The sequence below is a fragment of the Molossus molossus genome, unplaced genomic scaffold, assembly GCF_014108415.1.
Source record: "Molossus molossus isolate mMolMol1 unplaced genomic scaffold, mMolMol1.p scaffold_m16_p_13, whole genome shotgun sequence".
NCBI lineage: Eukaryota > Metazoa > Chordata > Mammalia > Chiroptera > Molossidae > Molossus > Molossus molossus.
The window spans coordinates 93,778,999-93,848,311 of record NW_023425348.1 but is presented as its reverse complement, the minus strand read 5'-3'; the positions used below and the strand labels follow the sequence as shown (position 1 = coordinate 93,848,311).

The 69,313-nt window shown below is 62.8% G+C and overlaps 2 protein-coding genes across 4 annotated transcripts in view; one reads left to right on the top strand and one right to left on the bottom strand.

Moving 5' to 3' along the window:
* Positions 1–23,064: 23,064 nt before the first annotated feature.
* TPCN2 (two pore segment channel 2) lies at positions 23,065–52,332 on the bottom strand. 3 transcript variants are annotated; one of them, XM_036260107.1, is made up of 25 exons: positions 52,196–52,332; positions 49,143–49,204; positions 48,357–48,433; positions 47,794–47,971; positions 46,076–46,192; positions 42,145–42,251; positions 41,612–41,684; positions 37,915–38,017; positions 36,242–36,307; positions 35,816–35,880; positions 35,263–35,360; positions 34,827–34,908; positions 34,531–34,617; positions 31,779–31,898; positions 31,606–31,665; positions 30,693–30,821; positions 29,973–30,022; positions 27,882–27,981; positions 26,466–26,537; positions 25,433–25,506; positions 24,960–25,041; positions 24,797–24,879; positions 24,295–24,376; positions 23,830–23,927; positions 23,065–23,211 (listed from the first exon to the last, which is right to left on the bottom strand). In XM_036260107.1, exons 1-25 carry the CDS (start codon positions 52,293–52,295, stop codon positions 23,133–23,135), a joined length of 2,244 nt encoding a protein of 747 aa, XP_036116000.1. In that variant the 5' UTR covers positions 52,296–52,332; the 3' UTR covers positions 23,065–23,132. The 3 variants fall into 3 exon arrangements, with proteins under 3 accessions (XP_036116000.1, XP_036116001.1, XP_036116003.1); XM_036260108.1 differs by having other exon boundaries at positions 37,915–38,014; XM_036260110.1 differs by lacking the exons at positions 24,797–24,879; positions 24,960–25,041; positions 25,433–25,506 and having other exon boundaries at positions 23,123–23,211.
* Positions 52,333–64,566: 12,234 nt separating this feature from the next.
* The window catches only part of MRGPRF (MAS related GPR family member F), a 9,441-nt gene continuing 4,694 nt past the window's right edge, over positions 64,567–69,313 (top strand). Inside the window, exons 1-2 of the mRNA XM_036259119.1 lie at positions 64,567–64,654; positions 68,042–68,155. Of these exons, the coding sequence (XP_036115012.1) occupies positions 68,108–68,155 (48 nt within the window). The 5' untranslated portion in view covers positions 64,567–64,654; positions 68,042–68,107. The remainder of the gene's footprint in view (positions 64,655–68,041; positions 68,156–69,313) is intronic.

Sequence of the window (69,313 nt, the reverse complement as noted above, 5' to 3'; positions counted from 1 at the left end):
CTGGGAGTTCCCAGGTAGGGACATTGTTCAAGACGCCCCCTGCCGCCGCTCAGCCCCACAGGCTCGCAGAGCAGAGCCCAGGGCCACCGGCCTGCGGCAGGCACAGCGACCAGGCCCCCGCCGCCCTGGGCTCCGACACGCTCCGGGGTCGCGGTAACGACCTCCTCCCCGACTCCCAGCACACCCTCCGAAGCAGGTCGCTAACAGGGGAAACTGAGGCTGAGTGAAGTCACGCCCCTCTGGAGGTCATGCAGCCAGGAAATGCAGAGCCGGGCCCAGAACTTGAGTCTCACTCCAGGGCCCCATCTCTCCCCTCAACTGCTCCTGCACGGAGGCCGGTCCATTTGCTCGGGGAGCCCCCAGCGCTGCCCGGCGCAGCCCCCAGACCAGGGGTGCGTTCCTAAGAGGAAGGCGGGTCTTCGCACCTTGAACTAAGACTCTCACGAGCCTCGGGGTCTTTTGCTTTCCAGGTTCCTTTCTCAATAAATAATAACCGTTTCTAGTTACAGCTGCACTGGAACAAACGCAATCAATAGTATGTGTTATGTCCCTTTCCTGGGGCCGCCGTGATACGCTACCACAGCACCGAGGTGTGTTCTCGCAGCCCGACGGAAGTCCAAGCTGCAGGTGTCTCGGGCCGAGCTCTGGGGCGGCTCCTTCCTGCCTTGTCCAGATTCCAGGACCTGGGGGGGGGGGGGGGGGGACAGTGAAGCATCTACCTGCCCAGCACTGCGGGCGGAGGGAGAGGCAGGAGGCACCAGGACAGAGAGCATGGCCCAGCCTGCCACAGGTGTCCCAGGGCCGAGACTGGGGTGGCCGCATCCCTCCAGCCTCTGCCGGTCTTCACACGGACTCCTCGGAGGACCCGTCTGGAGGACCCGCCGTCCTCCCCTGGGACCCCATGGGAGCTAATTCCACCGGCAAAGATGCCGTTCCCCAACATGGTCACATCCTGAGACTCCAGGGCCACCCTTCAACCCAGTACATTCGTGAAAGCAGTTTCTCCAACGTACAAGTCTATGTTTTCATTCCGATTTTAGAACCTGTTTTGTAAGCCCAGGCGCTGAGCTGCCTGGAGACGGCACCCTAACATCTGCCCGCCCCCGGATGTGGCGCGGGCCCCAGGCACGGAGCAGGGGCTGGCCCAGCGCTGCGCCCCGGCAGCACGGCCTCCGCGGCCCTGAGGGGCGGCCGGCCGTGCCCTGTCCTGGTGCCCACTGCCCCTCCCTCCGCCAGCGCGGGCTGGGCCTGTGCCTCACTGCAATCTCTCCTGTCCCAGGTCCCCCGCCTCCCCGCCGGCCGTGCTGTCCTGGTGCCCACTGCCCCTCCCTCCGCCGGCGCGGGCTGGGCCTGTGCCTCACTGCAATCTCTCCTGTCCCAGGTCCCGCCGCCTCCCCGCCGGCCGCCCGCACACAGCCCGGCTCAGACCCCACCCGCCCGGCTCCAGGCTCCTGATATGAATGCCGGGGTTAGATTTTCTCGACAACACTTTAATCTTTCAAATAGCAATCGAGTTACCAAGCACATTGGCACCTGGGCCCGGTTCCACCACAACTTGGCAGGACCTGAGAGAGTGGCTGGCAGTGATGGATGCCCCTCGGCACACCCCACCCACCCGCCACCCGCCGCCCGGTGGCCGCACGAGGCCAGCCCCTGGCAGCTGCGAGGCCTGAGCGCCAAGGCGCGGCGAGGGCTCCTCCCGGGCCGGGACCTGGCCGGCAGCTTCCTGGCGCGACCTCTGCACCCCAGGGCCGGGCTGCGCGGCGTGACCTCCCGCCCACCGGCCTCGCCCTCGCTCAGCCCATCGCCAAAACAAATCACCGAGAGAAAGAAGGTGAGAGCTGAGGCAGAGACGCTGAGAGCGGAGGGAGTGTAGGCGCCGCAGGCTGCGCGGTTCGGAGGGGAAACCGAGGCCGGCACCGGGAGGCCGCGGGCCAGGAGGAAGCTGGGATTCCGCTGTCCGGGCTCCGCAGGAGGGTGGGAGCAGCCAGGCCGGGGTCAAGTCCCACCTCTCACACTTGCTCCTCTGCAGCTCGGGGCGAGGTGCCTGACCTCTCCGTGCCTTCTCTTCCCACCCACAAAGTGGGGGTAACGCGGCATCCGCGTCCAGGGTCGCCGTCAGGAGGACGGGGCCGATCTGGGTGTAGGGAGAGCCAAGCCCCTCGACTGCTCAGGGCCACATGTGGGGCGCGGGCCCTGGAATGGGAGGGGACCAGGGGGACCACTGGTAACTGCCGTCTGTATGCCCCTGTCCTGGCGCGGCCAAGCCTCCCAGGGAGGACCTCGGTTCCTCGTTTGCCGGCACTGTCACTGGTATAAGATGGAGAGACACCCAGGGAGCCTTCTGGACAGACCCAAAGAGGGAACAGGATCAGCTCAAAGACCCAACCCAGACCCAGGCGTGTGTCCTCAACACACCACAGGGCGTCAGCCCAGTTCCAAGGGGCCAAATTCCCTCCCCTGCCCGCCTCCCGTGAAGCCTGGTGACCCCGTCTTATCACTGCTCGAAAGTCCCCAAAACTCTGTCTTCCAACAGATGAGCGTCTCAGGTGAGCCAGGGCCACACGGCCGGAGGAAAGGGCACCTGGACAGGTCAGGGGAGGACAGAGACGCTGTCTGGCCCGTCGCAGCCCACGGGCACGGGAGGCTGCCGGACACTTGGCACGTGACTGACGAGACCGACACAACACGTTTTTAAAAATCGATGTGGCTCAGTGGTTGAGCATCGACCCTGCACCAAGAGGTCGCCAGTTTGATTCCCGGTCAGGGCACATGCCCAGGTTGTGGGCCAGATCCCCAGTGGGGGGCACGCAGGAGGCGGGCAATCTCTGTTCTCTCTCATCGATGTTTCCATCTCTCTCTCCCTCTCACTTCCTCTCTCTCTCAAATCAATAAAGGAAAAAAAATTTATTTTCAATCTATTGCCCTGGCCAGTTTGGTTCAGTGGTTAGAGCGTCGACCCATGGACAAGAGAGAGCCGGGTTTGGTTCCCATTAAGGGCGTGTACCTCGGTTGCAGTTTGGCCCCGGCCCTGGTTGTGGTCGTGTGGGTGGCAGCCACTCGATATGTCTCTCTCGCGTCGATGTTTCTCTCTCTCTCTCTCTTCCTCCCTCTCTCCCTCCTGCTCTATCTCAAGATAAATGCAAAAAATGTCCTCAGGTGAGGATTAAAAAAAAAAATCTATTTCACTCCGGTTGATCGCGTTTGAAAACCGAAGCCGTGTAGAATGCTTTTCTGTCCGCACACTGGACGGCTTGGGCAGGACGCTGGACATTTAGCGTCTGACGTGAGATGTGTTGCAAATGTAAAAAAAAACCACCAAATTCTGGAGGGTTAAGTACACACAAAAGAATATAAAATATCTTAACAGTGTTGACATTGATTACATGCAAGGAAAATATTTGGGGTAGATCGGGGTAGATAGCTCGTGATTAAAATGATTCCACCGGTTTCATCCTGCTGTTCCAACACAGCTGCCAAGACGAGAGGCTGCCTCCGCGGCTCGCGCTGCGTCTCGGTCGCGCAGGGCTGGCCTGCAGGGAGGAGAAGTCCCCCTGGACCTGGACGCGGCCGCGGGCAGCAGGCTCTCTCGGCTTCGCTGCTCTGTCCCTCCTGAGGACACCTGCCAGGCACTAACTTCGAACAACAGTGGGACCTGCACCCGCCACGGGGCTCCGTGCAAAGCCTGGGTGCCCAGCACCCCGGTACGCCCAGAGAGATAGGGAACTCGCCTGGGGTCACACAGCAAGCAGCCAGGCCCTCGCCCAGCCTCATGTTTCAGGTGAAATGCTTGCAGAATCTGGGATCGTAAAGCCAGAGTTCAAACCCTCACTGGGCCCAGCCTCGACCTTGGGCCAGGGTGAGGTGCCGAGGTCAGCATGGGAGCGTCCTTGAAGACTGTGGGGAACTTTGGGGGGGTTCAACTAGCAGTGATCCAGGGGCCCCAGCTCTGCTCTCCGCCTCTGCCCGTCTAGATGGGGCCGCACGGGAGTCCACAGGCAGGCTGGGCTCCACACCACCGCTCTGTAAGTCCTGGGGTCTCTCGCAGGGAGGGCTAGATGTGCCCCGCTCACCGAGTCAGCAGGAGCTGGGGCAGGAGCAGGTGTTTTGGTCCCTATGCTCGGCCCCCCACGGTGTGGACCAGACTCAAGGACATCTTCCTAGGCACACTCAGAGCCACACCAGCAGTGTCCCCGAGGTCACAGATGCAGGGACCTGCTTCTCGGAGAGGCAGAGGGAGAGTGATGGAGGCTTCTCGGGGACCCGACTGCCTCCTGCCGGATGCAGAGCGCCCCGTATCTGGGAGGGCCCCGCTGCAGGGTGCGGGTTCCGGAGCCTTCGCAGGACATAGCAGAGCGGTGAGTCAGCGGAGCCCAGGGCGGGCGGGTGCAGGTGGGGAGCGGGCGTGGGGCGAACTGTCCATGCGGAACAGGGAGTACAGCAGCCTGGAGCCAGCCCTCGGGCACCCACCACGAGCGGGGCACGGGGAGGCACACACCAGGAGGGGAAGGCACTTGTCCAAGGTCACTCTAGGACTCGAGGCCGGGACTCTGGGCTCCCCACACAGTGCTCTCTGTGGGCAGCCACCCCCCACCCCCGCACAGCCATCCTTGCACACAAACTGAACTTTGTACGTGAAGCAGCGTGTACCTGCCCGGGGGGGCGGCTGCTTGGAGACAGTGTCAGCCTGGATGACACCTGCCACACTGCGGTCAGAGAAACCTGCTCCGGACTGGCCTGGCTCCGCCCCCGCCGGCTGTGCGACCGGAGCCTCAGTTTCCCCATCTGGAAAATGGGACAATAATTCTACCTCCCCAACCGAGCACGTTCGGGTCAAAGGAGAGCAGAAGGAAGGCACCTGTTACGGGTCTGGCACCCCGTGGGGGCTACACGTGAAGTCTCTGATTTGAGATCTTATGGGTGTGGAAACGGGTGCAGAGACACCAGCTTGCCTGAGGTCACGTCCTGAGAAGTGACACAGCCCGAGCTGGCAGTCTGGACCCGGCTGGCACAGGGACCCACGTGACCACCCGCGAGGCCCTCAGGGACAGGGGGACAGGAGAGTGACTGTGCAGGGGCTGGGCCCCCCGGGCTCGTGGATCGGGGAGAGCAGCGGACCCAGGACTCACCTCCCGGATGGGAGGCAGGCACCCAGGTAAAGCGCCTGCAGACTCTGGAATCACAGAGACAGGGGTTCGAGCCCAGCTGGGGCCCTCACTGGGCAAGTCCCTTTGCTGCTCGGAACCTCAGTTGCCCCATCCGTGAAGTGGGAGACGGTGTCCATACCACAGGGTTGGGGCAAGGCCCCAGGGGAGCTGGCACACAGGGACCTGCCACTATTACCATGGCAACATAGCTGTGACCTACACCCACAGGGTCTGAATTAAAGAACCTCCTTATGGAACACCACACACACCTACACACATACACGAACTTGCACACATGCATGCACATGTGTGTCGTGTGCCTAGAACACACACACGCTCACCTTCCCACATACACACACACCCGTGTGGCAGGGACTCGGGGACCATCTGCCGAGTCACGGAGCAAAGGGAGAACCAAGGGCCGACAGGGGTTGAGAAATCTCTGTTGTTAGTTTTAGCGCAGCCCAGAGAGGGCTGGAGTCTGCCTGGCGAGCAGGGTTCTGGGCACGTGCCGGGGTGGGGGGGGTGGCAGTCTCCCTAAGTCCTGTCCTGGCGCTCCCCAGATTGGCTGCCCCCAAAAGCTCTTGGAAGACTGAGCTGCTCTCATTTTTGGCTTCAAGCTCATCCCCACACCACCCAGGGGTGCAGAGAGTCCCCGAAATCCTGTTTCCAGGAGACAGAAGCCTGTGCCACGTGGTTGTCAGGAGACTTCCACGTGTAACTCCGGGCCAGTGCACCGGGACACGGGCTCCTGCAGCAGAAGGGAGCAGGGACCCCAGACAAGCGTGGACAGCCACCTGTCCCAAAAGACACGGGCCCGTGTTTCATTGTCCTGGGTTGTGACCCAGCCGGACACCCACCAGCCTTGGGGACGAGGAGCAGAAATCACCCCGGTATGCGTGGTGGCTCCACGCAACGAGAAAGCTGCGCCCAGCCTCTCCCTCGGCTGGGGTGAGGCCCCGTGGGATCCGCGCTCGGGCCAGGTGCTGGCGTCCGGGGCCAGGCCCCGCGTGTCCCCTTCTCTACCGACTGTGACGGCGACTGGCCAGCCCAGCCCTCAGGTCCCAGGCAGGGTCGGGGGGACCCAGCAGCTGGGAGAGCCTGCCCAGGCACACGCTTCTGCGCCCCGCCCCCTCTCTGCCGGAGGGACCGGAGGGACGTCGCTGGACGGCCAGGTCCCCGCCTTCTCTCGAGAAATGGAAATCTAGGCTGATTTGCAAAATTTTCAGGAGCAGGTTGAATGGCGGCCCCCATATAGATATATCCCAGTCCTGACCCTCGAACCTGGGCATGTGACCTTCGCGGGAAAAAACTTTGTTTTTGTTAATCCTCACCCGAGGATATTTTTCCATTGATTTTCAGAGAGTGCCAGGAGGGAGGGAGGGAGAAGCATCGCACGCACCCAGACTAGGGCCAGGAATCAAACCCACGACCCAGGGACAGGCCTTGACTGGAATCGAACCCACGACCCTTCAGTCCCAGGACCGACACTAACCGCTGAGCCAAACCGGCCAGGGCTGGGAAAACCCTCAGCAGATGTAATTAAGAATCCTGAGCCGAGATGGGCAGCTAAGGGGCCACTAAACACGATCAGTTTCCTGGGGTTGTTATAAAGGCCTCTGGGTCCCTATCTCCTGAGCGTGATGACGCTTTCGTGGCCCCTGCTCATGCCACCCCCCTCGGCCAGACACGCCAAGTGTGCGGCAGAGGCCGGGCCAGGGGCTGGGCAGACCGGGCGCCCTCGGGCTGCACCTGCCCCGTGAGGAGAGGCTGTCACATGGCCGAGGTGCCAAGCTGGTGAGAGGCCACCCTCCCGCCCTGGCACCACTGCCCACTGCAAACGCCCGGCCTGAGTTGGTGCCAGCAGCTTTCGGGGCTGTCATGTGGCTGGGCCGCTGGCGGCCAGCCGGCCGGCGCCCTGCCCTCCGCTCCCCTTGGCGCACCTCCGCCCCGGAGGAATGTGCGTGTTTGTTATTCCTTCAAGGGGACAAAGCTCTCTCGGCAGACTTCTCCCCCAGACCCCGCGGCCGGCTGCCGGGTGGGATCCTGGGGCAGGGGTCCTCAGCGGGCATCCCCCGGCTCGGGGAGGATCCGAGGGCCCAGGTGCGGGCAGGCTGGGGACTCAGCCCACCAGCTCAGGTCCCACCTCTGAGAGTCCCAGACAGCAGCTCCTTACTCCGCCTGAGCCTCGGGCTGTGGGGGCCGCACACAGGGACCCAGTTCTGGATCATCTACGTGGGCAGGTCCGAGTTCTCACTGTCGGGGGGACTAGGGAGGGACCAGCGAGGCCCTCGGGGACGTTTGTCGGGCGCTAGTTAAATAAGATAATGTACACGAGTTAGATAACGTGCGTGGCCCGGCCCTTCCCACAGCGTTCCATGAACATAGGTCAGGGGCACCCCATTTCCTCTGAACCCCGGCCACAAGCCCAGCGCCACACGGTCCGGCCAGTCACAGGTCCCGCCAGGGTACTGTGGACGGGGCCTCCGTGTGCCCACGCTGCACAGCGTCCGGGTCCATGAAGGAGGGCCCTTCCCTCCTGCACCACGGAGAAATCCTGGTCAGGGCCCTGTGGTACCGCAAGTTCGGTGAGGATCAGGGGGTTCATCTCAGCACAAGGCTTCCTGAGGGGACCCCGCTTCCCAGTAGATAGGCTTGTGGGCGGGGCTGTCGGTTCCCAAGGAGCAGGAGGTCGTGAGGAAAATGCACAGGTTTTGCTGTGGGCGTGAACGAACCGGCCGAGGGGCAGCGGCCAAGGGGCAGTGCCCAGCCTGAGGCCAGGAGGCCCACCGCATCGCCAAGGCAGCTCCCAGGGACCCCAGGGACGGAGGCAGCCCCCACATGAAAGTGGAGCCAGAGAGCCCCTGGTCACCCAGCAGAGACAAAAGGGGAGCTGGCACCTGACGCAGGTCCTTGCCTGTCCTGTGTGAGGGCCGAGGAGGACCAGACAGCATCTCCCCATAAAGCCCCCTCCTGGATGCCAGGTTGGTCTTTTTACCCCCGATTACCACCCTCCACTCCCCACCCCGGGGCCCTGGCCACCCCTCGAACCCATGCACTGAGCAGGGGCCTCTGGACGTGCTCCTGCCTCTCCTGTCCGTAGTGATGAAACACCAGGCACAGAGAGGTTAGGAAACTTCCTCAAGGTCACACAGCTAGCTGGTGGCGCAGGCCTGAGCTGAGGTCTGGCTGCTCTCATGGTGCCCTTGCTTTCGGCCACCCCAGCCACACCTGTCTGTGCACCCCAACTCCCAGCCCCCGCACCGGAGCCGGAAGACGGGTCTCTGCACCCCCCCATCCATCTCACGCATGCGTCTGCCCGTCCATCCTCAAAAACAGGGCTGAGGCGACTCCGGCCCGAAATGCACAGAGGAAAAAGGACCCCCAGGGGCCCCCACTCTCGGGGAGGACAGAGCACAGTGACAGGTGCCACCGGGCGAGGGCCAGGCTGCGCAGAAGGGTCGAATGAGGGGTTGGGGCTTCTCTCTTCGACATTTATCCTGAGAAACCACAGCAAGTTCTAAGTTCAAGGTGAGTGATGAAATCTGTCACTTGGAAGTATCCCCTGGAAACCCTGGGGTCCAGAAGGAGAAGAGGTGGCAGGAGGGGCCAAGGCCACATGGGGGCGCCGCGCAGACGGGGACCAGGGGCACCCAGCACTCGTCCTGAGGAGGTAGGGCTGGCGGGACGCGCCAGCGGGTGGGGGCTGGCACACTGTAGGCACTTTGCTTAATGCTTTGCAGTTGCTTTGGATGCCACAAGAAGATGTTTCTGGAAGCTTCGTAAAAAAAAAAATACGGTAAATGCCAAAAAATGAGCATCTGATTAGGAGTGTGGCCCCCTAACTCCCACCCCCGCTGAGCCGGCTGCCTCTGGGCTTCCAACCCGACCGGAGGCTGCGCTGATCGGGCGCTTCGCAGACAGAGAACGTGGAAAACCCAGGGGGTGAGGAAGACAGAAGCCTGGGGGCTGAGCCGTCGAGAGGAGGTACCGGGCCTGCGGTCATCCAGGACACGTGTCCGAGTGGGGATGACCAGAATCCCACCGCGCGTGGCCGCTCGGGTGGTTCATGGGGCGGGGGACCCACAGGGAGATGACGGAGCGTCCATGCAGGCCCCCGGGCCGGCCACGGCGAGGGCCCGGGCCGCTGGCATCGGGGGATTCGCCACGCCCGCAGTAGGAAGGCCCCCGCCCGGCCACGGCCCGATGGGTAGGCGGAATCAGCACGCCGGACTGAGTTATTTGGGCCAGAATTTGGAATGCCACACGTAGCAAACAGTTAATGATCAACTGTTCGCCCCTATCCAACAACCCAGAGCTAATAGGGCTATAAAGTGTGTCAAATATCTGCCTAAACCAGACCAGACATGACAGCCAGGGAGTGGACGCTTCTTGGTTCCCCCTCTCGACAACCTTGTTCTAGAAGGGCAAGCCCGTGGGAAAATGTTCGCTCGGCAAGCCGTGTATCCGGAAAGGCTTCCCACGCACCGGCGCGCACTCCCCCGGGGGCCGAGACCCTCTCTGCTCGAGGCCACCGTGCCGGGACACGGACTCTTTCCCAGGTGGCATATTTGTGGAGAGCCTGGAGTTTTTTCAGCAGAGCGTGTCCTTCTGCCCCTTGAAGGAAAACGGAAGGGTCCTCTCGGCCCGCGGCCATCCGGCCCCGACCCCTGGGAAAGTGCTTTTCCACCAGAGCTGCTGACTTTGGCCAATTTATATGCTAATTCCAGAAATGATTCTTCCTACATGAAATAAAAGCTGAGGAATGTTCCAAAGGTCCGAACAGATTGTACCATTAACAGACAGGGGGCGCCGGGAGCGTGTGGAGTCATCTGCAGCGCACACTCCCCTCCGTGCGGGCCGCGTGCTCCTTCAGCTGACGGCCAAAGTAACACGGCTTCGGCGTCCAAAGCCTCCCGTGCCCACCTCGACCTTGAGGTCCCCTTTCAAGCAACCTTTTGAGAAAGCAAAGACTGCAAAACAAAACTGAGCCTGCACCCTGAGTAACCGACCGACTCCAGTATGTTAGCATCGTCCTGCACCCCTGCTGCTGAGCCTCCTCACAACCCCCACACGCACGCACACGCACACGCACACACACGCACGCACACGCACACACCACTGCTTTCTCCTCGCACCTCGCCAAGACCGGCTTCATAGGCTTTGCACATTCTGTTCCCCGTCAAGACCACTTCTCCAGTCTCTTGACCAGGTAACCCCAACTCATCTCAGCTTAGAGAAGCCCACCCTGACCGCCAGACGAGGCACGACCCCGGCTGTCCCAGTGGGCACTATACCTTCCTTCCTGGAGCTCCTCACACTTCTAGCGAGGTTATTATCTGCATAGTAATTTCTTCAATGTCTGTAGCCACCATTCGATGGTGGGAGCAGGGACCGTGTCTACCCTGTATCCCCAATGTCTGGAAGAACACTTGCTATAGAATGCAGTGAGGGAGGGAGGGAAGGAGGGACATTTGGGTGGATGGATGAATGGATGGACAGATGGGCATTTGGATGGATAAAGGGATGGATGGATTGATGGATGGATGGACATTTAGATGGATGGAGGGATGAATGGACATTTGGATGGATAAAGGGATGGATGGTTGGACGGATGGAAGGAAGGAAGGAAGGAAGGAAGGAAGGAAGGAAGGAAGGAAGGAAGGAAGGAAGGAAGGGTGGATGGACATTTGAATAGAGAGAGAGAAGAAGGAAGGGAGAGAGGGAAAATGGGAATCTGAATGGATAGATGGGTAGTACCGGTCATCCTCCAAAAACACAACTGTCTTGACAGAATAATGTACATTTCTTGCCTTTTTCTTCCTAGAGCTGAGCAAGGATCTCAGCTGAGTAGGCCCCCAAGAGGCAGTGTCTCCCACTCCTGGCCCTGGAGGCAGAGTCCTGCCAGGGACGCTCTTGTCCCTGTGCGTTTCATGGCCGGGTGCTACTCACTTGATCCCCCCTAGAATGCCTGCACCTCCATTTCCCACATCGGAGCCCCACTTGCAGCTCAACGCCCTCTTGCCTGGGAACCCTAACCTCTTTGCCCATCTAGGATGTTCACACCTTTCACTCCCTTAACTGAACGTCTGCGAAGACCTTTTTCTCCAAATAAGGTCACAGGCACAGGTAGTTGGGATGTGGACATGTGTTGGGGGCCACGACCAAAGTCCTGGGCAAAGCCCTGGTGGGGAAGTGACTGGTGTGACCTCCCACAGCGCTGGGGAGTGGGGGCCATGGTGCGAGCTGAGGGGGAGGACACGGAGTTGTACAAAGCAGCATTCAGGCAGGGTCTGCACCTGCCACCTCGCACAGACCCCTCGCCTAGCAGTGCCCAGCACACTGCCGGCACAGATGCCCGGACAGGGAAACCTGACCGTCCCAGCACGGCCCTCCCCCAGTGAGCTCGCGGAGTGGGAGCCGAGGGCCTCTCCCAGCCGGCGGCCTGGGCTGCTCCCAGCACGAGGGGTCCGGCACGTAGGTCTCGCCAGGCCTTTCTGCCGTCAAGTCCTCCAGCTCCAAGAACGTGCGCAACTCGCCCACCTGGAAATGGCTCGCTGGACGCCCTACCCACCTGCTCATCAGCTCAGAGGGGGCAGCACCTTCCCTGGGCAGCAGCCCCACCTCCACCTCCTGTACTTCCCACCCAGCCACACACACACTCACACCCACACACACACCCACACACACGCATCCACACACACCCCCATCCACACACATCCACACACACGCATACACACACACACACCCATCCACACATCCACACACACACACATCCACACACACACCCCCATACACACACACCCCCACACCACACATCCACACACATTCATACACACACACGCATACACACACACCCCCTCATACCACAACACATCCACACACACCCATACACACACACCCCCATCCACACACATCCACACACCCCCATCCACACGCATACACACACACACCCCCATCCACACACATCCACACACACGCATCCACACACACCCCCATCCACACACATCCACACACACGCATACACACACACACCCCCATCCACACACATCCACACACACACATCCACACACATGCATACACTCACACCCATACACACTCACACACACATCCACACACACGCATACACACACACGCATACACACACACCCCATCCACACACACGCATACACACACACACCCCCATCCACACACACGCATCCACACACACCCCACATCCACACACATCCACACACACACATACACACACACACCCATCCACACATCCACACACATCCACACACATCCACACACACACACGCATACACACACACCCCCATCCACACACATCCACACACACACGCATACACACACACACCCCCATCCACACACATCCACACACACACACACGCATACACACACACACACCCATCCACACACATCCACACACACACGCATACACACACACACACCCATCCACACACATCCACACACACACGCATCCACACACATCCACACACATTCATACACACACACACCCCCATCCACACACATCCACACACACACATCCACACACATGCATACACTCACACCCATACACACTCACACACACATCCACACACACGCATACACACACACCCCATCCACCCCCATCCACACACACACCCCCATCCACACACATCCACACACATCCACACACATGCATACACTCACACCCATACACTCACACACACATACACTCACACACATACACACGCATCCACACACACTCATACACACGCATACACTCACACCCATACACACTCACACACATACACTCACACCCATACACACACACACACTCATACACACGCATACACTCACACCCATACACACACTCATACATACACATCCACTCACACCCATACACACATTCATGCACACTCACACCCATACACACACATGCACACACACTCATACACACTCACACATCCACACACACTCATACACACACTCACACACATCCACGCACTCACACCCATTCACACACATTCATACTCACGCACTCACACCCATACACACTGGTACACACACTCATATACACATACACACACACACATTCATATACTCACATACTCACACCCATACACACACTCACATGCTTGCGTGCACACTCATACACACTCACACCCATACACACGTTCACACATTCATGCACACTCTCACACTCATACACACATGCACACACACGCTCATGCACAATCATACGCTCATGCACAATCATACACTCATACACACACACATACAGTCATACACTCATACACACACCCTTACACACTCATACACTCACATATTCATACACAGCCACATATACACACACACTCACACTTTCTCACACACCCAGACCCCCTTCTTCCTCTCCTTGGACACGCCCTTTGCAATCATCCATGCTCAAAATCCTTTCTCCCTCCCAGAGGCTGTGGTCCCCGAAAACCCCAGCACTGCTATTTGCTGTCCCTGCCTTTCTGTGGCTGGGCCCCCACGGAGCCAGAGCCGGGCCACCCTGCAGGCCAGGAGCTGTGGCCTCTGCATTGCCCGAGAGCTGGACACAGAGAGAGGGAGACGGCCCGGTGGGGCTGGGCAGCTCCATGGCGCAGAGAATCGCCCAGGGGCACCTTCCCACAGAGTCTCCCTGGGCAGCAGGCCTGGGAGGCAGAGCCCACGGCCTCGGGGGCCGGGCAGTGTGCTTCGCCTCTGGGATCCGGACGAACTGGAAATGCAGGAGTCCGCCCTGGGTGTGCGACAGCCGCTTCAAAGAGCTGGGAGCGGGCTGGGCGGCCAGTTCCCGTGGCCGCAGCCTAGCCCGGCACAGTCCCTCGTGCCCCCGACCCGCCAGGTCCCAGCCCAGACCCTCACGCAGACAGGGTCCGACCACCGGCCGGGGGGCGGGAGCTCCCGACAGCCAGGCCCGGCCTCTCCTGCGTCGGATATTCATCACGCGGATCCTGATAGTGATCGATGGCGGCGACTTGGCACGCGGCCTGGCGGGCCTCCAGGCCCACCTCCAGCCACAGGAAAGACGAGGATGGCAAAAGCAATCCTTGGCAGGAGACCGCACATTGTCCCTCGGCTGTGGGAAAGTGCTTGGTGTGCAAACATTTCCTTAAAATGAGCTTACAAGGAAACACGATGGCCTCATTAAAGAGCAGCAGCCCGGAGGAACGGGGCAAAAATAACTGGGCCCATCCGCTTCCCAGACTCCGAGGCCGGATAGTGGCCCAGCGAGCGCGCGGGTGGGGGCGGGGCACGGCGGTTGGTGTGGGCTCACCATTTGCACACGCTCGGGGTGGGTGAGGGTGGGAGCCCGAGCCCCTCCCTCCCCAAGTGCGCCGAAGCTCATGAGAGCCCGTTGGCAGAGCTGGGAGTGGGACTCGGGCAGGGGGCCTCCGGGGCCACCACGCAGGAATGCTGGGACCTGGCTCACTCTCCGAACCTGCCATATGGCCCTGCGTCCTGGGACCCAGGCTGGTAGCCAAGCCAAAGCCTGGGGCCGAGTCCTCAGCCCTCCAGGCCCTGCATAAAGCCATTTGTCAAAGGTGTTTCCCAAAGGCTCCCTCCAAGGGGCTGCCCTTGGAGAAGCTGGCTTGGGCTGCGGCCAGGCAGAGACATCTGGGGGCTGTTGGCAAAAGTGCCAACCATCCTGAGATCAAAAGTCCTCTCCTGGTTGTCTCTGCTCCTCTGTGCCAGGTGAGCCAGCCGAGGGGCAGCAGGGAGGGGGCGCGGGCAGGGCTGTCCCACCCCGACGACGGCATGGGGGTGGGGGCTGACCGCAGGCGTGCCGGCTGATTCATGAAACCCCGTCACCAGCGCCCCGCGGTGGGGCCTTCAGACAGGAGCTTCCCGGGACAGGGCGTGGGCCGGGATCATCCGCAGTTTGACAGAGAGGCCGAGCGGACCACCAGAGGGACGGGGCGGGCGCAGCTGACAGGGCATCGGCCTCTGGAAGGGAAGACAGCCAACGCGGGCACAAGGGAGTCCCATGAAGCTGACAAAAAGTCACTCCCCTCCACAGGCCCGGCTTCTGGAATGGGCAGAGCTGGGCGCACACACACACTCTCTTTGTGGGGACACGGGCCTTGGGGACCAGGCTGTCCCGCTGCCCAGGGTGTCTTCTCACTGCAGACACACCTGTGGGCGTGGGCGTGGGCGCTCCGTGGCCCAGGTCTGAGCAGCCAGCAGCCAAGAAGACTCTGGGAAGTCGCTCATTCCGGAGCCCTCCATCTTCCGGCTCCACCCTCGTCCGCTCCTGAGGATACTCCTGGTCTCACACTAACTGGCCTCTGTCCCCTCCATTTGCTCCAGAGACTCAGACCCCCTCACAGACGCACACACTGAAGCCCCAGTGCGCTAGACGACGCACCCACAGCCAAACAGCTCCCACGCGGCAAAGCGAGAAACGGACCCCAAGTGAGACGCCCAAGTCCATCCTGCCTGCTCGCCGGCTCCTGCCGCCTCTCCACGCGGCCCTTCCTCCCCCACGTCTAGCACGTGGCCCTGGAGGCCTGCTGCCCACTTACGGACACGCACAAGAACATCTCTTCCGGGGTGGATTCGGGTCCACCGAGAACCTCAGGGTGGGAGCTTCTTTGGATATAAGGGTCTTTTCGGATGTCACTGAGACTGGGTTCGGGTGGGCCCTCCTCCCGTGACAAGTGCCCTGATGAGATGCACACAGGAAAGGCGGCCACGTGACCATGGAGGCAGAGACTGCAGGGCTGGGGCCACAGCCCAGGATGTAGGGAGGCCCAGAGGCTGGAGGAGGCAGGCAGGACCCTCCCCCGGGGCTGTCGGAGGGAATGTGGCCCTGGGACACCGTCATCTCAGACTCTGGTTCCCACCTGGGAGGAAGAACCCCCGTTGTTCCGAGCCCCAGTCTGCGGTGCTGTCGCAGCAGCCCCAGGAAGCTAGCGTGACACCCCAGCCCGGTGCTTTGCAGGGAGGGGCCATGCTGGTCAGCTCCCACTACCACGGGCCCTTCCTGTTCCTGCCACGTTACTGGTCAATTGGGATGTGGATGAATTTTATTCGGGGGGGGGGTTCCAGAACTGTCCGCCCAGGAGCATAGGCCCCAGAGCCCAGGGGTGGCCACTCTGGGCACGCCCCCTGGTGGCATTCAGCTGTGCCCAGGCTTCCTGCCGGAGCCCTTCCCTCTCCCCCACTGTCCCCAGGCAGCCCCTCCCTTGGCCACTGTCCCCGCGGCCGGCCAGAGCAGAGATCCCAACCCGCATACCTCCGGACCCGAGGCCGTGTGGTCACTGCCTCCCAGCTGTGCACAAAGCTGTGCACCAATGGAAGGCAGAGCCCTCCGGCCCGAGTCCCCCAGACACATTCTTTGCGTCTCAGAAAACGCCGAAGACATCTGATCGGAGGGAGACTGTTCCCCAGGGAGGGGCTCTCTGCCCTGGCCTCCCTTCCACGAGCCCAACACCCAGGGATTTCTCCGTGGGACCCAGAATGCCAGGCCTGCCCCTGCCTGCTGACCACCACTCCCCCAGGCCAGCACACACGCCACCTCAGACCCCTCTGCCAGTCCCAAGGCCCCCTTGCTCTGAGCTGAGACACCGTCCCTGTCCTCACTGGGGTGACTCCTAGCCTGGACAGTCCCCCAGCGCGGTGCAGCTCCTCTGGTCCAGCAGAGGGTCCAACACTTTGGCTTCTGAAAGCAGCCAGCCCAGACCTGCACGGGGTGGGGGAGTCAGTGCTGCTGGGGAGGGGCTTCCAGAATGTTCCGAGCCTCAGCCCTCTCCTCTGAGAGACGGGATGAGAACGCATGGGGTGTGCAGGCACACACACACAGAGAGCTGAAGCCAGGGTCCCTCTGGTGCTGGCCCAGCACCCAGAGGTTTATTTGGCCATTTTTCCAACAATGTGGGTTTAGGGGTCCCCGGGTCAGAGAGGGCCGTCACCACCCCGCACACCAGGTGGCCCCGCTGCACACTGTCACACTGCCCCCCACCAACGGGCCAGCTGCCCTCCACCCCACAGCCTACAAGTCAGCCAATGTTTACTGTGGGCGCCGTACGGGTCCCTGCCCCACAGGTCCCCCGTGTCCTTCGGAGCGGGTGAAGCAGTGACGGGTGGGCACCAGTGGACATCGCAAAGGCTGCGTGGGCCAGAGGGTCCCCGGCGCCGGCCGTGGGTCCAGGAAGGTGCAGGAGGCAGGGGAGAAAGCCCAGGCTGGGAAACTGCCGCTGGGGCTCTGCTGCCCTCTGCTGGCCAGCCCAGGTACTGCGTGTGCGCCAGGCAGTGGCTCTGCAGGCGTGTCCTACGTGCCCTGTCTCTGGAGCCCAGGGCCTCTGTTGAAGGGCCCTCACCTGTATGCAAATCACCCCTGGGGCCCCCAGCCCACTGACAGCAGGAGCAGCAAGAACCTGCATTTCCTGCCACTGAAGCCAGCTGTGCGGGTGACCGGTGAAGGAACAAGGTGCCCGCCTCGGGCCCACAGGACCACCTCGCCAGTGGGGCCAGCGCAGGCCCCAAAGCCCACCCTCAGGCGCTGCGTCTGCGCAGTGCGGCTTCCTGGGGCACACCTCCTCTGGGTGGGGGCGAGGGGCCCAGAAGGTGCCACCCCACTCCGGAGAGGGCCAGCGTGGCAGGGAGAGAAGCTACCTGCGCCCCAGCAGTGCCCATCAGGTGCCAGGGCAGGACCGCGGCACACAGGGGCTTGTGGGGACACAGACTCCTCCCTGCCCCGTGTCCAGACTCGGGGACAGCAGCCCCGTTGGACGCCCGGCAATGCACGAGGTGCTCTAACTTGCCTCGACCCCGTGCGGCCCGAGACCCCATGAGGTCACTTCCATCCCTTCTATGCCCCAAGCTCAGGCCAGCGGAGAGAAGGGCCCAGTCACAGGGCCAATTCCCACGGAGCAGGACCCCTGCAGGGCGCTCCAGGACTGAACCCCGTGTCTGAAGCGGGAACACGGCACCGGGGCGGACATCAGCTTCCCGGCAACATCCTCCCAGACACCCACCCACCTCCTTTTCCAGACAAGGTCACGGCGGGGACTCGGGGTGCCCTGAGCCACCTTGGATAGTGGCTAAGGTGGGAGCCGGTCGCCAGGAGCCTGCCCGCGCCCTGAGGCGCACCTCTTCAGACCTGCCACCTGCCGTGGTGACAGAGGGGACTGTGATGGCCCCGCGTGCGGGGCAGGGCATCCGCAGGGTCCCGGTAACGCTGCAGCATTCCCTCCGCAACGCTCCTCTCGGGCCCACGGAACCCACGCTGACATGCAGTCGGATGGAACCGGACAGAAAGGCTGGGCCGGGAGGGGCCAGGCCATGACCAGCTGTGTGGCCTGGAGGAAGTTACCCAGCCTCTCTGGGCCTCAGTTTCTCCATCTGCTAGTGGCTTCTGTAGGACTAGACAAGTCAACATCCTACGGAGAGCAAGCATTCAAAACCGTGGCTTTTATTGTCAGTAATGATCACGGACACGGCATCTCCTGCACGGCCCTGAAGATGCTTTCACACCCTTCACCTCTGGAGCCCGACAATGAGCCTTCACGACAGGCAGACTGCAAAGTCGAGGCTGGGGAGCCGTGTCCCAGCCCCGCCTAGCAGGTCCCCACCAGGAAGTCCAGCAGCCTCGCCACTAAGCAGCCCCCTGCCTCCAGCAGAAACCTTTCCCCTTTTCCCACAGGCTGCCGGGAAGCTCCAGGCTTCCTTGGGGACCTAGGGCATCGGTGCGTCTCTTCCTCCCGTCCTGGCCCAGCCTCTCCCGGCCCAGCACTCTACCTGTGCCCGGCACAGCGGTCCCCACATCCTCGAGCGCCCGAGTCTGACGGAACACACCCTTCTAGACAACCAAGCCCCGCCAGGCTGGGGCAGAGGGAAGGGAAACCCCCACCACCGCACAGGCCGAGTCGAGGGGAGGAGCAGAGAGAACACGGGATTGCGGGGCTGGGGGAGGCGGCCGGACTCCCTTGTGCCCTGGTCGGTGCCTTCTCCGCCCACCCCCACAGACGCCGGCCACTGCATGCAGCAGAGAACGGCCCCTCACTACGGGTTCTGGTGGCTCCCGCCCGCCCCCCAAGTCTGTGAGAGGAGCCAAGGGCCAGGGAGGTGGGTGAGGCAGGCCTGGTTCACCTGCCGACAGGTGTTGCCAGGGCCCAGAAGTGGATTAGCCAACTGCTGTGGGTGGCAGGCGGCAGCGGGCACCCAGCCCCGCAGGTGTGGGCCCCCGCCCCGGTGTGGCTCCCATTGTTACCCTGAGAACGGCTCGGCCCGATGTGACCAGGGGGTGGGGCGCACTGGCCACTTTGATGTGCGGGGAGCCTGGACCCACGCCCCTTCTGTCGTTTCTAAGAGCGTCGGGGTGCCCGTCTCCACTCCCCTTTCTCAGGCAGAGCTGTTCCAACCTTCTCAGAGGAACCGACGATTATCTCCGGGGCAGGAAACCGAACCCTGGCCGTGCGGTGAAACACAAGCCCCTGGGCTGTGCGAGGGCCACATGAAACACCCACTGCTCGCCGGGGCTGCGCTGCGGCTCCCGACAGATTGGGCCCGGTCCTGGCCCCCATGTGGGAGGGAGCCCAGGAGCGGGCTCGGTGGCCCTGCCCCCCACGAGGACACGGGGCCTGCGGCCGGCAGAAACCCTCCTGCAGACATTCACAGTGGGGCCCTGGCCCGGGCCAGCCAGCCCCTCGCCTCTGTGCCTCTGCCAGTGCCCAGCCCTCGTCCACTCCACGCCCCCAGTGTGCCACTGCACCCGCCCCCAGCAGTGCACAGGATTCTCCACGTACATGCCTGACCCCACGCCCCTGCCGGCTGTCACCCCCTCACACCCCTTTGCAGGAATCCCTTGGGGGAGCTGCCAAACTCCTTGTCTTCAATTCCTCCCTCTTGTAGTTTAATATTTTTTAGTTTATAAATTCCTCTCCTTTTTAGTTTAATATTTGGCATTACAGAGGGATGTGCGGGACATACACCTGAATCGGAAGTTCTGAACACGGTGACCATGAGCCCCGCACAGCCAGGAGGGAGAAGGCTGCCCAGAGGTGGCACCGTGTCAACCATGGGCCCCTCTCACTGTCCGTCTCCCCAAGCGGGGGCCACTCTGCGGGATGGCAGGCCCACATGCCCTCGTGCTGTGAGCAGCCGCGCTGCCAATGTACACGCCTTACGGTGGGCTCTCTAACTTTGGTTTTGTTTTACGTGAATACTACTTTGCTGTAGGGAATCTCCTGGAACTTTCTCTGTTCACTCGACACTGTGTTTCTGAGATTCCTTCATGCAGCTCTTCGAGGCTGGAGTGCATCCATGTTCAGCGCTGTGTAATATTCCACTACACGAGTAAATCTCAACCGATGTGTGCACTCGGTTGGGGGCGTTAGGTTGCACCTGGCTCTCTGCCAGTGCTCGCACTGCCCTCTGAACCTCTACCGCCTGGCGCACGTGGGCAGGGCTGCCCCTCAGAGTGTGCCCACAGAGGAAGGTTGCCACGTCCAATCCCCATAAATACTGTCGGACTATTCCCCCAGAGCTGTGTCCATTTCATCACCCTCCGAGGACACGTAAAGGCTTCAGACTCCAGTGGGCAGACTGAACGAGTCAGAAACGTATTCACCTGGACCCGGGGAGACGCTGTCACATGGGCCTCGCTGCCTGTGGCCACTCACCAGTGACAGTGCTTGTGTCCCGTTACGACGGGACCTGCTGGCTTCTCAGAGAAAAGCCCGTTCAAGCCGACTTCTTTCGATTGGTTTGTCTTTTTCTGGCTGATTTGTAGGAGCGCTTTACACGGTCCAGATGTAGGTCCTTGCTCAGTTAGGCCTGTTATTTTCCCAGGCTATGGCCCACCTGTGGACTGTGTCTTTTAAAGAAAGTTCTTAATTTAAGTGTGTCGAGTTTATCAACATTTTCTTTTCTAAGTAAAGGCCACAGGGCTCCTCCTGCCTCTGCTCCCCTGGGTCCCAGCCTGGTGTCCTTACCTCTGCACTGTGCCGGGCGACTCCACTGACCGTCCCTGAGGCCCGGCCGGGGCGCAGAGGGGTGGCCAGAGCCACGGCAGCCATGGAAAACCACAGGGGACTCCGCGGCTAAGGACAGCACCCTCTCTCTGGGTGGCCCTGAGCACCCGGAGCACTGCAGACAGGGCCACCCCAGCGGCCCGACCCCTCACCAGAAGCCACGCCCCAGCTCCGCTCAGCCACAGCTCTCATTGCAACAAAGGCTCGAAGGCGGACACGGTTTGTTCGTTCTGACAGAGAGCTCCCAAGCGTCTGCTCGCTGCCCGTCAGGGCGGGGCCGGTCTCTCCGAGCCGCCTGCCTGGGCCCTGCAGGTCGTCCAGGTATCAGCCTCAGGACAGTAAACATGACAGAGGCTTCTCTGCGCACGAGACGTGAAACGGGCAGGGTGGACCCACGGTGCCGGCGCTGGTGCCCGCACAGGTGCCACCCGGAGCGCTCGCAGAACCAGCCAGGCGCTCAGGCAGGGCACACACAGACCAGCGGCCTCGGCTGGCCTGGGGAAGCAGCGAGCCATCCCCGGGGCTCACGGAGCCCCGCTCTGCTTGCACGAACAATGAGGTCAGCGGAACCTGATCCCGCCGACGGCGGCCCTGGGACCTGGGCGTGGGAACAGTGCGCATGACGCAGGGTCCCGGGGGACTCGTCCTCGCCCAAGACAGCAGGCCCTGTGGGCTTCTCACCTGCTTCTCCATAACATCCTGCCCAAAGGCGGCCTGCAGACGGGGCAGGTCTGGGAGGGTCCTCACAACCCCAACGGCCCCCCAAGCCTGAGGGATGGCAGGTAAGTGCCTGAGACTTCACGTGAACTCAGGGCCAGAAAGTACAAAGTGCACGGACACAAACCACGTCACTGGTACAGGAAACCCCACACCGGGCTTGTGGCATCTTAGAACCTACTCGTTTCGTGGAACTTCCCTTTCACCCCATATCCCAGACAGGGAAGACTGAGGCCTCTTCCGGGGGGGTCAGCACCTGCGCCCGGGCCCCTGCAGTGCCCACGGCAGACTCACTGACCCGTCTCGCACAACAGAGGCTTCGAGGCACGTGGCCAACCACTGAGCTGGCAGTTCAGAGGGAACCGCGTGAGCCGGGTCTGTGGCGGGGAAGGGCCGACGTGGCCGGCCACACGTGGCTCACTCGCCCCTGCACCCGCCCCTCTGCCACACCCTGAGGACACACAGCAGGGCCACCCCTGGCTTATCCATGGCTTTGCGATTGAGAGCAAGGCACCCCGCCCCGCGCAGCCCGCCTGCCCCGCGCAGCCCGCCCCACACAGCCCGCCAGCACAGCCCGCCCTCCCCACGCAGCCCGCCCCACGCAGCCCGCCCCACGCAGCCCGCCCGCGCAGCCCGCCCCACACAGCCCGCCAGCGCAGCCCGCCCAGCGCAGGAACCGCTGCAGGGCCCCGACAGCCCTCCTGGCGCCCCGCCCAGAGAAGAGGGAAGAGCCGCGTCGGCGAAGAAACAGCCTCACGCTTTGCGAGCCGTGTGGACACTGCGTTCTGGCCCGAAAGGAAACACACCGTCACAGCCGTACAAGAGACAGTCCAGACTCACTTCATGGGAAGCCACCAGGACCCGACGGGATGGCCGGGACGGCTGCCGGCGGCCTGTGCGGCCCGGGGGCCTCTGGTCCCTGAAGGCCGCCAGCAGCAAAGGCACCTCGGAAATCGCGGGCGCCCAGGGGCCGCTGCTCCTCGCTTTGCAGGCCGTCTCGAGGGTCCCTGCGGAGTCACCCGCTCTCCGCACTCGGACAGGAAGAGCGGCGCTCACAGGCAGTGCGTGGACGCTGCCGAAGCCCGGCCGCTGAGGCTGCAGACTAGTGCCCGGGGCTCCGCGCGGCCGCGCACACTCGGTCCTGTCCCGCTGCAGGTGGGCGGGGCAGCTCTGTCCAAGGCCCAGTCTCTCCTTCGGGCCGCAGCCGCCTCTGCCCGTGGTCTGCGTCGGTCCCCAGGCCGCATCGCATCCGCCGCCCCCGCCAGGACGGCGCACCTGGACGTCACCTGCACCACTGCAGGTGGGGATGATGCCTCAGCTTCTCCATCAGCTCCTCTTCCGTCGGCTCCTCCAGGACCTCCCTGTGGAATCGGGGGGAGGTGTAGAGGCCCTGGGGCGCAGAGGGAAGGCCCTGGGCCCTCCCCGGAGAGCAGGCGAGCGAGCAGAGCGTGGGGCAAGCCTCGCCCCATGAGAGGCAGGAGAACCCGAGACACGTGCCCAGGGAGTGTGGCAGGGACAGGGGCCAGGACTCAGACATGTCTTCCGGGTGTTTGTGTGTTCTCAAAGCCCGTGGGCTGCTGGCACTGGACAGACAACAGCTGCGACAAGGCAGCCGGCGCCCACAGGGAGACCGGCACTGGGCTGGGCCGTCTCTGGGACGAGGTCACCTTCTGCACCAGGAGAGGACAAGTGTCCACGGAGAGCACGGGGTGGGCTCCTCGGGCCCCGTCCACACCCACCCGCAGGAGCCCCTGGAGACTGACAGCCTGCCGGTGCCTCCTTAGACACGCTCAACTGCAGAGCGGGACCGTCAGGGCTGGGCAGCAGCCGCTGCAGGAGCAGGGACCCCGGCCCTGGACCCCGAGCCCAGCACGGCACCCAGGGTGTGTGGGGATTCCACTGTCCCCAGACACCTGCCCGCCCCCCGTCTCTCCTCCCGCCCCCTCGCCGGGCGGGGCAGAAGGCCCTGCCATCCACACCTGAACAAGAGGTCCACAGTGCTCGTGTCATGGGTGCTCTCCAGGTCCCCGGAGAGGGACGGCAGGTTGCCGCGCCGGTCCCACTTGTGCAGGAAGTTCTGGAAGCGGGGGAGGTGCAGGGAGGCCAGTGGGTGTCGGCCTTGCATGAAGCCGTCTCCCCCACCCTGCCTGGTGTCCACCGCAGGGAGGTGGAAAGCTCATCCCGACGCCTGGGTCCAGGGCCAGCAAGGCCACCAGCTCCGGCAGAAGCCACATGCCCGAGCCTCCGCTAGCCCTCCAACCTCCTCCAGCCCTGGCCCTGGGCCTGAGGACACCCACAGGTCAAATGTCAGGGGTGCTCCCAGGCCCTCCCAGCAGGAGAGCCGTGCTGAGCCCCAGGGATGGACAGAGCCTGAGCTCAGGCCACCGGAACCCAGCAATGAATTTCCCCTCCAGGTCCAGGCGGGCGGGCAGGGGTCGCTGTACCTCCAGAATCAGAGCCAGAAACAGGTTGACCCACAGGACAGAGGACACCAGCCACCACAGCACAAAATAGACCTTGGACCACCTGCAGAGGACAGGAGGGAGCTCGCCCAGGGCCCCGCGGGCACAGCGAGGTGGTCACGGAGCGCGCGTCCCTCGCCCCGCGCCTGTGGCTGCCCGCACTGCCTCCTGCCGCGTGGTCCCGTGAGGATGTCCCCAGTTTAGGAATGACAAAACCGAAGGCCAGAAACAGTCAGCAAGTTGCCCAGCGCAGCAGGGGAGCAGAAGAGGTGGCGCCGGGGCTGTTCTAAGCTCCAGGCTAAACTTCTCCGCTCAGCTCCCCAGACTCAGCCCGGGCACCCAAGGAGCCCCCATCATAGGGTTCCCAAGACCTCTGCTCCCCCCCACCCCAGCGACACCAGGGGGTGTGTCCCGAGTCGTGGGCAAGGGCGCAGGACAGGCACCCACTGGGGCGGAAGGGGAGGAGCCAGCACCGCTCACTCACGGGCCCGCGTAGCGCTGATAGGCGTCCAGGAACACCTGCCAGTTGTTCACCACCATCACGTTCCACAGCGTGACCAGGGCAGCCTGCGGGCAGCGGGCACGGTCCAGGGGGTGTGGGAGGCAGGGAGGCCGGGGGGTCCCGGGGGGCAGGGCGAGGGGCTCACCGCAAAGTCGTCGAAGTTGTTGGCCCAGTACTCCAGCTGCTCGTAGCTCCCGCAGGGCGCCGAGCCGTTGTCAGGGGCCAGGCTGGGGACAGAGCAGCCGGCTCGGGACGGGCCGGACACGCACACCAGGCGCGCCCTGCACCGCCCCAGCCCTGCCCAGCACGGGACCCTCTCTGGCCCCCGAGAAACAGGCCCTCGGAGGGTCCGTGAGGGCAGCAGCTAGAAGAGCTGCGGACAGGGGAACCGCACTCCCGGACAGTGGCCAGCAGGGGGCACCCTCCGCCAGCACGTGGCCTGGCATCCAGGGCCAGCGAGATGTTCAGCACAGACTCTAGGCCGGGGGTTAGGAGGGCGGAGGGGAGGGCGGGGGAGGGGAAGCAGGGAAAGAGAAGGAACAGGAGGCCCTCCTGGGGAGCTGACCCACACGGATGCGGCCCCCCGTGCTCCTTCGGCACCTGCAGGCCCCACCTCACCTGCCATTTCCAGGCACCTTGATGACCCCCTGGAACAGGGTGATGCCAACAATGGCAAAGATGTAGTACACCACCTGCGGGGGCAGGGCCGCGGGTCAGCACCGCCTGCGGACGGACCACGGAGCCAGCCCGGCCACGGCCCCCAACCATGGGTGCTGCTGGCCCCCAGGAACACTGGGGCTCTACTGCCAGGCACCCCTCCTGACCACCAACCTGCCCCAGAGGCACAGAACAGCAGCGCAAGGGAGGAGAGAGGAGCCACTGCAGGGGGAGCCCCGCCGATAAACCGGGGTCTGGGGGGCCGTGGAAGCCAAAGCTGCCTGCCTCCCCCAGGAAGGTGCGGCAGGGCAGCCAGGAAGGTGCGGCGGGGCGGCCAGGAAGGTGCGGCGGGGCGGCATGAGGGCTCCAAGGACAACGGGGCAAGAAGCCGGTCCCAGGGAAGGGGGAAGGCCAGGCCTCTCCAGGAGGAAGTCCCACCATGCTCCCCACATCCACCAGGGGGCGTCCACGCGGCAGCCTCCCAGAGGGGCTGCTGCAGGAGGGAGGGTGGGAGGAGGGGCGCACACCCTGGTAACCCAGCCCCCTTCTGCGCCTCAGTTTCTTCCAGGGCGTGAACAGGGGTCCGGGGAGGAGGGAGATTCTGTCTCTAGCCTCCTGTGACAAGCCCAGAGCGCTGGGCTCCCCTCCCAGGTGGCCCCTCCCATGGTGTCGTTCAAATAGAGGACAGAACGGCCACCAGCGGCAGCACCTATGCAGCAGGGCCTCTACCTCGTCACTGTCACCGAGCCTCTGGTCACCGGGCCTGGGCCTGGAGCAGCTCCAGAGCCCAGTCTGCACAGAGCCCCTGACCAGGCTGGGCCGTGGGCAGAGCCCACAGAACCGCAGGGGAAGGCTGGCCTTGGGGTGGGGGGTGGGGATCACCTTTCCTGAGTTCCTGAAATCCCCCCGAGAAAGGAGCTGACCCAAACCTCCTCTGGGGTCCCTGAGGCCCAGCTCCCAGAGCGCCCCCGACCGTGCAGGCAGCCGGACTCACCACCAGGATCCCGCCGAACGCCCGCATGTTCTTGACCAGGCCCAGGATGGTGCTGGCCACCACTGCCATCAGCTGAGGGCAGAGAGCACGGCCGTCCCTTCTGGGCTCACCCGGCGCCAGCCCGCACACCTGCACGCACCCCACACACCTGCACACACCCCACAGCCACCCTACACTCACGCTTATACACACCCACCTCCAGACACCTCGCCCACCCAGCCTTGGTGGGCCTGGGTTCCCAGTCCCTGTGGGGAGGCCCAGCGGAGAACGCACTGGCCTCCAGCCTGCGGCCGGGTCAGCTCCTCTGGTCTGGAGGCTCCCAGGTCAGCCCCCTGTGGCCGAGTCTGCGAAAGGGGCCTGAGACGCAGCCAGGAACCCATCTACAAGGCTGCCCACCACCACATTAACCTGAGCCATCTCCCCACACGATACATTAGAGCATCATACACGGGATGCTAGCAGGTAGAAACCAGTGTGTGTGCACATGTGTGTGCACGAGTGTACACGACTGTATGCAGTTTGCGGTGTGTGCATAGTTGTGTGTGTGGTACACATGAGTGTGGTTGCAGTGTGTGTGTGGTCATCTTATGGCTACGTGCACGTGCACTGCTGAGTGTGAGTATATGCAATTTTGATGCCGTGTGTGTGATGTGTTATGTGTGTGTAATTACATGTGTGTGGTTGTGTGTGATGTCATGTGTGATTGCTTATGTATAATTATGTGAGTTGTCATGTGTGCATATGTGTGACTTGTATGCTTACGTGTGTTCAGTGCACATGTATGATCACACGTGTGTGCGTGTGACATGCACAGAGGCTTCAGGGCAGCAGCCCACCTGCACCCAGGACCTGAGCTGCCCTCAGGAGGGTGCTCCTGCTGGGTCACAGGCACCCAGAGGGGACGCACGGCAGCCTAGTAGGGAGCACAGGTGTGTTTGAGGAAGGACCTGGACACCAGAAAGGGGCCTGGTGTCCTCGATGTCTTGGCTCTAAGGGTTCCTAGGAACGCAGATGGGGCAGGAAACTGGGCCGGGTCCCTCAGGGTGACCCAACTCCTGGTGGGTACACGAAGGGCAATCGAGGCTCAAACGGCCACGAGACATCCACCCTATACTCGGGCGCATGCTCAGTCCTACCTCCGCCCTTGTTACCAGGAGCACGAAGGAGCCCATGCCCAAGGCCCCTCAGGACACTCGGGGTCACATGGTCCCAAGGGCACCACCCTGCCGCTCACACATGCCAGGGCCCCAAGGCACTCGAAGCTCCCTCTGCCACTGGCCAAGGGCCTCACCCAGTCCCACCGTGCTGACCCATCTCCCAGCCGCAGGGCAGGGCTGGGGGCGCACCCCAGGGCCTAGTCCCACCCCAGGCTCACCCACTCCCTAGACCAGGAGCAGCAGGGGGGCACCCCCAGACCTTCATGCTGGGGATGATGCGCAGGAACCGGAACACAATGAGCATGTTCACCAGGCGGACCATGTCCCACAGCGACAGCAGGCCCTGCATCTCCGGCTTCCTGGGGACACACAGGAGGGGTCGGGAGAGGCCCAGGGCGCCCCAACAAGAACACGGACACGTGTGGCCGATGGACGCAGAGGAGGACAGAGCAGAGAGAGCGAGGGGGAGCGGCGGGAACTCACCCCGTGGCCGACTCCAGCCAGAAGCCCTCCGCTGTGCCGAGGGGCAGAGGCTGAAGCCCGCACCCGCCGGCCCTGGGCAGCGGTGGTCCCAGCACCACCCCTCGCGGAGCCAGAGCAGCTGGCCCCCATCTCACGGGACACGCGAGGCTCCAGGAGAACCGCAAGATGGCCCTTCCCAGTCCTCTGACCCATCCCTGCCCCCTGACCTCGGTCACCTGAACCCATCCCAACCCTGTCTCTGATCTGACCCTGTGCCGAACTTACCCTGACCCTTAACCACATATGTCCCATCCCTAACCCTTCCTCTGGCCCATCTCCCGATGCTTCCGTCCCTATCTCCTGACCCCTGACCTCTCCCTATCCACAACCCGACCCTACCCTGACCCTTAACCACATATGTCCCATCCCTAACCCTTCCTCTGACCCATCTCCCGATGCTTCCGTCCCTATCTCCTGACCCCTGACCTCTCCCTATCCACAACCCGACCCTACCCTGACCCTTAACCACATATGTCCCATCCCTAACCCTTCCTCTGGCCCATCTCCCGATGCTTCCGTCCCTATCTCCTGACCCCTGACCTCTCCCTATCCACAACCCGACCCTACCCTGACCCTTAACCACATGTCCCATCCCTGACCCCGTCCTCTGACCCCGTTTTCCTGTCCCATCCCGTTCCAACCCCTGCCCATCCCCTTGGTGTCCCTCACGGCCTCACCGCGCTCTCAATTCTATGTGAATTTCTAGTTAATTCAAACCCACTCTCAGCCAGGACGTCAGCCCCGGAATTCCCAGACAAAGTGCGCTCTAGACAGGAGGGCCCCGCAGAAGCCTGCTGGCCGGCAGCCCCCCACGAAGCGTCTCACGCAGGGCCCCAGCCTCAGCCACTGAGGACTGCACAGCCCCGACGGTCTTCCCAGGGCCAGCCCCCCAGTGGCTCCCACAGCTCGGCCCCAGGACCAGCCCCCCACTGGCTCCCACAGCTCGGCCCCAGGACCAGCCCCCCAGTGGCTCCCACAGCTCGGCCCCAGGACCAGCCCCCCACTGGCTCCCACAGCTCGGCCCCAGGGCCAGCCCCCCACTGGCTCCCACAGCTCGGCCCCAGGACCAGCCCCCCACTGGCTCCCACAGCTCGGCCCCAGGACCAGCCCCCCACTGGCTCCCACAGCTCGGCCCCAGGACCAGCCCCCCACTGGCTCCCACAGCTCGGCCCCAGGACCGGCCCCCCACTGGCTCCCACAGCTGAGCCTGGGCAGACATCTGTCAGGCCCACTCCCATCTCCGTCCCCGACCTCAGCGAAGACGCACCAGCCGACAGCACCCCAGACCAGCACCCGAGGGCCGAGGCCGGCGTGGGCGCTTGCCGTGGTGGCCGTGTTCCTTCTGGGCAGCGGGACCCTGGCGGCTGCCACAAGCTGCAGGGAAGGTGCCCTGGGACCCTGCGGCGTCCATCCCGTGGCCAGACCAGGTGCCCAGCAGCGGCATGAGAGCTGCGAGCCCCGCCCCCGCATCTCACAGGGCGGTGAGCCGATGCTCAGACCGTCACAGGACTGCCCAGCCAGAGGGGCTGCCGCCCAACTCCTGCCCATGGGTCACCGCAGCCCTGAGCTGGGCCTCTCTGCCCCTCCCTGCTGGGGCTGGCCCAGGTACACCAGGAGGGCAGCCTGACAGCCTCAGCCACTGCTCCGGGAACTGCGTCCTGAGCCAGTTAGGAAACATCAGAGCCCTCGGGGGGCAGGGGCGGCAGAGCCCCATCCACCCATCTCCCTAAGGAGCGGGTGCTTCGCCCCGAGTCCCAGCAGCCCGAGCGAAGGCCCGGCGTGGACGGGGGACACCCTCCCGGGGCACTGGCCAGGCGCGGTCACATACCAGCCTGGGTGTGGAAACCGGTACACAGCCAGCGTTGAGATCTCCAAGACCTTGAATCACAAGAGGGGAGAAGGTGTTGCTACGGCAATGCTAGTCCGGGCGCTTCCAAACGAATTATAAAGCTCAGCCCAGTTCTCCCGAGGGCTTCAGAAGTCGGAGCTCGGTCCTTGTCCCCAAGGGTTGGTGCCAAATGTTGGGACTTCCTGAGGCTGGTCTCAGGAATCGGGCCACACTCAGGAGGGCAAGACAAGGACAAGGCTGGCAGAGTCCGGGCGAGCGGGAAGCTTCTTGGTCGAAGCGTTTCTCTAACGATCTCTGCTCCTGTCCCGAGGGGTCCATGGCTCTCGTCGGTCAAGTATGAACACGTCACGCTGACCGCTGTCGTGACACACGGGACGTGACCCTACCCCCACCCACTGGCTCTGGGAAGAGAGATGGGATATAACCCGAGAACTCCCACGCATGAGACACCGGCCCTCCACCCTCCTCAAGTCTCATGTCCCCAGTGGTGTTAGAGGCTGTGCCCAGGGTGGGGTGGCCAGTGAGGGCCGCGGGCTTCGGGCTCCATCCGGGCCTCCCCCAGGGGATGCTGCAGAAACTCCTGCACCCCACGGGCCGCCTGCCAAGCAGCTCACTGGCGCAGGCCAGCCCAGCCGTGGGTCCTGCCAGGGAAGCGCACACCCACCGCGAGAGGCAATGCTCGGCCACCGCCGACCTTACCAGCAGGATGACAGTGAGGAGGCCATCGAACACGTTGCTGGGGTAGGACAGGTACCCCAGCGGGCCCAGCGCAAACACCTTGAGCAGCATCTCCGCCAGGTAGTACAGGATGAAGACACAGTTGAGAATCTGGAAGGGGCCAACAGGTCCCCAACGCTCAGTCCAGAGCGCCGGCCTCCCCACCCCCACCTGCCCGCCGTTCAGTCTCTCAAACCCTCACTTCCCCCTTGGGTCTCTCTCTCTATAACGACCTCACCTCCGCCGTCCACCCCACTAAGCTCACCAGGGCCCCTGCACCTGGCTCCCAGCCTGCACCAGCCTCAGCCAGCCTCCCCCCAAGGGCCTGCACCCCAGCTCAGCCAGCCCCCCCACGGCCTGCACCCCCAGCTCAGCCAGCCTTCCCCACAGCCTGCACCCCCAGCTCAGCCAGCCTCCCCCACGGCCTGCACCCCAGCTCAGCCAGCCTCCCCCACGGCCCGCACCCCCAGGTCGGCCAGCCTCCCCCCACGGCCCGCACCCCCAGCTCGGCCAGCCTCCCCCCACGGCCCGCACCCCCAGCTCGGCCAGCCGCCCCCCACGGCCCGCACCCCCAGCTCGGCCAGCCTCCCCCACGGCCCGCACCCCCAGCTCGGCCAGCCTCCCCCACGGCCTGCACCCCCAGCTCGGCCAGCCTCCCCCACGGCCTGCACCCCCAGCTCGGCCAGCCTCCCCCCACGGCCTGCACCCAGCCTCAGCCAGCCACCCCCCAAGGGCCTGCACCCCTAGCTCAGCCAGCCCCCCCACGGCCTGCACCCCCAGGTCTGCAGACCCCATGACAGAGCACTCAGCCCTGGAATGGCCCTGCCTCCCAGCAGACCCAGAGCCCCTCACTCTGCTCCGTCCCCCCAGACCGCTGAGCAGCCTCGGGGCTCACCCCCAGGACGAAGTCGTCACGGTTGTGGGGCAGGATGTCCGCGTCCAGCACCAGGAACACCTGTGGAGCCAGAGCGGGGGCAGTCTCAGCCCGGCCAGTGCGAGCCAGGCAGTCGGGAGCAAGGGCGGGAAAGGAGGCGGCTCCGGGGCACTGGAGGGCACGCCCGCACTCACACAGATGGACACGAGGTTCGCCAGGACGATAAAGTTCCCCAGGTAGTCGAAGTAGCGGTGGCCGAAGAGGAACTGGGCACTCTGCAGAAACGGGGACTGGTACTCGGGCAGCGGCGGGTGCTGGGAGGGAACACGCGCTCAGAAATGTGGCCTCTTACTCTGGGACCCAACGCTGCCCTACGTGACCTCCAACCCTGTCTAGCCAGCCCAAGGAAATTGTCTCAAACCCAGAAATGGTTTCATACACAGAAATGTTCATCGCAAATGTCCTTGCAATGCCAACAGGCAGAAATGACCGAGTCGGCTCCTGACGTCAGCAGACCATGGCCATCAGCAGACCATGGCCATCAGAAGTGTGCGCAACATGTTTGCCTGACAGAAGACGTGTCAGGTGGGAAGACAGGGATACATTGTACGCTAACAGCTGTGAGGACTTAGCGCAGAACAAAGAATAAAACAACTCGGTGGTGGGACGGAAGTGGAAAGTGACAGAGGATGCTCAGCCGGTGTGGCTCAGTGGACGGAGCGTCGTCCCATGGACTGAGAGATCCTGGTTCCATTCCCGGTCGGGGCACACGCCGGGTTGTGGGCTCGAGCCCCAGTGGGGGGCGTGTAGGAGGCAACCCATGTCTCTCTCACATCGATGTTTCTATCTCTCTCTCCCATCGATGTTTCTATCTCTCTCTCCCTTTCTCTCTCTAACAACAAAAAAAATCAATAAAAACATTTTTTTTATCCTCACCGGAGGACACGTTTGCATTTATCTTCAGATACAGAGGAAGGAGAGAGGGGAGAGAGAGAGAGAAACATCAATGTGAGAGAGACGCATCGAGTGGCCGCCACCACACAACCCCAACCGGGGCAGGGACAAACTGCAACCGAGGTACGTGCCCTTAGCGGAACCGAACCCGGGACTCTCTGGACCACAGGCTGACGCTCTAACTGCTGAGCGAAACCGGCCAGGGCTAAAAACATTTTTTTTTAAAGTAACGGAGGGCAAGCTGGCAATAAACACGAACGGGAAACACACGGAGGGGCCGCAGGTCCGCCACTGCGGCACCAGGCGTGACAGCAAACAGGGAACTACCCAAACGTGACCTCTGAGTGGACGGGGACGCAGCGGAGACAGAGCGCGAGTCCCAACGCCGTCCCCCACGACGGCCCCTGAGCACAGGGCTGTGTGATCCACAAGCAATCGGATGAAACACCGGGCCCCCCAGCACAGTCACTTCTCCAGGTCTCCACAGACAAACGTGACCTGTGGCCACCGTACCCGAGGCAGGTAGAGGGCATTTCGTCCTCAGGAACATGGACAGACCTAGGAGACGCTGCAGCGAAAGCTACGTCACCTCCTGGAGATGCCCGGAGAAAGGGTTTCCTCGGGTGTGTGTCTGCCCGCAGTCACAGGGCGGGCGCAGACAAACTGAACGGGCGGCTCTTCCGGGGGGGGGGGCGGCTGCTGTGCTGCTCTCACGCTACTGCCTCTGGGCTCCCACTGCACCTGCGACGCCCGCGCCTCGTGACGGTGAGCACGAGGTCAAGGCTCCTCGGCAGAGGATGCTCGAGGGACACTGAGGGACAGTGAGCTGGTCGGCCGTCCCGGCCACACACCCTAGCATCTGTCTGCCCCCTGCAGTCAGCATTTGGGGGACGAGGGTGTCAGCTCAGCTCTGCAAACCTCTAGGACCAAACTCCCCTCCGAACACGGTGCTGGACTTTAGACCCAGGGCGCTATGGGAAGACGGAACACCCCAGGGGCCACGGCAGGAAGATGTCCGCCTGGGGCCCCAGACCACCTGCTGGGCCCCACTGAAGAGCATGGACACCCCAGCGACGGCGGGCCAGCTACGCAGCCCCTGCACGACAGTGAGCAGGGCCCACCGCAGGTGACCCGCAAAGACTAGGAAAACGCGTCCTGGAGAAAAACCACCTCTGACAGGAGCCGGCGGCCGCGGGGGCAGCACGGACGCCGAGAGGTTGACGACGGTCCCGCCAAGTCTTAGGTTGGAGTCCTGACCCCCAGAACCTCAGAGTGTGACTGCACTTTAGAAAAAGGGCCTTTGAAGAGGCATTAAGATAAAAGGTCACAAGGATGGGCCCCAAGGCCATAGGACTGGCGTCCTTACATGTACATGAAGAGGAGACCAGGACACCCGCCCTCAGAGGGGGGCCCTGTGGGGACGCGGAGAAGACGGCAGCTGCAAGCCAGGAGGGGCCTCGAGGGAACCAGCCCTGTGGCACCTGGATCTCAGATTCCAGCCTCCAGGACGGGACAGTCAATCCTATTGTTTAAGCCACCTGGGCGGTGGCACTGGTCACGGCAGCTGAGCTGATTCCACAGGGACACAGCCGTGCGGAGTCGCCAGCAGCTGTCGGCTCCCACCTCTGCCCACCCCAGGAACCCACTACATAAACCTAGGCTGGGGGCTTGGGGGGTCTTCTGGACATGGCGCTGAGCAGGTGCCAACGCCCATCTGATGACTATAAACCAGCGTCAAGACAAACACCAAGGCTGACAGACTCAGGAACCCCCGCAGGACATGGGGAGGGGGAGAGTTTATCATGAGGCAGAGAAAACCACTCTGAAGGTTCCTCTGTGCATTTCATGAGGTCAACCATCTTGCTCCCATTTACCAGCCTTGGGGCCAGAGCCCCTGGCAGGTCGGCCCTGGCGCCGGTCGCTGTTACCCAGGTGGTGGGGCCCTCAGACGCGGCAGACGCCCCCACTAGCCCGGGAGCCCTGGCCCGTTACCTCTCTGGTGACACTCTTGTCAAGCTCGTTGAAGAGTTTCTGGAAGTCGTTGGCGGACAGCAGGCCGTGGCCATGGGCTCGCACCTTCTGCAAACGGAGCCGGTCAGCCGGGCCAGCCAGCGCCGAGGACGAGGCCCAGGGCAGGAGCGAGCCGCCCCAGCCCACCTGATGGCCCAGCCCGGCTACTCTGAAATGAGACCCCTGCCCGAGAGGGGGCCGCTGGCCCACCTGACCGCCGGGAGGAGCCCTGAAGCAGGCTGGGTGGCCGGGGAGGCCGGGAGGGTGGGCGCTCGTACCTCCAGCAGGGCCTGCTTGCGGGTGCTGTCCACCTGCACCTTCTGAAGCGCCTGCAGCAGGTCCTGGGCCTTCACCCCAGCGCTGTGGGAAGAACACCCGCACTGAACTGGGCGGCCCTGGGGTGACGAGGCCTCCAGGGGGCGCTGACCAGGGCAGGGCGCTACGGAGCACCGGGGTAAGAGCCTCCCAGGCTGACCGCCTCCAGACCCGGGCACGGTGACACGGGGTGCAGGAAGGGGGCAGGAAGGCAAGGGCACGGTGGGTGAGCAGGCAGCTCCCGGAGGACCGTCACCAGAGGCAGGGACGCCGGGGCCGGGGCCCGTAGCGCCTGGCGGAGCAGCGGAGCCCACAGGGAGCTGGCGGGGTGGCGCACAGCACGCACCCGATGACACCGCCGCCTCCCCAGGGAAAGGGGTCCTGGAGCCCAGCACTCACCCCTGCGGGTGGGCTTGTCCCTCTGCCGTCATGGAGAGGACCTCGTAGGCAGCCCGGGTCCCCAGCCGCTTCCGGAACAGTGAAGCCTGGACAGATTTCTGCAAGGAGAGTGGCCCGGCTCAGCCCACCCAGGCCCCAGGAGGGCTCAGGGTGCCCTGTGCACCCCCCGCCTGGGAGCAGCCCCTCACTCCGCGGGTATCGGAGGAACAGTCAGACTCCAAGGCCAGTTTGCCGGCCGTTGGCTGTGTCATTCACTAGGGCCTGTGTTTCTTCTCAGCACAGTTGGGGTCCCCAGCTCTCCCATACAGAGGGCTTGGGGTCAGTTACCCCGGAGCTGTACCTTCCCTTAGAGGAAAGGGGGCAAGGGAAGGAAACGGGTGGCCCTGGGGACAGTATCTGACAGGTGGGGACCAGGAGATATGGGAGGTGGCACAGCTGCAGCTCATCCACAAGAGGGAGCCAGAGGGCACGGACCAGCGGGACCTGGCCCAGCCTACCCTCCCACACCAGGCTGCCCAGCTCCGCGGGGCCTGCAGGCCAGCAGCGCGCTCACCAGCAGGTAGCCCCGGAACTGGTTGTAGATGATGGCCGTCAGCAGGTTCATCAGAAACAAGCTTCCTTCGGGAGGACAGCGCCAGTCAGTGGGGAGTAGCGGCTCCGGGGCCTAGGGCAAGGGGCGGCGCCCAGAGGGGCACAGGGGCACACAGGCACAGCAAAGAGGGCCCGACGATCGCAGAGCAGGGCGTGGGCCTGGGAACGTCGCCCGGCCTCCCTGTCCTCATCCAGACAAGCAAGTGCCACCTGGCCACTAGCCCTGGGAGCTGAGGACAGAGGTCAGCAGTGGTCACAGACCGCAAACCATGGCCACACTGAGCTGAAGTCACGGGTCAGGCATGACACCTACCTCTGAGCATCTGGGATCCTGTCACAAGGGACAGCATCTTACCTCGGTGACCCCTACAGACCCGCCTGGACTCACCTATCAGGGTGAACACTATGAAGAAGATGGCGTAGGAGCGGTTCTTGGAATACGCAGGAATCATGACTGAGAAAGAAAGAGGAGAAACTAAAGCACTCAGCCTCAGCACTAGTCCCAGTCCTGCCGTGACCCATCCCTGCCTTTGCGGGACAGAGGCTCTGCTTTGGGAGACTGGGAGGCCTTCTGGTCCAAGCTCCAACCCTCAGGCCTCTGCTTGCATACCCATGGTCATGGGGAGCTCACTACCTTTCAAGGATGTTCATCCCTCATCCTGAGCTAAAATCTGCCCCTTGTGACCACTCCCCACAGACTGCGAGCTCAGCTCTCCCTTGGGTGACTCGTTAGACGGGACACCTGGGGACACTGCTCAGGATCCCCGTGCACAGCTCGGAGGGTGGAGCCAGGGCTGCCCTCCTGGGAAGGTCACTATGGTCAGTGACCATCCCGAGCCCAAGATGGAAAGACCAGCCAGGTGGCCAGGCCACAGTTGAGCCTTAGAGGACTACAGCTCCCCGTCTTGGCTATACCCCAGCAACCCAAAGGGAGCGCCATGGCCACCAGACCCTGGGGCCTCACACATGGCCCAAGTCGCACTTCACATCTAGGGAACCGGGGGGACCCCCTGAACACAAGGCCATTTTTTTTTATCCTCACCCGAGGACATTTTTCCATTTTTTTGTTCAGATAGAGCGGGAGGGAGAGACAGGAAGAGAGAGAGAAACATCGATGTGAAAGGGACACATCGAGTGGCTGCCACCCGCACGACCAACCAGGGCCGGGGACAAACTGCAACCGAGGTACATGCCCTTAGCGGGAACCGAACCCGGGTCTCTCTGGACTGCAGGCCGACGCTCTAACCTCTGAGCCGGCCAGGGCCACAAGGCCATTTGTTACCACATCAAGAACACCACTCATTTGCAGCTTCTCAAAGGAGACAGAGTTAAAGGGAGGGAGCAAGTTCTGGCCCGTCTGGCTCAGCAGTTAGAGCGTTGGCCCTCGGACCAAAGGATCACAGGTTCGATTCCCACTCAAGGGTACGTACCTGGGTTGCAGGCTTGATTCCTGGACCCCACAGCCATGTGGGAGCAACCAATCAATGTCTCTCTCTCACATCAATGTTTCTCTCTCTCCCTTCCTCCCTTCCACTCTACTTAAAAATCAATGGGAGCCTGGCCGGTGTGGCTCAGTGGTTGAACATCAACCCATACACCAAGAGGTCTCAGGTTCGATTCCTGGTCAGGACACATGCCCAGGTTGTGGGCCCAATACCCAGAGAGGGGCACGCAGGAGGCGGCCAGTCGATGTTCTCTCTCATCGATGTTTCTGTCTCTCTCTCCCTCTCCTTTCCTCTCTCTCTAAAAAAAAAAAAAATCAATAAAGGAAAAAAATTTTCTTTTAATCAATGGGAAAAAAATATGTATCCTCCGAGGAGAATTAACCAAACCAAAAAAAGGAGGGAGTGAGAAAGTAAGATGAAAATAGAAAAAAAAAGGGAAAAAATAAGGAAAAAAGAGGGGAAGGAATCAGGAAAGGAGGGCAGGGCAGGAGGGAGGGGACCCTCGCCATCCTGCTTCCCTCCACCAGGAGGGCTGGGGCCTTAGCCTGCCGGCCCTCGGCTCAGCAGTAACCCAGCCTCCCCCTCCCTTGCCGGCCCAGCCCGGCCGCTCACGCACCGTCAGGGTTGTTGGCGGTGGTCAGCAGCACCAGGAGCGACGTCAGGGCCTCTGGCAGGTTGCGGAAGTAGGTCAGCCTCTCCCGGTCCTGCCCATCGTCCTGCTGAGGGCAGACCCAGCTGCTATGAGGGGCCAAGTGGGCCTTGTCCCCAGCAGCTAAGGCCACAGGCCGGCAGAGCTCCAGGCCTTGGACCCGACCAGGCGGGACCACCACCATGGCCTCGGCCGCCCCACCTCATCTCCCCATCATTTCCCAGCAGGCTCTGCTCGAGGCTGGACAGCACCAAGCTCAAGGCCTCCAGGCCCAAGAGCCAGCATCCAGGGAAGCTGCACACCAGCACAGCCACTGCCAGCTTGGGTCAGCCCAGCCGACCCTGTCAGGGCCCAGAGACCAAGAGACCACATGCAGGGCAGCTGGCCTGCTTTCAGCCGACTGCCATGCGCTGCCGGGTGCCGAGGCCGCCCGGGCCGGGCAGCAGAGGGGACACGCTTCGGGGGACCCACAGCCGACTGCCATGCACTGCCGGGTGCCGAGGCCGCCCGGGCCGGGCAGCACAGGGGCACGCTTCGGGGGACCCACAGCCGACTGCCATGCACTGCCGGGTGCCGAGGCCGCCCGGGCCGGGCAGCACAGGGGCACGCTTCGGGAGACCCACAGCCGACTGCCATGCACTGCCGGGTGCCGAGGCCGCCCGGGCCGGGCAGCACAGGGGCACGCTTCGGGAGACCCACAGCCGACTGCCATGCGCTGCCGGGTGCCGAGGCCGGCCTGGGCCGGGCAGCACAGGGGCACGCTTCGGGAGACCCACAGCCGACTGCAAGGTGGGCCGGGGAGCTGGAACTGGAGGGGCCTGTGGGCAGCCTGCTCTCCTCACCTCGGGGCCTCACCTGCCTCGGCGTGCGTGCCTGGGGACCCACTGGGCTCGTGGAGCCCACAGCTGCGGGCGTTGCACTCACAGCCATGGTTTCTCACCGCCATGGGCAGGAGGTAGCGAGTCTGGGCCCCTCCCCTCTCCCTGGGGTGGGCCCTCCCCTCTCTCCCTGGGGTGGGCCCTCACCTTTCCTGACCTGTTCTCTGGTCAGGCTGGAGGGGGCCTGAGGGGCCGGAGGACAAGAAACCCACACAGGTGGCCAGAGTCACGCTCTGCTCTGAACTCCGCCAGCGGGAAGGGCACTGGACCCTCCCACAACCACAGCCCAGGGGGCCCACCCCAGGCAGAGAACACGACCAGCAAGGGGCCAGCCCTCTGGGCACCTCGGGACACGGCATCCCAGGCCAGAGGCCCACCCACCCTGGCTCCTCGAGGCAGCAGCCAGGGCAGTGCTGTGGACGGCACTGGGGCCTGAGATTGTTAGCTGCCCCCGACACACACACACACACACACACACACCCCTGGCTCCTCGAGGCAGCAGCAAGGGCAGTGCTGTGGACGGCACTGGGGCCTGAGATTGTTAGCTGCCCCCGACACACACACACACACACACCCCTGGCTCCTCGAGGCAGCAGCAAGGGCAGTGCTGTGGACGGCACTGGGGCCTGAGATTGTTAGCTGCCTCCGACACACACACACACACACACACACACACACACCCCTGGCTCCCCCCACCCAGGCTGAGCAGGGCAGTCCTCAGCCTTCCCCCGACACACACACACACACACACACACACACACGCACAGCTGGCTCCCCCCACCCAGGCTGAAGGGGCAGTCCTCAGCCTGCCCTCCTGGGCTGCAGAGCACCAGCCCCCAACACTGTTACAACCTGATGAAGACCAGCCCTGACCGAGCGCTGGCCACATTCCCCGGCCACAAATGCGGGGTAGCGACCCTGGCCAGGAAGTGAGCACAGACACACAGGACCACAGAAGTGGGGGGCGATGGCAATGGGGGGTGCCAAGCCAGGTAACAGGGACTGATGGCCAGCCAAGTGGCAGGTGGCAGGCACCTCCACACAGCAACAAGCTGCTGGGAGCCAGGAAGCAGGGAGGGAGGGCGATGCCCACGCTGGAGAAGAGGGACGTGGTGAGATGCCTGCTGGACAGAGGGACAGGTGTTGGGAGAGAGGACGGGTGGTGGGGCCATCCTGATGACCCCAAGTGCCAATCGGAAGGCCTGCTGGGAGGGGTGCAGAGAAAGCCCCGCCCGTGGCGGGAGGGGAGGAGGGGCAGCCGGCAAAGCCGTGCGTGCCTGAGCCCGGGAGGCCCGGGGAGGCCAGTGCGCTGGCAGGGGAGCGGGGGGACACTGTGGTGAGCCACCGCTGGCCCTGGGGACACGGTGGGCAGGTGGTCCTCATCTCGCCCGGGAACTCCCGGCCCGTCCTCGCGAGCAGGGCGGGGCAGCGGAGGGCCCACCCCTCATGGTGAGCGGGGCGGAGCAGCGGAGGGCCCGCCCCTCATGGTGAGGGGGCGGAGCAGCGGAGGGCCCGCCCCTCATGGTGAGCGGGGCGGAGCAGCGGAGGGCCCGCCCCTCATGGCGAGCGGGGGCTGGGCAGCGGAGGGCCCGCCCCTCATGGCGAGCGGGGGCGGAGCAGCGGAGGGCCCGCCCCTCATGGCGAGCGGGGGCGGAGCAGCGGAGGGCCCGCCCCTCATGGCGAGCGGGGGCGGAGCAGCGGAGGGCCCGCCCCTCATCAAGAGCGGGGCGGGGCAGCGGAGGGCCCGCCCCTCATCAAGAGCGGGGCTGGGCAGCGGAGGGCCCGCCCCTCATGGCGAGCGGGGGCTGGGCAGTGGAGGGCCCACCCCTCATGGTGAGCGGGGCGGAGCAGCGGAGGGCCCGCCCCTCATGGTGAGCGGGGGCGGAGCAGCGGAGGGCCCGCCCCTCATCAAGAGCGGGGTGGGGCAGCGGAGGGCCCGCCCCTCATCAAGAGCGGGGCTGGGCAGCGGAGGGCCCGCCCCTCATGGCGAGCGGGGGCTGGGCAGTGGAGGGCCCACCCCTCATGGTGAGCGGGGCGGAGCAGCGGAGGGCCCGCCCCTCATGGTGAGCGGGGGCGGAGCAGCGGAGGGCCCGCCCCTCATCAAGAGCGGGGCTGGGCAGCGGAGGGCCCGCCCCTCATGGCGAGCGGGGGCTGGGCAGCGGAGGGCCCGCCCCTCATGGCGAGCGGGGGCGGAGCAGCGGAGGGCCCGCCCCTCATCAAGAGCGGGGCAGGGCAGCGGAGGGCCCGCCCCTCATCAAGAGCGGGGCTGGGCAGCGGAGGGCCCGCCCCTCATCAAGAGCGGGGCTGGGCAGCGGAGGGCCCGCCCCTCATCAAGAGCGGGGCTGGGCAGCGGAGGGCCCGCCCCTCATGGCGAGCGGGGGCGGAGCAGCGGAGGGCCCGCCCCTCATCAAGAGCGGGGCAGGGCAGCGGAGGGCCCGCCCCTCATCAAGAGCGGGGCTGGGCAGCGGAGGGCCCGCCCCTCATCGCGAGTAGGGAGGCGGAGCAGCGGAGGGCCCGCCCCTCATCGCGAGCGGGGGCTGGGCAGCGGAGGGCCCGCCCCTCATCAAGAGCGGGGGCTGGGCAGCGGAGGGCCCGCCCCTCATCAAGAGCGGGGCTGGGCAGCGGAGGGCCCGCCCCTCATCAAGAGCGGGGGCTGGGCAGCGGAGGGCCCGCCCCTCATCAAGAGCGGGGCTGGGCAGCGGAGGGCCCGCCCCTCATCGCGAGCGGGGCGGGGCAGCGGAGGGCCCGCCCCTCATCGCGAGCGGGGCGGGGCAGTGGAGGGGTACCTTCTCGCCCGTGAAGAGCAGCATCCCGAACATGGTGAAGACACACAGATGCAGCGCCAGCAGCAGCACCACGCTGGGAGGATGGACACAGGCACTCAGCACCGGCAGACGCCCACAGGCCAGCCAGGATGGGGACCCAGGACCCGGCCGCCAGGGAGCTTCCTGCAGCGGGCCCCCGGGGCAGGTCCCTTCCTCTGCCCACACTGCCATGCGCCCGGCGTGGGGTCCTGCCCTACTGAGCCTCTTTGTTTGGCAGGGACTATCCACAATCCAGGGGCATGGACCCCAGGGACTCAGGGAAAAGCCCACTTCCATCCCCCTGGGCTGGACGGTGAGGGGTCAGTCACATGAGCCAGTGGAGGCGGGGACTGGGGGGCAGGTGTACAACTGGGGGTGGGGTGAAAGGAGAGCAGGAGGGACGGGAGCAGCACAGTGGGGACGGGCCCCCAAGACTCGGCAGCTCTCCAAGCTGTGCAAGGCTGCTAGGGTGCTACCCGAAACGAGGGTGGGTGCAGGCAGAGGGACCCGCCCACCTGGCCATCTCCGGCAGCGACCACCTGATGCACTTGAGCGTCTTCTTCATCATGGAGGAGTTCTGCAGCAGGAAGAAGGGCCGCAGCAGCCGGCGGAGCCGCAGGGGCTGGAAGAGACCAGGACACTGAGTGCCAGGGCCAGGCTCGCAAGGTCCACCCCATACCTGCCATGGTAGCTGGGCAAACAGCAGAGACCCCAGCACCTGAGCCCGCCCAGGCACGGCTCCCAGCTCCCGGTCACATCCCTGGCTTAGACTCAGCAGTCAGGGTTCCCAGCCTGCAGACAGCCAATGCCCCTCCCAGAGAGGCGCTGCACAGGCTCTCACAGGGGCTGCCCCACCCTCTGTGGCTTTGCCTCCTCCCCTCCTCAGAGAAGCAAGCTGCCCAGGAAACACACCCTCCCCATGTGCACACATGCAGGTGCACACACCACACACGTGTGCGCACATGCTCTACACACACACACACACACGTGCACACACATCCTCGCCTTCCCCTCATCCCACTGGTCAGAACCAAAGGGCCCTCCAGCCCCGGCTGTCCTCAGGACCCCCAGCCCACCCTCCTACACAATGCAAGTCTGAACACCTTCACTTACCCTGTGTCCCAGCTCCTGTCCCAGCTCCTGCCCCAGCCAATCAGTCCCCGTCCAGGCCTCCAGGCCTCGGAGCCCAGGGTGGCGTTCGGTCCACTGGCCTTGGGCACCATGGCCGCCTCTCCCTCCACCCAGCACCTCGGGCCATCTCCTGGGTGCCTGACCCAAGTCCCGCCTCTCCGTCCTCTGGCCCACACCCTGGTGACCTTGTGGGTTTTGGTACCACCTTTCTGCTCTGGACTCCCAAGTTCAACCTCTACTCCCAGCTCCCCACCCCAGACCACGTCCTCCGGGCCGACCTGTCAGAAACACAAGGCTGCGGCATCGCCCCGCTGCCCAGCGCCCACGGCTGCCTGGAGGCCAGTCCAGCGCCACACTGGGCCGCCCCTCGTCAAGCCGCTCAGCTGCCTGGCTGTCCCCAGCCCTCCCATCTCGGAGGCAGAGCCCCTCCTCAGGCTGCCTTGGGCCCTTTCCTTGGCACTTCGAGATCCCATTAGGCATCTGTGTTTCCTGGGACGGTGGGTCTCTCCCAACAGAACAAGGGCCGGCAGCACCAGCACATAGGAGGCCCCCCACATCCCGGGGCTCCCTGCGCCCCCTGGGCCACACTCCTCCACACAAGGACCCCAGCGCCCGGCACAGCACCACGAAGGCCGGGGGACATGTGTGCGGACACCCACGCACCCTCGATCCGCTCGCTGCCCCTGCACAGAAGCTCCCGTCCAGGCCCAGCCCGGAGTCCTTCAGCCTCCCTCCAGGCCAAGCAGGAGCCGACGGTCCTGCCGGCACGCCAGGGGCTCAGACCCTCAGCTGTGGTCAGGCACAGACCAGAGTGCAGCTTCGCTCGGACACAGTAACCCAGCCCGAGAGCCCCCGACGCTGGGGCCACGTCAGCTCAGACGCAGGGACACCCGGCCCTCACGGAGGGCGGGAGCTGTGCCCACGGGGCTCCCTGCGGGAGGAGCCAGCCCAGCCAGCGAAGCCCTGGCAAGGCCCCCTCAGCACTCAGCCCAGGTCCCCCGGCCTCAGAGAGCACCAGGTGACCTACACTCGTCCTCTGAGGAGCAGCCATGGCAGAGCCGTGACCATGGCCCATCAGGTGACTGGCAGCCCGTGTGTGACCTGACCACTCGGCCACAAGCTAGGGGAGGAGCAGGCCACCAGTTAAGACATGGAGATGAGACTGGACTCAAGCAGGTCAGAGGACCCCGGACCGCCCCAAGAGCCCCAGTGCCCATGGGAGGCCACTGGCCACGGAGACACACCTCGGCCTGGTTTGCAGACGGGTCCGGGTACTGAGCCGGCCCGAGGCGGCGCCGAGGAAAGCTGTGCCAGGGGCAAGGGTCACCTCCTGGGTGGTCAGGGGCCTGGAGGAACACACTGGGTGGCTGGGGACCAGGAGGTCTGAGGAGGACGCGTGTGGACGGGCAGTGAGCGCCACCACGGGGATCCCCCAAAAGAGGCTCTCTGGACAGGAAGACCGGTCCCGTGGATGTCCCTGAGCCCCTCAGCCACCCCGCTTCGATCTCCACCATCCACACACAAAGTGGCCACAAAGGCAGGGACCGAGGCCACTACCGAGGGCCCCCCTGCCAGAAGCAGAGTCCAGTCTGGCCCCCATGTGGCCCCTGGCAGGTGGGTGACTACACAGGCCCTCCCCGTGCAGGGCCCTGATCTGTCCCCACCGGACAGACAGATGTACAGGTCGGGGCTCTGCCCACCCTGCCCCAGAGGTCTCTCCCAGGACACCATCCAAGCTCGGGCCCAACACCAATTCAGACCCAGGCACAGCTCTGCAGTCGCCCCCCCTCCCCCCAGGACCCCTCGCCCAAAGTAGTGAGGAAGGGCCTAGCCCGGCCCAGCCTGGGCAGGCTCAGCCAGCGGGCACACCTCCCTTCCCCACCACAACGCCGGACCTGCTGCTCATAGCCGCCCGTTTCCAAGGGGACGTTTCCACCAGGGACACTCCGTGACTGTCCGTGTAAAGGGTTGGGTGCCGGCAGCGTGAACTGGGGAGCTACTGCCAAGGGGGACAGGGAGGTCTAGTGTAAGGGACCCTCCCAGGTGCATCCAACAGGAAAATCCAGTGATCAAAAAGGCAGGACTGTGCCCCAGCTGGTGTCAAGGGCTCATACCTCCGTTGCAGGTTTGATCCCTGGCCCTGGTTGAGGTTGTGCACGAGGCAGCCAATCAATGTGTCTCTCTCACATTGATGTGTTCTCTCCCCCACCCCCACCTTCCACTCTCTAAAAAAAAAAAAAACTCAATGGAAAAATATCCTTGGGTGAGGATTAACAACAACAAAGGCAGGACCACCGAGAACTCAGGCCCCTCAGAAGTGAGTGTGGGCCCCCCGCCAGATAAAGAACCCAGACACGCTGGGGAGCACGGGAGTGGGGAGCAGGAGGAAACTACATTCAGCAGGACCCGTGACCAGCAGCAACATACATGTTTGTACATGTTAACCAATCTTCCTAGTTTCATGTAAGGGCCATTTAGGCTTGAAGTGACCGCGTGTTCAAGTGCCAATAAGAGGGACACAATGACCATCACTCAGCAATGGAGCCAGCGGAGGCCGGGCCAGTCTCTGTTCCCTTTGGAGGGCGGGCTCTCCCTTGTGGGCAGGAGGACAGCATCCTCTTAGGGAAATTGTGAGCTGAGTGCTGCTGCAGGAAAGTGGGAGGCGGCGTGTGGGTGCTGAGACCCGCCACTGGCATTTCTCCTTCATCAGATGCTCCCCGCTCCATTCTGTCAGTGGGGTCACTGGAGGGAGCCAGGGGGCAGGAGGGGGACATGGGACCTTTCTGTTCACCTGTTGCTCCTGCAGCGCATGGGGCTGCCAGCCTCCCTATGCTTTCTGTGCTCCCAGAACCAACCTCATCCAGCCTCTGGGCAGCACCAGCACCGGCACTGGTGCCCAGGAAGTGGCCCTCCCCAGAGGTCAGAGGGCAGGCTCCAGCTCTGGGAGCCCTGGGGGAGGGGCCTCGCAGTTCTCTCTGACTCCGATGGGTCTCCTTTCTGCTCTTTTGGAGACTCAACGCCTGCTTAAGTCCCTGCATGAAACTCCTTCCACTAAAGCACCTGGTGGGCTTCTGGCTTCTGGGTCCCTGACCAGTCCTGACGGATACAGATGTCCCCAAACCACCTTTGCCCAGCTCTGCGCTACCAAGTCACAGGGCTCCTGGCTGTTCTTCGGGGAAATGGAGAGGCGAGGCTGGGCGGAGGGTGGCCGGCTGCAGGACCTCAGGACAGTGCCCAGCGCTCGCCTGGGCAGCTCTGCACGCGGCAGCCTGCCCAGAGCTCCCAGCTCCCGCCGGGGAGCCGCCGCACACCTACCTCCTGGCAGAGGAGACTCAGCGACACCATCCAGTCCACGAGAGACAAGACCAGCACCATGAAGTAGGCCAGCAGCCAGAGGCTCTTCCGGAACTGGGCCCATCCCACGAGGTAGCTCTGCGAGAGAGAGGGGGGTGAGCGGGTGCGCAGGGCCAGGCTGGGTGGTCAGAGCACAAGGCACCTCAGCAAGCAGCGTGGTCTCCACGTGACGTGGGGAACAGGAAGCCGAGCTCCCTCCCAGCCCCCCAGTGGCCTCAGGCAGCCAGAGACCTTGAGCTTGGTGCTTAGCAGCTCGGATGCTGGTTTTCTCGTCCTTAACCAGGCCCAGCCCGCTCTGCCCATCCAACCATCAATTTAGTTTGTACAGCAAAATGCAAAGGCGCAGGACTCAGCGTTTTTGTTAACCGAGGGGGGCGGGTACCTCCTCAGCTCCACCATCACACCAGGTGGCCTGGGAGGACGGGATTTTGTCCCCGTCACCTACCCCTACCTCCCATATCACTGGCACCTTCAGAAGTCACAGCTTGTGGATAAAAAGATCATCCTCTTTTGAGATTTCCCGAAATGCCACCATTCAAACTGAGGACTTCTCACCAGTTTCAGTTCCAGTTTAAAACCCCCAAGACCTCCTAACCACAAAATAGGACAAAAAGAAGAAATAAGAAACTTCCTCGGGCCCTCAGTGCCCACGCCTCTCTTGGTCAGCACCCAGCAGGTCTCCCAGTCAGGCCAAGGGCACCTCGTGACTGCAGCCCGCAGGCAGGGAGCGCACCCCGCGGGCCCAGACAGCAGCAGTGGCACCCTTGCTCAGCGGAGGTCACAGCCGGTGGCAGCAGCGAGACCCAGCCCTTCAGGCTCCGAAGCCTGGACACCAATCAGAAGCTCAAGTGGGCAAGGCAGGCCCGGCTCCAGCTTCTGGCAGGACGTGGGTCACAGACAGACCCAGAGTCGGACGCGGGGCACAGGGGTGGCAGCGGCATGATTAGCAGACCCCTTCCCACCCTCGCCCAGCTCCTCGCCTGCGCCTCTCCACTCGGGGCGAGAGAGTGGCCGGGAGCGCTCCTCACTCCCACAGGTCCTGCAAGGCTGTGCGCCCCTGCTGGCCACCCAGACTGTCACCTCTCTGAGGGACACAGCCTCTGCTCCCAGGCCCAGAATTCTCTAAGAACTGAGGTCCCCGTCCGGCTGGCCACGAGGCAGAGCGCTCGGGGCCCTGGAAAGCACTCAGAGGCCAGCCAGCGGCTCGGCTGGCTGGCACATCACACTGTACCCCCGAAGCTTACGGTCCAACCCCCAGTCTGGGTGCACGTGGAAAGCAACCTACTGATGTTCCTCTCACACTGATCTCTCTCCCTCTTCCCACCCTCCTCTCTCTCTAATATATGTATTAGAGAATATTGGGTGAATATTAAAAATAAAAATAGTAACCCTGCTGGTGTGGCTCAATGGCTGAGCGTCGACCCATGTACCAGGAAGTCGCAGGTTCAATTCCCAGTCAGGACACATGCCCAGGTTGTGGGCCAAATCCCCAGTGGGGGGCGTGCAGGAGGCGGCCAGTCGATGTTCTCTCTCAATGACGTTTCTCTCTCTCTCTCCCTCTCCCCCTCTCCCTTCCTCTCTCTCTATAATCAATAAAGAAAAGAATTTTTAAATAACTAGATACAAACAGAAGCTACTAGGCGGTCAGAGGGCAGCGCGCGGGGCGGCCCGGCGCGCACCTTCACGGCGAGGTCGGCCGTGAAGACCAGCAGGCAGAGGGCCTCCACGCTCTCGGTGAGCCCGCAGGGCGGGTGCCAGGGCTCCGCGCGGTAGCGGGCGTCCGACGTGCTGGTGAACGAGGAAGGGGTCTCAATGAAAGCCAAAGACAGGATCAAGAAGATGACGAAGCTCAAAATCCTGCAAAGGGGACAAAAAAAAAAAAAAAGGTTAAAATGTGAGAACCACCACACTCCGGGCCAAAAAGCAGAGGGGCAGGCGGAACACCCAGAGAGGAGCAGGGCAGGTGCCCGGGTCCCCAGGGTGGAACCACACTTCCTGCTTTGTGGCCACTCCTGTGTGGTCAGATAACACTTATCAAGTCGAAACTCAATTGCCATGGCTGACCAGAATGTTCTGGAAGGGAACCCTCGCCAGAGAGGCCGTCCTGTCTACAGGCTGGCTCCTCTCCAGTACGAAGGGCAGACAGCACCTTCTCCACCATGGGGACAGGGAGCCTGCCTGCAGCCCGAGACCAGCCTCCCCCTCCCAGCCGGGGGCCCTGCACCCCCATGTGCGTCCTCACCATTGGCACACGTCCGAGTAATACCATCGGTAAAGCCACATCGACCTGGCATCCATGCGGTGGTTGATGGACCGATACTGGAAGTGAACAGTCACAGAGGAGAGCATGAGGGGGGTCCCCGCGGTGCCACATGCAGGCCCCCGGTGGGGAGACAGGCTGGGACTCGCAGGTGGACTTCAGTTCAACTCAGCACGGGGCAAGGTGCTCTATCATGACCCAGCAACGTCACTGTGCCAAGCTCTAAGGCTGGTCCGGCAGGAGAGAGCGCCCCGGGGGCCGGACCGCCAGAGCAGGCAGGTCCACTGAAGGGACACCCAATTTCTGAATGTACAGCTGTGCCCTCTGTGTGCAGGCGAGGCCCACACCTTACCCCCATGACAACTGTGCCACCCCCAGGACGCCCCCAGCCTAATTCCACATGTGGGGCAAAGCTCACTTCTATAGCCTACGTCCCTATTGGAGCCTGCGTGTCGTCTGCAGGCGGGGAATGGTCTCGCCATCTCCGGGCACCTTGCACAGGCCCGGGACGGCGCAGCACACAGCAGGTCTGCAGTGCGCGGTAAGCCGACACACCAGATGACCGGGGACCCAGGAGAAATCTCAGCGCCCACTTTCAGGAGGGACTCGAGGGGACTGAGCTCAGGGCCAGGCCACCACGGTTACGGTCCACCAACCTCGGACCTGGCTCCAGGAGGCAAGGGGTAAAGGGCCAGCAGAGCAGCCACCACCCACTCCCCACAGCCCGGGCGAGCCCGGGCACAGCCACTGGGCGCAGGTGCTGCCCACCTGGATCGCATCCTCGATAAAGACCACAGCCTGTTCCAAGCACAGATCCTTCCAGGCCGCACCTGGGAGCAGAGGGAACAAACACGCCAGGTGAGACAGGGAACACATGATGCTCCCCAACGCAGGGTGACAGGTCAAGGAAAGAACCTGGCTGCGTGCTTTTCCAAGGCTCCCGAGCGATGCCTTTCCCCCCACTGCGAGTCTGCACCCGCCCGGAAGACAGCCCCACCCGGCGCTGGGCCCAGTGCGTGGCAGGGTCTGAACAGGTAAAGTGTCTTTTCATCAGGTGCCAAGTACTCGGGCTCCCGCCCCGGGAAAGAAATGGAATCTCAGCCTGGGGAGATTAAAGGATTCAGCTTCTGAGATAAGAAGAGACAGGAGCCAGGGGCCCAGGCTCGCTCCAGGCCCAGGAAAGGGGTGCAGCTGAAGGGCCTCAGTCCCGGGCAAGCCATCACAGGCCAAGATTGTCCTGGGCACCCCAGGAACTGCCCAGAGCTCATCCAACACTCTCGCCTGGCTATTGGTCGTTGGTTGGTAGAATTCTGGGTGTGGCCTCCTGAGCTCTCCAGGTCCTGGGGCACCAAACCTCTGGAAGGCCCATCCCCCTGCTTTGCAGCCCCCAGCACCAGCCTCCCTCTCCCATCCTGCAGCAGCCAGAGGGATCTTGTCACAGACCCACATGAGCCCATCAGTGCTCCCTGTGTGTCCCACTGCTACAGGAGAAAGGCTCACCCCAGCCTGGCACTGCGGCCTCCTCTCCTGTTGCTTCCTCCACCCTGTGCCCTCCATGCCACTCACCCTGAACTTGGCTCCACCAAGGCCAAGCCCTCCAAGGCCTCCAAGCCCGTGCACAGGCCGTGAGCCCTACCAGGAGCACTGTCTTCTACCTTGCTGGCCCAGGGACTCATCACCCTGGGTGGCAATCACCTGTCTGTCGGCACCCCTAGCATCCCACTGGCCACAGCAGGTGGGAGTGTCGGGGTGAAGAGAGCACAGCAGGGGCCCAGACACTGCATCCCACCTTAGCTTTGGACCAGTCCCTGCGTGAAGCCTCCCCTCCGCCGACCCCAGGCTCCATGTCCCACGTGACCAGCACCCAGTGTGCCCTGGGCAGGCCTCTGGCCTCTCTGGTTCCTCGGAGACCCTACACCACAGGACTGACGCGCTGAAGTGCACAGTAACTTCGTGACATCTGCTATTATTCTTACTAAAAAGCCCCTTTCATAGCAGACAGATCCCTTGTCCCCTGACTTTTTCATAACCAGTAAGAACAAGAAGAGAAAGCGACTATCCTCACACTGTGGCCAGTAGGTGGCTGAGTCAGGACTCCACGGCAGGGTTCACCGGGGTCACTGGCGGGACACCCAGCAGCAGCAGGGCCCCACCCTGGCTGGTAGGAGAATCCGACTTCCGGACGCACAACCCTGAGCACAGGGCCCCATCCAGGAGCCACTCACCACTGCCCTGGGTCCCCAAGCTGGCCCAGCAGCCTGACAGGGAGCTCCTGTTCACATTCTCAGAAGCGCTCCCTGAGGCCAGTGTCTACAAAGAGCTCCGGCCCAGCTGGTGAGGCTCAGTGGACTGGGCGTCGTCCCATGGACTGAGAGGTCCTGGTTCAATTCTGGGTCAGGGCATCAGTCTCCAGTAGGGCGCATGCAGGAGGCAGCTGATGGATGTTTCTCTCTCACATAAATGTCTCTCTCCCTTCCTCTTTCTCTAAAAACTCAATGAAAACATATTTTTTTAAAAAGAGCCCTCCCCACGATCTCTACCGCGCGGGTCTCGTCTGCCGGGACGGCACTAATGGTACTCCTCCCAGAACGGCCATCAGCACCAGCTCCCCGGGCTGGCCGGCCCTGTGCTGTGGGTGTGCTGTGGCTTCCCTCCGACTCCTCAATGCCCCTCAGCAGCACCTGTAACTATGTCCCTTTTACTGAGACTCAGAAAGGTTAGGCAACCTGCCAAGGTCACACAGCCAGGAAGTGGCGCACAGAAAGGTACCCAGACCTCCAGAAGGGAAGTCCGTACTCCCTGAATGCCACCGTACATCCCTGTCCAGGGCCCTGCGAGGCCTGGCACAGGCTGGACGGAGAACTCTCCGGGGACAGTCTGGGATGGGCAGGCAGGCGGCCACCTCAGCCTCCAGTTGTCTCATCTCTCCTGTCAAGACTGACCACTGAGACTCCACGGCTGGGCACACACCACAGGCCCCTCCTGGACAGAGCAAAGTAAGCCAAGAGAGGGAAACTGACCCTGGAAGAAGTGCCCAGCATGGTGTGAAAGTGGCAGAACCAGGTCCCAGGGCTGTGACCTTGCACAGGTCCCAGAGGCTCTTTGGGACTCAGTTTCCTCCTCCATAAAAGGAGGCTGAAGCCCTCCAGGGAGGGATGGGCGCCCCTCTTGCAGCCCTCCTGCTGCCCCAGATTCAGCCAACTCTCTTCCGGTACACAGGAAAGCCAGGAGGGGCTGCGGAGGGCAAAGGGAGGAAGCTGCCTGGTCTGGAGCGGCCTCTCCAACCCCAAACGGAAGGGGATCAGCCACTGGGGAGCCTCCTGGGACCGGGAGTGAGGAGGTAGAGCAAAAGAACTTGCAAGTCACTCCGGGCTGGGCCACTTCTTGACTGGGTGACCTTGGGTGGGAGATGCCCGCTCTGTGCCTCAGTTTCCCCCGTAAGAACCGGAGAAATGGAACTGCTGCCTCGGAGGAGTCACCAGGCGACCCACGGAAAGGGACGTGGTCTGGGGCCACCCGGGGTACTCCGGGGCGGCAGAGGGCTGGCTGCCCCGGGCTGTTCGGACGGGGACGGGCGAGGCCGGCGGTGCGCTCTCCGCCCGGCTGGTCCGGGACAGGCAGACAGCCGCCCCCGGCGTCCCCAACTCCGCGCCCGGCGGGGGACGCCCTCCGGAAGGCGTCCGGCCCGCGCTGCCCAAGCCCGCTCGGACCTCGGCCGGCCAGGTGGGGCGCGCCCGCAGCGACAGCAGCGACACGGCGCGGGCCACGGGACCCCCGCGCTCCACCCCGCGTGGCCCGGCCCCCCCCAGGCCGCCGCTCACCAGGGCCGACTTGGACGCTGCAGCGAGCGGGTAAGCCCTCCGGGCAGCCACGCCCACTGCCGCCCCGGGCCCGGCTCAGAAGGGGCTCCGACTCCGCCATGGGGTCACCGCGCGCCAACGGGACCCTCGCAGACGCTCCGAACTAGAGCGCCGAGCTCCACTGCGCAGGCGCAGCGTCCCCGCCCCTGGAGTTCGGGAGACGAGACCAGCACTGTGACGTCGGGGGCGTGTCCTTTGCTACCAGCCAGTGAGGACGCAGTTCTCGCGTGTGGAGGCGGGTCTTCCAGGGTCCCGCCCCCCGGATTGTGGCGCTCAGCTTCCTTCCACCTGGGACCGGCTGCCAGAGTGGTTCAGGCCGTGCGGCTCGGCGGCGCTGGGCACTGGGTGGGAAAGCAAACTCGGGCCCTCCCAGACCTGAATCAGCGGCCGCGGGCGGTGCCTAGGAATCTGTTCTGCACGTGTGTTGGATATGTGGGGGTGACTACAAAGGACACTTCCCAAAAGGGAACTCTGATAGTGAAATTAGGATCAAATTTAATGGAGGGTGAAGTTTAAAAGACAAAGGACACACTAGAAAAATATTTACAAGTGTATAAAAAGCGTTTGCGATATTAATGTAGAAAGAGCTTGCCCTGGCCGGTTTGGCTCAAGGTTAGAGCGTCGGCCTGCGGTCCAGAGAGACCGCGGTTCGGTTCCCGCTCAGGGCATGTACCTCGGTTGCAGTTTGTCTCCGGCCCTGGTTGGGTTGTGCAGGTGGCGACCACTCCATGTGTCCCTTTCACGTCGATGTTTCCCTGTCTCTCTCCTTCCCACTCTATCTGAACAAAAAAAAATATATATATATATATAAAAAACGAAAATATGTCCTCGGGTGAGGATAAAAATATAGAAAGAGCTTGCTTTCTGTTGCCGCTGTGACGCGTTATCACAGACTTGGCCCCAAACAACTCCCGTTTACTGTCTCGCAGTCCCGGGGGGCAGAAGTCCAGCGGGGCTGCCAGGTTCTCGTCTCAGGAACCCACCAGGCCCAGGTCAAGGTGTCAGCACCTGGAACAGGCCCATGCAGGCGGTGGGCAGAATTCACTGCCGTGGGGCTAGGACTAGGTCCCCATTGCCGACTGTTGGCCAGGGGACATTCTCAGCTCCTACAGACCACGCGTCTCTTTGCTCATGGCTCCGTCCATCATCAGAGCCAGCAAGAGCACACTGGATCCTTCTCGTGCTCCGAATGAGATGCTTCCGAGTACCGGCAGGTGCCTGTGTCTCTCTGGCTCTCCCCGCTGCCGCATCTCTGCGTTCACGGCCTCGTGTGATTACACTGGGCCCCTCGGATAATCCAGGATCATCTCCTTGCAATATTTAAGATCAGCTGATTAGTAACTTTAATTACATCTGCAAAGTCCTTCGGCCTCTCGCCGATCATAACCACAGGCCTGATGCCAGCCGGTGAAGGTTATGGGGGCCAAAATTCTGCCTCCCAGAGCGCTTGGAAAAATCAGTTTAAAAAAATTGTTTTAATTCTCCATAGAGAGGAAAGGGGCCAAGAACATGAACCAGAAGTTCACAAAACAAGAAATATCAATGATGAATGCTTGAAACAAAGCTCCACCTCAGAAGAGATGCCAATTAAAAGAACAATGGGCCCGGCTAGTATGGCTCAGTGGTTGAGGGTCAACTCTGCACTAAGAGGTCGTCGGTTCGATTCCCGGTCAAGGCATATGCCCAGGTTGTGGGCCCGATCCCCAGTGGGGGGCATGCAGTAGGCAGCCAATCGATGTCCTCTCTCATGGATGTTTCCATCTCTCTCTCCCTCTCCCTTCCTCTCTCTCTAAAATTAATAAATAAAAATAAATAAATAAATAAATAAAAAGAACCATGTGAATCAGTGAGCACATCAGTTGGCAAATATTTGAAAGACGATACAGCTCCGAAGGCCAGAGTGTGGCCGTCCCAGGATGGTAGGAAGAAGTCACAGGATGTGTTCATGGGTTTGATCTTTTTTTCTTTTTTACATTTTAAAGTTTGACAAAAGTAAGATATTTTTATTCTGAAAAAAAAAAAAAGGAAATAATAGATACACACAGTTCTTAGCAACAATGGCCTATCCCCCAAGGACGTACCTTGTTGCAGGGAAAGATGTCCCATGATGTTTGGGTGCAAACTCACAGAGGCCCAAGCGGGATGTGGCACAGGCTACACATTTACAGGCTCCGTGGTGTTGGTGTCGACGCTGGTGTAAATACAGGGGGCTAGTGGGACCTCTCACAAAAGGGGAGATGGAAATACACTGTGACGGAGGGGCCCAGCTTGGTCCAGCAGATGTCCTTGGTGCAGCCAGACTGTCCCCGGTGCAGACAGACGCCCTCAGGGCTGTGTCCATCACTAGCTTTCAGTAAGTCGACCTAGGACTGGGGGTGCCTGCAAGGAGAGAAAGGGCCAGTGGGGGCCTCTGGCAGCTGGGTCCTCACAGCACTGGTTCTCCTGGGCACTGGGGCACTGGGGCACTGACTGAGTGGGCAGTGTGGAGGGAGCAGTGCTGACCTGGGAGTAAACTGGCCTCCACGTGACCATGACAACCCCCAAGCTTCATGGTTGACCACAACGCTTTTCCCCTCCCGGTTGTCCTGAGCCAGAATGTGGCTCCGCCGGCCGCCTCTGGCGCCCGGTCTCTCTCAGGCCGATGGCAGTGCGGGCCTGGGCTGCGGCCCCTCCAGGCCAGGTGGGTCCAGCCTTGCTCAGCAGCTGTTGGCTGGCCCAGCACCTCATGGGCCGTCGATCTAAAGGCTCAGTTTCTCAAAGGCTGTTGCCTAGAGGCCGCCCTCGGTTCCCAGCCCCAGGGGCCTGTCCGGGGGCAGCTCGGACACGGCAGCCCCTCCATCAGAAGGAACAGTGAGGAAGCCAGGGGGAGAGGACTCACACGATGGAGCCACCGTCCTTCCTCGCCTGGTCTCGGGAGAGACACCCCATCACTCTCGCCATGTTCTGTCAGCAGAGGCATGTCACCAGGTCCAGCCCCCGCCAGGGAGAAGGCATCACCTGCGGCAAGAACACCCGGAGGTGGGGGCCCTGGGGGTCATCCTAGAAGGGCACCTACCACCACAGGCGACAAGAAGGCTTTGTTTTAATGCCAGTGCCTGTGCCCCTGAGGTCACCTCCCACACCACAATCCACCCTGTGAGCTAAGACAACTGTCCCTCTCCTTGGGGCAGATGAGGAAACTGAGGCTGGAGGGGCTTCACGATGTTCCTCCCAAGATTGCATCACCCAGGGAAAACAGCCCTGGCCCCCCATCCACTGAGGCCGGAGCACTGGGTGGGATGAGCCCAGTGGGCAGCCCCCAGCACACCAGGCCTGGGGCAGGGCCAAGCTGGGCCTGGTGTGGGCTTGTCCTGCGGCCACGCAGCTCCTCCCGCGGGAGGCCAGCCCAGAGGAAGGACTGGCAAAGTCAGAGCCAGCGCCTGCAAGTAGATCAGAAAGGGGGTCCGCGGCAGGAAGTCCAGTCCCTGCCCTGTCCCCAGGCAAGAAAACAAACCTGAGATTCATTAGGGCACCATGTCCTCCTCTCTCCGCCCCCGCCCCACACACACCCCATAAATGAAGAACCCACCCAGCCCCCCGCAGCTGCCCGTGGTGTCCCCTGGAACCTGCAGTGGAGAAAGGCGTCCTCGTGGGGGGACGGCCGCCACCCGGTCCAGCCTGGAATCACTTCAGGCGGCCGCAGGGCCACCAGCTGAGGCTTGCGCCATGCGCAGAGTGTTTCCTCCGGAGAGGCACCAACCTCCCCGAGGTTGCGCCACACTTGGTCTGAATGTCAGAAATGCCCCCTCGGCTCCCAAGCCCGGGCCCTGAGCTGCCGGCAAAGCACCAAGGCCTCCGTGTTTGGTTCCCGCTTTGTTTCGTAGGGGAAATGACGGAAACCTCCTGGTGCGGCTGCGGGTGTGCAGGAGGTTCAGGAGGAGCCAGCCGTGCACCACTGCCTGGCGCACGGGCCACCACCGGCCACCACGCGGGCCAGCTCCACACCCTCCCTGTCGTATTCATTTCCTTCCTCGACGCGCCAGGCCCGCTGCCCACCGCGGGCTGGGCTTCCTCTGCACGGGCGTGGGCCCACGTGAGTCTTTCCGAAGGTAGCTCGTGGTTTTCATTTCCCTCACTCCATCATCCACGCATCCACCGAACGCCTACTACATGCCAGGAACGGTCCCGGGCACTGCTGACGGATACAAAACGTGCTCAGATGATTTCGAGCAGCACGTGGGACGTGGTAACATGGGAAGAGCATGGGCCCTGCACCCTTCATCTCTGGAGTCACACCCTCCCCACCCCATCCTCGTGAGCTCCGGCAACCCCAACTCACTGGGCCTCGGTTTCCTCCCACGAAACGGGGTTCGCAGCGAGACGGGGCCCACGGCAGGGCCTCAGCGCTGCTCCTGCGCTCTCGCCGCCTCCTTCTACATCACCTCTGGAGAAAAACGGCCCAGTGTGTTAAGGTGACAAAGGCTCCTCAGGTGCCGGTCACACTTCAGCCTCGAAATCACCGCCGAGAACAGCGCAGCAATTATCCCTCCATTGCTCTTGGGGAAACTGAGACTCAGAGAGGCCACGTGCTTTGCCCAAGGTCACACAGCGAGGGAGGGGCGCCGTGGCACGAAGCCTGGCCGGGGGCTGGAAGGACACCGTGTCTCGGAGCACGGCCCCGAGGAGCACACCCCTCGCCCAGGCCCTGGGGACGAGTGTGTGGAACACCAAATACTTCCCAGGACAGGCTGCACTTGCTATTTCGAGTTCTCTCACATGACACAAGCGACAGGAATCTGGGGAGACCCAGGTCACTGGTGGTGTTGGGAGCCGAGTTTGTGGCGGCAGCTAAGGGGGAGTGACTAGGGTCAGCAGGGTGGAGCCGGAGAGCAGAGGCCGAGCGCAGAGGCCTGTGGGGTGGGGGCTCGGCTCTGGGCAGAGGGCCCAGGGGAGCCTGGAGTGAGGGCCTGGGAGAGGCCAGCAGCCAGGGTGGCACCTGGGGCCTTGCCAGGTCAGACCAAGGCACGGACATCCTCCCGGACTGCCGGCCCCCGAGACGGGGCCTGAGGAGCTGGTGGGGATGGGGACCCCCAGAAGCAGGTCAGGGCCGGCAGGAAGCCGTGGAAGGTGCGCTACCAGCTGGTAGCCACCAGCTCAGTCCCGTGGGGCCCTCAGGCAAGCAAGCGGGGTGTTCTCCCCACCCCCTGAAACACTGGCCATTAGCTGGGGGCCACTCCTAGGGCACGAGGCCCCTGCTCAGAGATGGGCAGGCACTGGCAGGAGGGAGCCATGGCCCGTTCCGGATGGGTGAGCTCCAACACAACCTTCGGGCACCGAGACCGCCCTGCACACCCCTGTCCCCCAGCACCCCGATGTGCCTGGCTCCAGCCAGGCCCCGGCACGTCGGGAGCACAGTGAGGCCTTCCCTCTCGGAGGCGCCGTCTCATCGAGGAGATGGAACATGGCAAGAGCACGCGGAGAAGGGTCGGTGCCAGGAAGGGACTGACGGAACAGTACTGCGCGGGCAGAGCCGTGCCATGGCATAGTATTCAGCCAGAAAAAGGACTGAAGCGCTGAGTCCCGGAAATAACCACACGCGGTGGAAGAAGCAGACGCCGAAGGCCACGTGCATGATTCCACGTACGTGACTGTCCAGAGCAGGCAGACCAGAGACAGAGGCAGGGCGGTGGTTGCCGAGCCTGGAGGGCAGTGAGGACGAGTGGTGCCCACCGGGTATAGGGTTTCTTTTGGGGGTGACGGCAGGGTTCCGATGTTAGACTGTGATGATTGCACAACCCGGTGAATATACCAAAAACACTGAACTTCAAACTTTAAAAAGGTGAATTTTACGGTAAGTGGATATGCCTCCATTCTAAATAGTACACACAGGACTGCCGGCCAGCTTGCGAGGAGATGATCAAGGAGGGCCTCTGGGAGGAGGTGACATTTCAGCTGAGGTCTGGAGGATGAAGAGGAGTTGGCTGTAGGGTGGGGCAGGAGAAGGTGTGGCTGGCATGTAGGGGATGTGATGGTAGGCAGAGGGCAGGTAGGTCAGAGGGGGCAGGGGGCAGACCCCCCAGGAGACCAGATGCCTCCTAGGAATCACTTGGGACAGGTGCTGGTGGCTACCTGGCACAAAGGTGCTGTCATCGCCAAGGCTTAAGAGGGGCTGTGCGGGGGGCACCGTGCTCTGCTGTGACCGTTTGTATCCCACAGTGTCGTGAAGCACCCCTGCCCTCAGATGATGAATCCCAGGCAGGGAGGGAAAATCCTGGGGGTGCACAGCATAGGAAGGGGCTTGGTGAGAGGCCCATGTCAGGGCCTCAGGGAAGGTGAGCTGGGATGCGCGAGAGACAGCAGGACAGAGACAGAGCTTGACCCCCTGGCTGCTTAGAAAGCAGCCCAGACTTTGAGCTGCCAGGCCAGCTGCCCAGGGCGCCTCGGCAGGGAGCAGGTCCAAGGGGCAGAGTGATCAGGACCAGGGGGCCTGGGAGGAGAGGCCTCTGGGCTCGAGGGACTGCTGGTCATGCAGGCGGAGAGGGCTGGTCATGCCTTGGCCTGCAGGGCTCTAAGCCAGGCTAGGGGGCCTGGTGGTTCATGGTCAAGGTCTGTTCTGCAGGACAGAGAAGCCCCCACCCAGCTAGGGCTACAGATGGACCGTGTGAGCCCCTCAGAGCCAGCAACAGCCCAGCAGTGAAAGCAGGAAGCGGCTCGGGGAACGATGCCAAGGGGCCTTCGCTGCCCTTGGCGCTGGCTGGGTGTGCCACAGTGGGGACGTTAGTCCCATATCAGTGTCTTCCGTGTGCCTGGTCCTCACAGTGGCTCAGCAGAGGACCAGTCAGAGGCTAGGGAGGGGACAAGGGGGAGTTCTCGGTTCCCAGAGGCAGAGTTTCAGTTTTGCAAGAAAAAGGGTTCTGGAGGTGGGTGACGGGATGGTTGCTCAACACTGTGAATGTGTCCCTGCGCTGTACCTTACACCTGGTTTGGATGGCAAGTTCCACATTAGCTGGGGTTTACCATCATGTTTTTAAAGATCGTAGTGTTTGGGGTTTTTTTTAAATGACTTGAAATACACACACACACACACGCACGCACGCACGCACACGCACATGCACGCAGTCAGGACGTCTGTTCAGTTGGCAGATAGAGCAAGACCTCAGGAAGTTCCAGATCAAACCGCTGTACCAGGAGCTAACAGCCGTGCCTGTCATCTGGAGAACAGCTACTGCCGCCAGAAAGTTCCGGAGCCTGGCCCCCCGCCAACAGGAGACACCAGATCACTGGCCCTGGAGAAGAGTCCGCCGTTCTGCACTGGTCCCAGGGAAACTGCAGGTTTGCGTGGTATTTGCACAGATGGAGCCCGCGCGTGATCTCGGGATTGGGGGCAGTCCTCCCTGCCTCCCTCCCTCATGTTCCCCCCGAGCCACTGACACCAGTCCCCCAGGGGCCGAGCCGCCCTGACTGCAGGCCGCAGCCTGCAGCTCCCCAGCTTCCCGGGGCCTTTCAGGCGGCACCTGGCTCCAGGCTGCTTGGTGACCAGCTCTCCACCCTCCATCCTCAGCCCTCCAGCCTTCCATGCCCAGCCCACCCACATCCCTCTGTTAAACCCCGCATTTCCCACCCCGGCCAGTTTGGCTCAGCAGTTAGACGTTGGCCCACGGACCCAAGGGCCACAGGTTCAATACCAGTCAAGGTGTGTATCTGGGCTGCAGGTTCAATCCCCAGCCTTGGTTGGGTCTCTCTCACATCGATGTTTCTCTCTCTCTCTGTCTCTCTCTCTCTCTCTCCCTCCCCCACCCTCCCTCCCTCCCTCCCTCCCTGTCTATCTAAAAATCAATGAAAAAATATCCTTGGGTGTGAATTAACAAAATAAATAAATAAATTAACCCCCTATTTCCCTAATAGTGTGATGTGTCTGTTTCCTGTCCAACTGCAGGGATGAGGGGGACAGAGATTAAGGGAGAGGCAGATGCTGCAGGGGGACCCACAGATTAAAATAAGGGAAGAGAAGCATATCCACCAATGAGCCCTGTTTGGATATCAATTCACATGTATAATTCTTTAATAAATACAGATGAACAGATCTTTCCCACCTCAGGACCTTTGCACCTGCTGTTGTCCGTCCTGGAATGCTTTCCTGTGGGCTCAGTGAGTACCCGGCTCCTTCTCCTTCCCCCTTTCAGGTCAGCTCAAGCAGCCTCAATCAATAGGCCTCTCTGCCCTTCTGTATGTGCTTCCTATTGATGCTCTAACCAACACACATGAATTTATTCTCTTGTAGTTCAAGAGATAAGAAACCTGAAATCACAGTGTCCGTAGGGCTGGTTCCTTCTGGAGTCCCTAGGGGACAGGCCATTTCCTTGTCTTTTTCAGCTTCTAGAGGCTACCTGAATCCTTTTCCACATCCCCCCAGCCTGTTTCGTAGGTCATCCCATCCCCTGCCTGATCTCCTGACTGTCTTCCATCATCACATCTCACTCAGACCCTCCTGCTTCTCTTATAAGGACCTCGTGGTTATGTGGGACCCACCTGGATTATCCAAACTAGTCTCCCTATCTCAGGATCCTAAGAACTTCATCAGATCTGCAGAGTCCCTTTTGCCGTGGAAGGTCACAGAGTCTCAGGAACTGGGAATCAGGTCATCAACATCTTCAGGATTACTCAGCCTATGACACGTCCTCCCCTCTCCCGCCACATAATTTCCTATCACCACACCTGTTCGTCTTCCTCACTGCAATGATCCCAGTTGGAATTCTTCCGTTCATTTCTTTCTGTGTATCACCTATTCTTCTTCCCCTTCGTGTCGGCCTCGTCTTGACTCTTTCCACAGGATCAACACTGTTGGTGTCCAATAACTGTGTTGAATGAAAATAAGAATGAATGAATAAATGATGGATGGATGAATGGGTGGATGGTGGATGGATGGATAATGGATGGATGGTTGGGTGATAGACTGATGATGAATGGATGAATGGATGGATGGATGATGGATAGATGAATGGAAAATGGACTTATGATGAATGGATGGATGGATGGATGGATGGATGGATGGATGGACATATGGATGGATGATGGATAGATGAATGGATAATGGATTGAAGATGGATAGATGGATGGATGGTGGATGAATGAATGGGTGATGGATTGATGATGGATAGATAGTAGATGGATGGTGGATGGAAGAATGTATGGATGGATGAATGGATGAATAAATGGATGAATGGATGGATGGATACATGAATGGGTAATGGACTGATGACGGATGGTAGATGGATGATGGGTGGATGAATGGATGGATGGATGGATGATTGATGGATGGACAAATAAACAGTCTCTCCCGTGTGGGATAGAGGACAAGGTAGGCAGAGATTCCCCAGATGCAGCTTCTAACACAGATGCTCTAGCCCGGCTGGAGGAGGAAGAGAAGAGGAGGAGAGGGTCCCACTCACCCTTTGCCATCATGAAAGCTAGCCCGACCTTGGAGAGACCTTTTATCTCAAGGGTTAAAACCAAACGGCCCAGGGATTGACCTGGGAGACCAAGACCGTGCACACATTTGCCTTCTCTCCTCACGAGGAAAAGAGAAGATCCAGCCCATCCAGTGGAAAGTGAGGGCAGGACAGGGAGCGCGGGTACCATCCAATCCCACCACCCTCTCCGCGGCACATCGGGGAAACCAAGGCCGTTTCCCGCAGTTTGTCAGAGGCAGAGCCAGGCTGGATCCCAGGGCTCCAGAGCCCCCCTCACACCCTGACGTTTCATGCCCAGTGCTGGAGATGTGGACACGGAGAGGTCCCAGCCCCCCAGCGCACACCCTGAGGCTGGGGTGGGGGCTTATCCAACAGATACACAAAGTTACCCCTGGGCCTCAGTTTCCTCATTTCCAGAATGTGGGCACTTGCAGGCAGGTATCTTTATCTGTTTCATTCATCACTAGATGCCCAAGGCCTAGAGCAGTGCCGGGCACATAGTAGGCGCTCAGTCAACACACGCTGGACGAATCTGGAAAGTGGCGGCGTATCGTGACAATCCAATGATTCATGTATGCAGGCTCTGGCTCACAGGACACGGTCAGTCGTAGCTGCAGCTGTTATCATCACCGCACCTGCCCCTGACAGAGGCGACCAATGGCAGCAGACAGGTGAGAGCAGGGAGCTGAGACCTTGGACCCGGCGAGCCGACCAGAGCTGCCAGGCTTGGGTGCCTGGTCCACCCCTGCCCTCCCTGCATCCCCTCAGCCTCACGCAGCCCCCCTTCGCGGGCCCGGCATGCCTTCCTGCCTCAGGGCCTTTGCTCATCCCGTTTCCTCAGCGGAGATGCCTTCCTTCCCCTTCTCACTCCTGCCCCACTTCCAGGCTCCATCGTCACCTCCTCAGAGAAGCCGTCCTGATCCCCTGGCACTTCCCGCCTGGGTGCTTCCTGTGAGGTGTGGTTACACGTGCGTTTGCAGCATCTCATTCTGGGCCTGCCTCCGGGCTTGACTTCAGCCTGCAGCACGGTGCCTGGTGCCCAGCAGGTGCTCTGGCCACCCCCAGTGTGGGAGGAGGGCACCCGCCATCCAGGCAGCGGGGCCCTGGCAGCAGACAGCCCTGCCGCCAGGAACCCCCAGAAAAGGAGGGTCCTGGCCGGAGGGGGCATGGGGTGAGCCGTGGGACCACAGAGTCCACCTGCAAGGCCCATGGTGGGGGGCAATTAAAAATAAAGTTCCTGGGGAGAGCCTTTTCTGAGGTGCAGAGCGCCGTGCCCCCACGTCTCATCCCTTCCTAATGCGGCTCCGTGAGTCATATTGTCCCCACCTGACACGGGGGAGCCAGGCCCAGGACCGCCCCCCCTGCCAGCCTGCCGGGCCCTCCTACGTCCCGCAGGAGCCCAGCCTCCAGCTTGGGACACCGGGTGGCGACGGCAGCAAACCCAGGAAGCAGGATGCCTTTCCCACTTACAAGCACCTCTCATTAGTTTGGAAGGAGATGCATTTCCGCACCAAATAAGGCGGCGGACCTCGCAGCCACTGCCCACTCCACACAACTCCTTTTAAGTGTCCAAATGCAATTACATTGGAACTTGTCTGCACTGAGCTTCCTCCAGCCTCCCCCACCTCCCCTTGGCCTCCCCACATAAACAAGGGGCCCAGCTGGGCCCCAGCTGGGCTGCCCTGGGGAGGAGGGGAGGGTCGCCCCTGCCCCTGCCGCCCGCCCAGCCTCTCGCCCCAGGCCAGGCGTGGCCATGAGCTTCAGCATCCACAGCCCTCCTCGCCCCCGCCCCAGGCCAGCTGGGCCAGGCAGCGCACAATCCACCCTCCCTCCCCACGCTGAGGTCTGCACTTGGGCAGGGACATCAGGTTCCCCCAGGGGCAGAGGCCTGTAGCCCCCAGGGCAGGTGCAGGGGAAACTCTTTCTGGGCCCCTTCAAGATGCCCAGGGGCACCCCCCACCCCACAGTCTGGGCACCACTTGCTGCTGCAGGGAAAGTGCTGGTTGGAATTCCCTCCGGCTCCCTGGGCCATGAGAAAGTTGGCCCAGGGCAGGAGGGGCCTTCCCGAGGGGCTCCCTGGGAAGCCACTCCTCCCACCCATCCTCATGCCACCCCGGGGGCGCCTGAACCCCCAGGCTTTGGCTCGGTGCCCCAGGACCCCGAGGGTGCTCACGGGGGAGTCGAGGCTGACTCACCCTCCCCGGGAACAGAGCACACAGCCCCTCCGCTGCTGCCAACTCCGCTCGGCCCAGGCGAGCGCCGTGATTTTCCACTCGGGCCATCTGATTGCTATTAGGGCTGGGAGAAGGGAATTCCTGGTTCCCTGAGCCCACGGGGCCCTGGGCAGATTCCGGGGTGGGAGGGGGAGTGGAGTGCCACCTGGGTGGCCGCACTGTCCGCTGCCAAGTCTACCTCCCAAATGCCTGCACCTCCCCCTCCACCGAGCCCTTGCCTGCTGTCTCCTGGCTTCTCCACATCAGCCCCTCAGTACATTTGAACGGGTGGAGACCCGCCCCTCTGGGCCTGCGCCCCAAAAGGCCCAGTGGGAGCCGACAGAAGGCACCAGGCAAGTGGACAGCGGGCGCTCCCTCTCTCCAGGATGCGCGGGAGATTAACAGCTGGACTCCGGCCACAGTGCTCGGGCCAACTTGACGTCACCAGGCCGAGAGATGAGTTCCCAGTGGGGCTCTGGTGGGGGGGCTCCTGAGCAGGGCATTCCTTCCCCAAGCCTCATCCCGGCTCGGCCCCTCCTCCTCCTCCCCCTCCCGCCGGGCCTGGAATTGGGTTTGGGGCGGGTTCCGCTTCCAAAGCCGTCTTCTGCAGCAGCAGGCGAGGGCTCTCCAGCACTCTGGGCTCTTGTTTTCTGAGGCTCCGGCCGTGGCCTGCTGCCTTGTGGGTCGCAGCCGGAGGCAGGCATCGCCGAAGGAGCCCTCCACAGAGGGGCAGCCCTGGAGGATCAGGACAGCTGCAGGTAGCTCCACGGGGCCCAGGGCCCAGGGGAGGGAGGGCCAGGAACCAGGCTGCAGGGCAGAGGCCAGGCAGGGAAGGAGGACGAGGTGAGCGGAGCACCTTGGGGCAGGCAGCTCCCCAAAACCACACAGCCCCAAGCAGGAGCCCTGAGACCCCAGAGAGGGCTGTCACCACCTGAGGGCCGCCTGCAGCACTCTCCAGACTCCAGGAGTCCCAGGGACATTGGGGACCTTTGAGAGTCCCCTTTCTGGGGGCAGGCCCGGTGTTCCGGCAGTTCCCGGCCCCCAAGCTGTCCTCTACTTCCAGGTCCTGCTGTCCTCCGGGGTGGGGGCTCCCCTCTGGGCCTCCACCACCCTCTGCAGCAGCTGTCCAGGCCCGGAAGGGTGGGGAGGGAACACCCAGCGGGCAGCATCCCAAGCTGGGTGAGATGACTCCACGCTCTCACGCACCCCTCACACGCCCCCCCGCCACTGAGGCAGGCAGCCTGGGGCCTGTACGGGGTGGATACGGAGGGACCAGCCGGCCATCACAGGAGTCTGGACAGCTGCGTCCCGCCTGCCTTGAGGCCTGAGACACCTGAGGTGAAGTTGGCACTGGATACAGGCTGTGCCACCTGGGTGAAATCTTCTAGAAGGTACCAGTCCCCCCAGATAAGCCTCTTCAATACCAGTTGTGAGCAGACGACTAGGGTCTGGGGGGCTGGAGTGAGAAACGGCAGGTTCTCCATGGAGGGGTGACTGCAGTGCTCAGGTCCAGCCCAGGTGGCAGCCTAGGGGCAAGGAGAGGAGCAGGAAGGCACACAGGAGAACTGGAGTCTGACAGTTCCCCCCAGGCTCCCGGAGGACAGCCTGGCCTGGGGTCCGTTCCCCCCTGGGCTCCCGGAGGACAGCCTGGCCTGGGGTCCGTTCCCCCCGGGCTCCCGGAGGACAGCCTGGCCTGGGGTCCGTTCCCCCTGGGCTCCCGGAGGACAGCCTGGCCTGGGGTCCGGTTCCCCCCAGGCTCCCGGAGGACAGCCTGGCCTGGGGTCCGTTCCCCCCCGGGCTCCCGGAGGACAGCCTGGGGTCCGTTCCCCCCTGGGCTCCCGGAGGACAGCCTGGCCTGGGGTCCGGTCCCCCCCGGGCTCCCGGAGGACAGCCTGGCCTGGGGTCCGTTCCCCCCTGGGCTCCCGGAGGACAGCCTGGCCTGGGGTCCGGTCCCCCCGGGCTCCCGGAGGACAGCCTGGCCTGGGGTCCGTTCCCCCCCGGGCTCCCGGAGGACAGCCTGGCCTGGGGTCCGGTTCCCGCCCCCGCCCCGGGCTCCCGGAGGACAGCCTGGCCTGGGGTCCGGCATAGGTTCGGGACTGGGTTGGGGGGTGCCGAAAGGAGATGAGAGCTTCCTGGGGCCAGAGGAGACAGGCAGGTGGGCTTGGCCCATCCTTGGGTTTTGGGGTTTGAGAGCAGGGTCAGGAGCGAGCTGAGCTGGCAGTTGTTTGGTTTGGTTTGGTTTGCTTTGGTTTGCTTTGGTTTCTTTGGTTTTGGTGTTTCTGGTCTGCTTTAGCTCTCGGAGGCTCAATCCCAACCTGAGAAGCGCACACGCACACGCACTCACACATGTCCTATGCACATGCCACACACATGTCTTTTTATGGCCCATCTGGGGTCCCCTTGGCTTCTAGATCTCTGCAGGGCTGCAGCTTTTCTGCGAGGGCTCAGAGCCATGCAGGGCACCCACCCACCCCAGTCGGCAGAGGTGCGCTTGGGGCCCAGGACAGGCTCCGTCCAAGCTGCCCTGGGGCCTGTGTGGTGGGCACCTCACCTGCCGAGTGGAGGGGCGGGGCTCTCTGTGGTCAGGACCTCCCTGAAGTCCGATCGGGGCCAGACCTCGGGGTGGTGCAATCTGGAAGGGCACTGAGAGGAGTGGGCACCGTGCAGGGTGGACCTGGGGCCAGGACGGATGGGGTGAGGGATTATTTGGGGTTTGCAGGGAGGCCCGGAGAATTTGGGAAAGTCCCAGCACATGAAGCAGGAGACCTGCCCGCGGCAATGGGGCAGTGGCCCAACTAGAGTCAAGGGGGGAGGTTGGGGGGTTGGGGGGACTGGGAGGTGTTAGGATGCACACTCCCTAGCACTCTCCAGCTGCAAACCCACATGCACGTGCGCACAGGGCTCCCACCCCCACGAGTGACCTCCCTGGGCACCCGCGCAGCCTCCACGCTGTACCGGGCCGCTGTCCAGGACCTCGAGGCCCATCAACGCGTGTTCTCCGGGCTGCACTTGCGCCCTTGCCTCGGGGGTACCAAGGGTTAAGGGGGGGCGGGCAACCCACTCAGACGGCCACCCTTTCCAGCCAATGGTGGGCGCGCCTGCCGGGGCCCCGCCCCCGGGCTGCCGGCGTCGGAGGGGCGGCGGCGGAGGAAGGAATTCCGGGGGAGAGGAGCCCCCGCTGCCCCGCGCTCGCTCCAGCCGAGAGGGGACCTCACCTCCGTCCGGGCTGTGCCCCCAAGACCCGTTCTGCGCACACAGCCTGTCTCCCCACCTGCACAGCAGGAGGTAGAGGTGCTTGCCAGTGGCACAGCCCAGGCTGGGGACCCGGAGCAGGCGGACCAAGGAGGCTGCCAGGGTGGCCCAGTTTCTGGCAGGGAAGCCCCCTCCTGGGACTGTGGCCCCTCCCAGGCCTCCCTGCCCTGCCGTCCTGGCTGAGTCCACCAGCCTGGAGCCTGGGCCGCGGCAGAGACCTCCTGGCTTGCTCCCTCCTCTGCTCCGGCCTTCACAGTCCAGACCCCACCCCAGCCTGCACAGCTACAGCACGGGCAGTGAACACGGCCTGTGCCCCTGGGCAGGGGACCTCACCGCCCTGCGCCTGGGCGTCCCCCACAGAGGGGAGTGGCAAGGACAAACGGGATGATGGGTGCCGGTCACTGACACAGGGCTCAGCTTCCAGCGGGCAGTCATCAACACAGGGATTGATGGTGGCGACAATGATGCTGATGATGACCGAGCTGTCCTGCCTTCAAGGCAACTATAGGGGACAGACCAGACACCTTAGCATGTTACAAACCCAAGGCCCAGCCACAGGCCTCCTCCTCCGGGAAGCCTCCCTGCCTTCTGGGACTGACTGCAGGGAACCCGTGTCCCACCACGGGCTGAGCACAAAGGAGGTGCCCAGAAATATACGTGACTCCCACTAGCATGTCAGCGGGGTGTGAATGAGGGACCCAGGCAGGAGGATGACCTGCTCTGGACTCAGCAGAATGATCCGCGAGCCTCCCACACGGCTCTGCCTCTCAGGGAGCCGGGGGTTGCTTGTCAGCCTCTCTCCTCTAAGGTGAGAGCCCAAGGGGCCTGGGGACAGGGTCTGGGGAGGGGTGGAGGACACTGCTGCCCTGATGTGGCCCTTTCTGCCTTTGCAGGTGGGCTGTGCCGGCCAGTGAGCTGTGAGCGGAGCCGTGTGGCATCTGGACTCCCCGGGCCCAGCGATGGCTGCCAACTGCTCCTGGGAGGCCCATCCCACCAGCAGGAACAAGGCAAGTGCCAAAGGCCGGGCACAGCAGGGGGCTCCATGGCCCAAGTCCGTGGAACAGGGGCGGTGGGAGGGGGCAAACCCAGCCCAGCATCTCCCCACCCCCACACGCTACTCCACAGGTCCCATCCCCTAGCTCAGGACCAACAGGTGGGCAGCAGGGCCCCTCTGGACTACACGGCCTGGCCCAGTGGTCCCTCGGATCCCCAGTGTCCTCATCATTGAGGTAAACACAGAGGACTGGACATCCCTGAACCCCTTGGGGCATCAGTTAACACCCCAGAGACCTCCTTCCATCTCTCCCCTGCAGAGATGGGTGAGCGGCTACTTCCCACAGCCACCAGGTGTCCCTGATGTCACATGGTCCGCGGAGCGCTGCCTGACCTGAGTCACCCTGCTAGTGTAGCCCAAGGCCAGGGTCTTAGTCACATTTACCTCCTGTCTTCAGACACCCGCCCTGGCTGAGACTGTGACAACCCCCAACCCACCACCGGGACCCCTTCTTCCCAGAGGCCCTTGTACACTCTGAAATTCCCTTCTGAATTCAGGCAAAACACACTCAAGGTGAAATAAACTTGGAGTCGACCTAGTGTGGCCTTGGGGGAAACTGAGGCGCCCCCTAGCTTCAAGGCTTGGCTAGGGGAAGGCTGGAGGTCGGGCAGAGCCAGGACTCCTGCCCAGGACCCTGACCCCATCCCCTGGCCCCTGTGGGTGGCCGCCGTGGTGGGCAGAGATGGGTGGCTGGGGGCAGTCTCCAGAAATCCCTGACAAAGGCAGAGCCGGGGAGGGGCCAGGCTCCGGAGCAGGCATTGTACAAGGGGTATGTGTCAGGGATGGCAGCCTCACACCCAGTGACTCACCCAGCTCTCCGCTCTGACTCTGACGACGGGATTGCAGGCTTTTTCCAGCCTGCGGAGGCCAGGCGCGGCGTGATCTGCTCCCTGAGACCCGGCGCCAGGCTGGCCCTCCGCGGCCTTGTTTAAGTCCGCTCTCGTTTCCGAGCTGAGGGGGGCTGGTAAGAGGCCACTCCGGCCTGGAGAGGTCAGGAAAGACTGAATAAAAGTGCGCTAGGGGCTTGGGGGCTGACAGGCAGATGTGGAGCCAATGAATGTACTTAGAGGATGGTCAGTGGTGAATAAGGACCCCCCTTTAAGTGACCTCA

Bases quoted from the DNA above. Each gene is read 5' to 3' on its own strand.
- TPCN2 (XM_036260107.1), bottom strand. From the start codon at position 52,295: ATGGCGGAGTCGGAGCCCCTTCTGAGCCGGGCCCGGGGCGGCAGTGGG. The intron at 42,252-46,075 runs GTAGGTGTGCGG...GGTCTCTTCCAG, and splicing joins TGAGTCTCCTCTGCCAGGAG to CCCCTGCGGCTCCGCCGGCT. The intron at 27,982-29,972 runs GTATGTGACCGC...GTGTGTCCCCAG, and splicing joins CGGTTTCCACACCCAGGCTG to GAAGCCGGAGATGCAGGGCC.